A 60,948-nucleotide genomic window follows, 5' to 3' on the forward strand; every position below is an offset into this window, starting at 1 on the left:
GAGGAACAAATTACTAATAAAGGTCTCTTCACTATATCCAGTGACAGATCATGACTCTTACCACAACAAACAATAAAAGTAAATATATCGTGATGTTAAAAGGGATCTATGTGATGAGCAAATGAGCAACTATATGCCAATGAAGTTATACGGTTTCAGTTCTCTTTTCAGCCAGTTTCCGTGCTCCAAGCTTAAACTAAAATATCAGTGTTGCGCCATTCTAGGCATGGAACCGAAATTTGGGGACCAGAAAACAAAAAATGGATTAACGCACCCACAACGTCATGACGACGCTCTATACGTTACTGCTCAGACCCGTTGACTGATGAAAATGTATTCGTCAGACAGAAGTCATCAAATCGTTTCAGGCCTTGTCCAAGGATCATCAGTTGAAAACCACTGCGCTAGATAAACTTACAAAACGTGTCATAACGTACTTTGGACGTCGGAGCAAGTCCGTTTTTATACGCAAATGCCACAAAACCAGCACGACCACGTAAGCTTACAAATAAAGCCAATATAGTATGCGTTTCCCTGGAAAATATCTTGAAGGTTTGATACAGGAAGACCTGCTTCCGAAATGACTCGAGTCGCACCGAAAATAAACGTAACGCGTACTGCATCGTGTCAGACCAGATTGTTTTCCCCATCTAAGTTTATCAGGATGTGAATCACATGTTTAGGATAAACTTTCGTTGGAAATGACTGTTATGGTGTTCCGGACAAATGTCCGTTTGTGCGCTTGGTTGACAAATTTAAATTCACGACAAAATTTAAATTATCAAAAATTGTTGGCATTTAAAATCCCCAAAAACTGTTGTATTTCTGTAAACAAAAAGCTGTCGTTTAGAACAAACGGCTTCATTTTTAAAATGGCTTTCAGATGCCAATTCTTTAATTAACGTTACTCAATGTAAGTAGGCCTATTAAAAGAATATTTTAACACATGTATTTTTAACAAGCATTTCCCTAATCAAGTTTCCGTACATATTTGAGCAAGCAAAAAAATCTGCAAAAAATTTTGAACGTGTCACGGTTTAAAGAGTTTATTGCTCGTGGTGTCACGTGTTACCAAATATGCAGATGTTGTTGTCACGTATCTTGGGCGATCTGCGCAAAAGCCGGCTACACAGAGTTCGGGGTGGGGCCACGTAAAAGCTGCAGGGAACCCGACTGTTTATCGTTTTATTTGTGCAGATTTGACTGATACATCCCACTCGTATGCAAAGCAGATGCATTCGCCCTGCCGAGATGGTCGCGTGTGCTGTCTGGTTTGAAACAAAACAAGTCAAAACGAAAACTGTTAGTAAATTACATCAGCTAAGATAAGATTGGAGTCGAAATTATAAAAACGTTTGGAAGTTTGTATATGCACCAAAACTTTAGGATTTGACTATTACATCATGAAAACCTTTTTCTTTACATTTTGGTATGCCTTTAGCACTATGGATTTCGTTGACATAATAAAAATAGGTCTTGAATATATAAAAAAATCCGAAACTTATCACCCACTGAAAAGGGGATTAAGAAATTTTATCGATATGATGTTATATTTAACGCTGTCATTGAGAATAGAATCGAAATTCATTGAGATGGTTTCGGGCTGAATATAAACATATGCTATACCAGATATTTTTCAAACTAAAGTTTCCTCTGACGTAAGCCAGCCGTTATTGCCTTGTGTACATATAGCGATGACGCGACTGCCAACAGCGAAAAAACATTTTCTGTGACGTCATGGACAAACTGAAGCACCGCTTTGACGTCATGTCTGGGGTAAGGGGGAATACGAGTTAAATAGTGGCTACGGTCTAGCGCAGTGTTCTCAACCAGTGGGCCATGGAAGCATTTTGATTGGGCCACAGATCAACCAAAAAGAAAGCCTTTTTCAAGAATTTACTTTCATTTGTGTCACTACACTCAATTTTCCAAGAATAATGGCTTAGGGAGGAATTGAGAAGGAATGTAAATTAATTTGTGATATGTTCTGCAGTTTTTTGTTTTGTTCTGAACCTATTTTATAGTTGTTTTCTTTCTATCATAAGAATTTACTGGGCCACAGAATTTTTGTGCAATAAAAGTGGGCCACGAAAGAAAAAAGGTTGAGAACCACTGGTCTAGCGGTTTCAAAAATCAACTAGAAAAACAACAACCCAATAAAGCTTTTTACGCACAAACTCCCCGTGTTTGCCGCACATATAGCTCTTTGCAAACAGGTTCTCTTTTTGCTTCCTTTCTTATGTTCTGTTTTTGTTCGTGAAGCACTGTGTTTAGATTGGATTCAATAAAATCGTATGTTTAAAAGTTGGCTATTTTAGACGTCAACAATGTATTTATTCCACACATAGTTAATTTATTTTTTATAAACTATAACATAGCATATAAAATCCTTTTACAAAATAACCCGAAAACAAAACCTCAGTACATTTTACATGTGGACTCCACGCATATTTAGGTGTGTAGTTTGTTATTAAAAACGTAAGCTATAGCAGGAGGTGCTTGTAAACCTGTGTTTTACTATATGAGTAGAATTTTAGGCACAGTTAATGACGTACTACATACGAAAACACTTCAAGTGTGTAATTCAAGAGCCTTGATCTAACAAAGAATTCCAGGAACAAAGCACTTTGTTGTACTTTCTAACGAAAGAGCTCGAAATTTCATTCTAAAGCACAAGCACTTCGATAAAAGCGAGTGATTCGGGAAAAGAACCAAATATCATTGCAGCGGTTAACTTTAAACGTGTGATTGTAAAGTTTTTTCAAACTGGTTTAAAAAATACAAGTTGGACTGGAACCTATTGTTTGTGAATATATTCTCAAACACAACTCAAAGCAAAATCTTTCATTGGCCATAACCTGGCGTTAGTTTTTCAAATCTACTAAACAGCATATTCAAGGTGGCTTAGGAAATAGCAGAGTCAATTCAACAAGGTGTGGCAAAATCCGCCAAATCACTTCTTTGTGTATGACGTACAAGGTGTGTCGGGTGAATTTTGAGAATTTTCGACGAGTGTCTTACCACACATGGTTGGCTATGTCACGCTTTATTATGATATTAAGTTAGGTAGTATTATTTTTAGGATATCTTGTTCTATTGTTAATTAATGTTTCAGCAGTCGAGATCTATTGAATATAGTGTTTGATGTGGCTATAGCTTTACCCCATCCTTTAGCTTTCAAACAAGCTTCGTGATGTAATATTCAGTTAAATAACCAGTGTACGAAAGGGTGAACTGAGACAATTCACACCAGATGAAATCCAGGACGCACCATCTCACAAGACTTGAAGATCAACTACGTTATTTTTTCAAAACGTTACCTAAAAGCGTCTCCGATATCGCCATAAATGTGGTGAGGTTTGAGAGCTTTTTACTCATGGTGTGCCTTTAGCCTCGCCAAGAAAAGCAACATGTTGATTTTAGCAAGGACAGTCAATAGAGCGATTAGGAAACAAGTGAAATGTAAACGTTGACAGTAATTCCATTAAACATTCGGTATATCCAGGTTTACTCGTTTCACATGGAAGTAGAAAACAATCAAATCGTTTGTTGTCGTATGATCGACAGGGTGCTGCGCAGAGTGGCGGATGTTTTTGACAGCCCTCTATTTGTGCTACGAAAGGGATTTTCCACTGTTTGATCGGCTGGGTGCTCAGGGTGCATGTCGTTTTTCTGTTGATTGCTATGTGCAGTATGGTCGGGAAATAGGCCCACATCAATTGAGACCCGGACTGTTTTACAAGACAGCAGACACGATTCGGACCTGGGTTTTTGTTCTATTAAATTGAGGTTTGAAATTTCATTTCCTTTGTACAAATATATCTTGCCTACAAAAATTGTTTTATTGCGTACAGCGAGGAAATCCTTAATTCTATAATAAGGCCTGTCATATTGACTTATTCGATAAATTAACGTTTGGGTATCAACTAAGTGATTTTATTAATTGCATTAAAAATTTATATATTACTTAATTTATGGAGATTTCATCATACAATGCGACAGAAGTCCAAATTTATTGGATTTGAAAGAAAGTATTCCGAAATTTCCAAAGCCGAATGTTGCAGGGTTGTAAAACAAGCTTTTGAAGGTAACGCGGATTCAAATTAGACACTGTGAAAAAAGATAAGAATCCAAAACTTTACAATCCAATATTAATATTTTCTTCACGTAGGTAAAGGGGGAACTGTATAATGTTACATGGACGTCAGTTGTCAAACGTACAACCCCGTTTCAAATTTCCCACCACATACTTTCCCATCAGACTAGCTGCATTACAACGGATGGTTCGAATTTCCCAAATGTGTTTTCGAAAGGTTCGTGCGGGTGCAACTCATCACGTAGACTCTAACGGAATAACCCTTATTCCAACCCGCAAACGATTTCTGTTTCCGACCTCGGGTGCAAAACGGTAAAGAAAAGAACTGTAAACCAAACGATGATTCAACTCAATTGTATCAAACCGTTTGTAAAAGCACGCTGTGAAAATACGGTTGGCCAATTCAACACTGTGATTCATACCATCTATTGTTTGCCAGAAAGGGGGACTTTTGCAAAATTGTGAAAATCATAGTTCAGAAATATTACATTCCACAAATGTCGAAAAAAACCAAAAAATTTTGTAATTTTCGAGGAAAACTGTCTAAAAATGTAATTTCGTTTCTTTTACTTTTTTAGCCGAATAAAGTGTTTGGTGCTCCTGTTTTAATACGGACGCTACAATATAACCTTTTTGCAAGATCAAGTCGTTTTTGCAAGATTTCCAATCGTTTTACCTCAACCAATCCGAACCTGATGTGAACGTGCGATAAACATCCGACCAGCCGCTGACAAACACATACCTCAAGAACAAATCACTATTATACAAACCAGCTTGAATGTAACACGCGTTGTGTCTTGTGCTTGAGGTCAAACTTGACGTGTTTTTGCTCACTTCGTTTCACTTTATTGCTTAGTCGTGTTTCCTGGTGATTTTAAAACTTTTCGAGTGCCTGAAATTCTTATTCCCGGCCACCTACATACTATATGCACATGTTATACAGTTGACTGGTTTTCCAACTATTTGCAATGGTTCAAATCGCATGACACGAATTGGTCATACCTATACTTGGTTATCTATAAACAGTATTTTTTTCAACTTGTGATAGTTCTAAACAGTTGCAAAGCGGTTTGGGCTTCCTTTTTTGAAAAACAAACACCACAGAAATGTTTAAGGTTAAACAAATTTTATGGGGAAATGTTAAAAGTTTGTTTTGTGAATAATTAACGGGAGGGGAATTTTACTTCTTGTTTTACGAGCTCCTGGAAATGGCCTGTATGTGTATTTACTCGTTCAACCTTGACGTGACACAGGATGGTTTGGGTAAGGTTATCGTAAAACTCTTAAATTCCTAGTAACCAAAATTGCTGACTTGTTTTTACGGTCATCGATGCTAGTATAAAGCGACCTAATACATCTTAGCTATCATCTGCTCTGTTCCTACCACATGCTGAGTCCCGCGTTGAACGCAATAAACCAATATGTTTTTGTGTACAAATGACAAGATCCGCCTCAAAGGGAGTCTTTGGAAAAGGCTTTGGTCTCTTTTCTGTTAAATTGTTCGGTTGTAATTTGTTTCAAGGCCTCAAGTTTTCTTTCTGCATAGTAAAAATATAGGGTACCAGACATACAAAAGCCAAACATGTTGTAAGTTGAACCATATAAGCATTTTGTCGTTGGTTCATACTTAAGCTTACACCTCATCCAAGTTTAGCAAAGCAGGATGTTAGAATAACCCAAACAGCAAGTGTAGTTTTGTTTTCACGAAATACACAAAGGATTTGGACTCAGTAAGGAAAACCAACTACACGACAACAGGCGTCATTACTACGGAATTCCCGCACAGTTAACAGCGCGACAAAACAACGTTGAACTTTTGCGCTTACGCTTGAATCGCGAACCTGAAAGCCTCAGGAGCACAACCAACAGACGTGACATTCGTATGGTGAAAACCCTGTTGAACCGAACGTGGCACAGGAACAAACACGGCTTGTAATTTTGTCGACCTTGAGGCGTGTGTTGCCCAGGGGATAAGAAAGCACCCTGTCGGGTTTGTCCCGTAGACGTTTTAGCCCTTTAGCGCCGTGACAAAGCAAAAAAACGAGAGGAACCGACATGAACGCCGTATGGTAATCGGTCGACACCCAACCCAGATGTAAGAAAACAAATATTGTAGTTAATAGGTTTGTACAAGGATAGGTTTTATGTAGTACATAGGGTGTGTAATCGATGCAACAGGTTGTTTGTTTTCTTGTGCAACTACAACTGTTTCCTGTGTAACATGGTTGTAACAAATAAACTGCAACATGTCAAAGCAATTATGCAACAATATCATATGCATGTTTCCATTCAAATTGAAACGGTACATAAAAATTAATCTTCCCGCATTGGTCCTGCCTGGTAAAGATCTATTAGCAACTATACTTGCCAACTATACGCATAGAATCATCTTCCCTTTTCATGGTCCAAATAAGAGTTTGCAACCACAAACTTTAATCCAGAAGTTTCTTTAGTTGGACAAAAATAAGCAAGCCTAAAGATAAACTCATCATACACGAGTTTTGAACGGATATTGATTAAGGAAAGTACCTCCGTCACGTGAGCAAAATTGTGTAAAAAGTTGGTGCATGGAAACAGATACAAATTTACAGCATGCAGTCACATCATGCGAATCGACACAGAAAGTCGATCTGCGCACGCAACAGCCACTCTGATGCCAAGAAATAAGAGTCAGTGTGTTTACGGCGTGACTTGCATGGTTTCCGCAATGACGTTGATGCACAACAGCAAGTGATATCTGGTGAAAAAGGAAAATGTTGAAGCTAAAAACGAAAGAAACGTGGTATTGGTCATCGCTGTTTCACATGCTTGCTTCATTGGCAAAATCACAACATTTCGTTTCAAAAGGATTTTGCAGGGGTAAAAAACGATCTACGGTTGGGAAGATATGCATTGCTCTATTTCAGTGGTTCTCAAACTGTGGTACGCGTACCACTAGTGGTACGCCAGGACTTTTCAGGTGGTACGCGAGCAGCTTTCTATCATACCTAATTTAAGTCTGATCTAAAATTGCAACTCAACTGACCCAATTACTCAGTCCTGGTTTGGGCGAAACTCGTGTCTTGTACAGTCTTTTGAAATTACGAAATATGATAGACTATGTCAGGGCGAGAAAATGGCCCTATTTCTTGGTCTATCCATTCAAACAGGGTTTAGGAGGTGGTACGCAGCGATAAAGAAATTTGTCAGGTGGTACGCGGTCCGTATAAGATTGAGAATCACTGCTCTATTTACTTCAACAATTGCAAAAACTATTGCTTTGATTAGGTAGGTGGTCTGTTTCTTCGCGTTTTTCTTTCAACCTCAGGGCAAAATTTCCTTTCAAAAGGTTTTTACAGAAGAAGGGTCAGCGATTGAGAAGATATCCCTGTTAACTTTAACAACTTCTCCAACTATCTTAGATTATGTAAGTGGCTATTTTTTGCTTTTTTCTTACAATCTTGGGGCAACAGGAATCTGCTTATTAGCGAAATTAAGACGAAACGAGGACCAGACCCAAAACGCCCCGGCGCGTTTCGTTTCCGCTTAACTGCAACATGAGATGCCAAATTGTTACTCAAATTTCCCCCTTTGGGAGTAGGAAACAGACAATGGGGGTGTGATGCAGACAAAACAGGGTGAAAGGTTGAACTTCTGCAAAAGTACATTGAAATAAAACTTACATGTTTCTAAATTTATTTGGGAACCATCAGTTTCGGGGTTGTTGTTGGCCATTCCAACTTTACAAAAATATTACACAAGTAAACAGTTATTTTAAGCAATTAATTAAAAGTATCTATGCTTCTGACAAGCAACAATTAACAGCAGATACAACCTCCCTTATCTTCTATTGTGAACTAAACGTTTATAGTTTTGGAACACAAAAAAAATTCGATACTCTGTAAAAAGAACTTGTAGTCAATTGTAAAGCAAAGAATATTGCAGAAGTCACTCGTGGATAGAAACACTAGGACAAGCGATAGTAACGTTTACATATAATTTCGTAGTTCCATGACCCAATGTTGTTTATTCTTTTTTGTCAGTATAAAAACAAACCAACGGTACAACAAGTTTTTTTAACATTTACTTCTATGTACTCTAATCTTCATTAATTGTTATTATGTTGGTAGACTGTAAACAAACAGTTTGAATGTTTAACGTATGATCATGAGTCGTATTCTTTATTACCTATACCTATCCCTATTTATATCCAACAAACAACGATGAATTATATTGTTGGCGTAGTAACCAAGGACACATATAGGCTACGTCCTCTTGTAAGCGACGGTCATGCGTTGTTACAACACAACTAGCGATGTATTTGTTTCAGTTTCGTAATAGTATCAAGGCTTTTGTGTGGAAGTATTATCCATTTTTTTGACCATTACGTTTTTTCGTATGATTACAGTGATTTCCATTTAGACTTAAGCATCCTTAAATCATTGACCTTTTTTGAACGTCATTACTACGCAAATCAAGGTGACGTCATATCTTATTGCGACTCATTCTTGCAACAAAAAAGTACCTAAATCATGGTGACGAAAACTGTTGCGTCCCGACTATAGTTTGAATTATTAAAGAGAAAAAAATCTCACAAAAATGCATTTGCATAGAACTCGTAGTGTCACGCAAATAAACGACTGCTTTGCGTGGAATAAAACTGGGTATTACATCTAAACCGCAGCTCGTACGCAATACCGAGGTCCACCTTCAGGTGCCATCCGCTCGCATTGCTCGATCCATCACCGCGCTCCATCCGATCACGTGACCATGCTGTCCACGTGCCTGTGTCGTTTAACAAAATTCTTTCGCAAGGCTCGAGGGTTTCTTTGTGCCAAGGCGGAAGACGAATGCCCGTGTTCGGTTATTAAATTTGCAAGGAAATAAGCGTCATGCAGAGGGACTTACCAATTTGAGAATTCAAAAATATACTCAACGAAGTGAAATGAAATTATCGTGATCTGCATGTTTAAGCAATGGAGTCTTGTGAAACTGGTCAAAAAGAAGTTTCTGGCAAATAATGTGACTTTCCCAAGCAACTTTCGCAGAATATTCAAACGACTTTTTCTTTGTAGCTCATTCTTCAAAATGAAACTGTCACGCACGCAACGTTGTCCCCTGAAATTAAATTCATTGTTCAAACATGTCTAGAAAATCCCCGAGCAGGCGTGTCACAAGGTACTGAAAGGGTTACCATTTGATCAAAGCAGGGTTCATAGTCCAATCCGTCACATGGCGACCGCGTCCACGAAATACCAACATTACAATACAAACGAGGATGTGGAAAATGTTTTTGACTTTTTGCCCTTTGTTAAAATATATAGGGTACAGGCATACTGTTTAACAATGGTCTGCCCTAGGAGCCACTTGAATCAAAGAAAAAGCCCGTTTTCAACGCTGGTGACACTGCTACATGACTGTTGTAGCACTATACAATTTGTACATTATAGGGAACGATGTTTTGTTGTTACTAAACTGTGAAATAATACGATAGTTCTACCTTTTCAAAATGTTCAGTTTTTTTTTCAAATACAAGAAAGTATTTTAATGTAGGCAAGATTGGCTAGATATAATGTTTCTACAATACCAGCAGGTGCCTATGTTTCGCTTGTACTTTCAAAAACAAGAAATTACAAGATCTTCTCTTTGTACTTGGATTACGCAAAGTTCCAAACACATCAATATTTTTGGGTAGGCCACATTTCTATTCCGTATGATTACGAGAAAGGTCAATTCCTGAAACCGAAGTGTAAAAACCCAACAACAAACAGCACAATCACGTTACGCAAATTTTTCACAGATGCAAAATCCCCGCAAATTTGTGCAATATCATTGTAGACATAAGGAGAATTCGATTCAACGTCAATTAAATTCGAACTGAATAAACGTCTACACCCTACGTAAAGAGAAGAGTTGGGTAGCGCAAACTGGGGTCCCAAAAATAGCCGGGAAGCGTCGTTCCGTGCGCACAATGACGTACAATCCTGCGTCAACGTGCTTTACGCCATCACTCAACCGTAACGGGCGTTTCTTGCCATGTCCTTGCTGCGCCCTGAGGCTGGTTGGAAAAAATCTAAGTCGGTTTTTTAGAGTAGGCCTGAGGGAAACTTCTTTCCGCGGGCAAAACGAGCTCGGTTCTTTTTACTTTTTGTGTCTAGACAATGGAATGTGCATGGGGTTATGCTGAACGTCAGATGGAAAAACCGATTGGATAAGGATAAGGAAACAACATGGAAATCACATACAATATACCCTTCACAATGCAATGTTAAAGGTGATTTACCGGACAAAAGAATGAGCCATAAAATTTTCCAATGTAACGTTCCGGTTTGAGTACCAACATAACAAACACAGCATGATATTTGGTCCGTTATTTCGCCACAATAAGCAAAAATCCAGTCGGCAGAAAAATGTCAGGAGTTTCTTCCCTTCCAAATGTTGTCCAGTAATGATTTTTTGTTTTTCTGTGTAAAAATGTGACTACAATAGCAGTTAAGACCAAATGTGACGTTGGCCACAGAATTATGACAATCAGTTACAAATACAATACCAAATTAACCTTGACTTGAATTACCAGATTTGAGGAAAAATTTTCCTGAAACCACAATTTTACCTGACAAGTCATGGTACATATTTTTAGTATTTATTTGTTTTATTGTGCAATAAAACAAAACGAAACAAGTGATTTATTTATAGTGTTTGCTGAGTCATGGCAGTGTTATGACAACATGGAGCTATGGAAACCAAATTGCGACAATACTGCGACAACTTTCACTTCTTACACATTGATTTTATTTTACATTTTTATGAAGGCGGTCATAGAAATTTGCCTGATGTGTTCCATGGTGGTTTCAAAAATGACTTTGGGGATCACATTACAAAATTGTGTAAACTTTATTTACCAAATTTGTTATTTACCAAAGAAAAGGCGTCTTGCCTTTACCTTTTTACGAAGATTTAACCCAAAAGTACGAATTCTGATTTTACGTCTACAAAAACGCGCGAAAACCGTTAGCCGGTTCTCTACTGACACCTACCGGTTATGTGTATTGATGTGACTTCGGCGCGTCCGAAACACCGTTTTGAGATAGTTGCACTGGTGTTTAGCAATTTGACGGAAGTACATACAATGTTTTACAGATCAGCTTTTTGCATGGCCAGTTCGGTGACTTTTTGCGTCCAGAAACACCAGACGAAAACAACAACAACTTGGTCAAAAAATGCCCCTGTAAATAACAACAGTGATTTTGACCAACGGCAATGGGTTTATTTCAGTTAAAACTAAGATTCCGTGTTGCAACTCTTAAGGAGTGAACAAATCCATGGCCACAAATCCAAAATAAAAGAAAATATATATACAACTATAGTAATTTCTTTTCACGATGGAAGAACATCATGCAAAACAACCAGCGGTGCTGCATTTCTGTAACTCTGGTTTGTTGTTTTGATGCCAACAGGCAATCTGAATCAAAATTGGATTCTTTGATAGCTTGTCTAGTGTTTCCGGCTATTGCAAGAAAGTTTTCAGGTCCACATCTTGTTGGTTCTGCATGTTTTCTTTTCAGCTATTGAATTTGCGCTGGCATTTACCACACCGGAAATATTGCACCAGTTATAAATGGTGTTCAATTGGAATGCATGTTCAGTGGCCAACTGCAAGGAGTAAGCTGACAGCTCAATAAGGTTGAAAGCAACTTTTATGCCAGAGTGTGCATGGGTGTGTAGGAGCAGAGGACTTGAAAATGCTGCAGAAAAATTGAGCCTTAATAAGGAGCAAAATAATTTCGTTGTATATCACGTTGTAATGGGGTAATTTTGTAGTACTGTGTTGAATTTTGATGTCGATCATGCCTTTTTGTGTTTATCTGTGAGGTATTTAGGAGGAAATATAGTGTTTTGCAAACTCTCTGGTGTGCGATTGAGATGCAGACCCAAATCACTCCATTACTATTGCTGGTCGCATTCTGTGCGACTTTTGTTGGAGCGGGGACGTGTAAGTTGGTTTTGTTAAGTCTGTATACATGTAATAATTTTGCAGAAAAAGGTTACTGAGCTTGTACCACAAAAGTTCCGCCACCGACTTGCAGGAGGTTTTAACTTTTATTTTTCCACATAGTTCAAAGATTGGCGGCGGACAATGGTCAGTTTCATTCTCCAGAAAATCCAAACTCCGAAATTTCTTCAACCCACCTGATAAAAACAAGACCAAACAGGCTGGTTGCTCTGCGATTCGACGTACTTGACCTCGGCCCCGACGACAGCGTAATGGTGAGTTACAATCTAATTAACCCTAACAAGCAAAACTATAAAAAGGTACCAACCTAGAAAAGTGTTCAACTACTTTCAATATTGAAAGTATACGGTCTAGATTTTCGCTTGGTTTCAAAGAAAAAAAAAAATTAAAAAATATATAGTATCGTATACCTTATTATTTAATAATCACTTTTTACGCGGGCCCGGTTTTTTGTAGCATGTTACTTTTTTACTTGTTTTTAAATTCACTATTTATACTAAAAAAAACTTTTATAGAAACTATAATGTGTTTTGAAATGGCGAACAACTTTGTAGTTTTTGAGCCAAACAAGTTACTTTCAGTTATCTTAATCAAAATGTTGCGTTTTTTTACATCTGTAACTAGAGGATTTTTTAGGAATGTCGGTGTAAATTTGTTAAACTCCAGTTTGAAAGCAAGCAGAAAATTGGCATGAGACGGGCAATCAAGCGCGCTAGGCATCCGAATTGGCCGCCCGTTAGACCGGCAGATTTAGGTGTTGCACCATACGTTTTCTTTCAGAAAATAAATTACGTGAAATTTTATTAAGCAGTGTAATCTTGTATCCCAAACAAGTCTTATTTCCAAATATCACTTTTCAAAATATTGCCCGATCTGTTTGGTTTCTTTCCATCTGAAAAAAAAAAAAATTCGTGCAAAAAACTTGATTATATAGTTACCATGAAAGTATTGGTTGATGCAATTGATTTATCTCTTTTTTTCTTCAATCATTTATGTATCCAATGAATGCTTCAAAATAACCTTTCGTTTTCCTGAAAACTGTGCATTTTAGTCAGTTTTTCCCCTGTATGGCGGAAGCAATGTGCCAAGTGGCGTTTCGATCGAAATCAATTTGTCTACTTTTATTGTACTATTTTTGCTCATGGCGCCCCTACGTCGCTGTTTCCGAGCAATTAAAAATGCAGCTGCAAACGACCTCAAAACCCAGCTGCAAATTATCCTTATTCAGTGCTGCGCCAGATAAACAAATTTGTTGTAAGTGACGGCCCTTCTGCATCGGATTTTTTGGAGAAATTTATATTAACTATTCGAATAAATTAATTTGTACGATTCGCAAAACTTCTATCAAATTCGCAAAACTTTGCTTTTAATTTTTTTTTTGGAGTTAGCCTCGTGACAATTACTCAACTTGCCAAGTAGTTACAGCATTACTGACAATTTAATTTAAACCATTTGTAACAGATTCGTGATGGACGTCGGAGTACTCTATACCGCGTGTACAAGCGACAGTTGGACAGGACAATTCAATTAAGCTTTGAGGACACAGAGAGGTATGTCTTATAGTTTGGCGTTTGAAAGTTAAAGGCACCTAAAAATCTCGTTCGTACAGGTATTCTCCTGAAAGAGAACCTGAGGTGGTAGAAGAACCAGTGCGCTTCGATTCTACTTCAGGCAGAGTGTTTGTTTCATACTACACAAGAAATTCTGGCAACAAGCGCGGATTCAGAGCAACGTACGAAAGTAAGGGGGATTTACTGAAATCTTCTATTGCTTGCTGTTTACTTTTGTATGAGTTTATTTCGCTTGGTGAAAGAACACTTAGCTACACAATTGCACTGAACAACCACCAAGTCGGAAATAGCTGCAAAATGTTGAAACGTTAAGGAGGGCAAAATAGTAGATGCCACAATTGCTAAATTATGACTAAACGCGCTGTAGCTACACCGTAATAATACCATGTGATTGCGAAATAACCTCTAACACTCAGGTTACAATGTTTTTCTAATCTTGTATCAAACTTAAATTTCTCTTTTAACACATGAAGTCTTGTTTCTTTAGCCTATCCAAGAGGCATGTGTCAGGTTGATGACCTAAATATTAATGACCCAGCGCCAGCTTGTGACGAAATTACAATGTCGAAAGTTGCCACTAGATGCTCCCACACTTTGCGATGCCAAAGTAACTACACTACGTACGGGTAAGTAAAGCTAACTTCCAATCTGCTTACTGTTCAAATAGTCTTATTTAGCATACGGCTTGATTCAGACATGTATGTGTAAATATTATGCAAGAAAGAATAGATTTGATTGCGCTTCTATGTCATCATTTATTAAAATATCATTTGAACTTAGACGTTGTCTGTTTGTTCCTATTGTTACTTAATGTTTGTCATGAAAACAAAGTGTGAAAATGTTTGAATACCATCTACATACTGACACCTAAAGAACTAAAATATTTTTTAATAACTAACACTGAAAAAGCAGCAAACGTTTTTATGTGTGTTAAAATAGGTTGTGTTAAAACAATGTGTTAAATGAAAACGAAACGATTTTCAATTACAAAGAAAACTTGCTCATTTCAGTCCCTGATAATATATTTAATACAGTTGCTAAAACTGGATAACGTTCCATCATCAGAATGTAACCCATGCCTTTGAAAACCTTAAGATTTGACACTTTGACTCTTATCGACATATTTTTCACACCAAATGACAAAAGAGCAATAACAGCCCTACTTCTAAGAACTATTTTTAAAGGGGCGATTGTTTTGTACTGGGTTATATTTATGGTGCGAATTGTGCAGTGAAGCTGTGTGCATAGATGGTGTTTGGACAGACAACGCAGAATGCCTACCAGACGAGACACTGGTCGAACAATGTTTTACCGAAGATGATGCCCTTGTAAGTCATAAATAACTCGAATCACTAAATTTGTTCAAACAAAACTCCTTGTTGTTATGCGTCATTTCTTTATTCTTTTATGTTTTAGATTTAAACTATGAAGAATTCTTTTTTAATTTCGTGCGATAAAAATTTTGAAAAAAAACGCAAAAATACAAAACTGAAGTCCTGTACTCTCCATACAGCTTAGACCGGTGTTAAGCTGTTCCATTAAAAGATTACATAGTTGACGAAAGGGTGGGCAACAAGATTTTAGTTAAAAAACGGTCGAGAAACGACTGGTTAAGATTACTTTCCAACCAAATTTATACATCGTATGCATCTAATAACAAGCAAAAGCCTTGTGTTGTCGATTCAATTTTTTTAATTTTATTTAACTTACCAACGGGTTGTTTTGTTTTTAGACTGATTGCGCTTTTTCAAGCAAAGAACTAATAAAGTTTTACTCTAAAATGGAGGAGAGTAGCGAGGTGTTTGAGAACGAAGAATCCGGTTTGGGAAGATCGTTCGGATGGAGTAAAAAATGCACGGATAAAATATGCCACAAGAGAGGACACCAATACACATTGAATTGTAGGCGACGTTTTGGTAAGTGGGTTAAGTAAGTTGCTCCCCATAATGTTCCCCAAACTTTATAACTAGGACGATTATTTTTTGACCTAAAAAATAAAACATTTTGACCAACAAATTGAAAATTTTGACAAATTTTCACGTTAAAAATTTTTGTTTACAAAAATTTGACGTATGAAGAACTTAAAACTATAATGAATGCAAACAAAGCAAATACCGATATTTTTTGTTGTCGGGGATTACTTAGTGGTGTTATCACTGTCGTAAGTGAAACCTATCTTTGTTAGCCTTTTCATGATTAATTCTCAGGACTTTTGCGTTTTCGGGTGTTTTGCTCAAATATGTCAAATTTATCTGTGTTTTTTTTCGATAGAAATAATACTCATACGCAGACCATGATATAACCCTAAAGAGCCCAGTTGTTTTTGCAGCCCGGCGTCCTCGACTCAGAAGAGCTTGCATGATCTGTCGACTTATATTTTGTGGGCGTTCGATCCAAAGTTTTGCCTAGAAGGAGATGACCGGTGAATGAGAGAATGTGCATTGGTTGTAAAACTTATACTCAGTTCGTGCATGCATATAGGCTTCATTTTATCGATGGTAACCTTAATTTCGCCACTATACCAGTCAAACATACATGTATCTTTCCCATAATGTGTTTTTGTGTTTGCAAAATATACTGTCACTTGTAAGGTTGTGTGTTGCAGTTTATGTTGCCGTTATATGTCGGCAAAAAGCAGTGATTTTCAACTTTTTACTCGCGTACCACTTTAAGGTTTTGTACAGCGTTGGCGTACAACTTGTGCCCAGACAATCGTTGAATCGTTGAATCGTTGCTCGTATAATATATTATGAAAACAGGCTTCGTCACCACAGCCATCGTCAATACTGTACTCTTTCTTAAGTCATAGATATGTTTACCTTAAGCCATTGGTTCTCAAACTGTGGTACGCGTACCACTAGTGGTACGCCGGGTCTTTTCAGGTGGTACGCTAGTAGCTTTCCGTGATACCTATTTAAGTCCGATCTAAATTGCAACTTAACTACAAAACTAATCAACCCTGATGGTTTGGGCGAAACTCGTGTTTTAGACATGCTTTTGAAATTGCTAAATATGCTACCAGGTTGAGAAAATGGGCCTATTTTTAGTCTATCAATTCAAATAGGGTTTAGGTTAGATGGTATGCAGCCGTAGAAAAAGTTGTCAGGTGGTACGCGAACCGGAAAAGATTGAGAACCACTGCCGGATGAAAGTAATTGTAGCACAAGAAAATCTTAAGTTATTGTCTAATTATATTTTTATTTAACTTAGGTCAACTACACATGAAGTTAACTCGAAAGGCATTTGCGTCCACAGATTATTAATTATCATTGATTAACACAGGAGTCACCAAACTTTTTTCGGGCCGGATAAGTTAAATAATGATCCGGCAAACCAAAAAATGAAAAATTACCAAGTAGAGATTTCAAACATAGTAAGAATAATTATCAAGTCAAGTTAAATGTTAAAAACAAATCTTGGGCAAATCTTTTTAACTGTCATTTACAAACAAAAACATGACACACTGGCGACTGCTACTAGAAGGTGAACATTTATCATAATGAAAAAGTCGTCAACAGTCATTATATAAGCCCAGAAATCCCAAAATGGCCCAGGCAGTTTTACTTTTATTGTTGTCCAGCACATCATAGGCTACTTTTCGGCCTTGTTTTTTGGCTTACACATATGACACTGCAAATAGTAGAACCATGTGCTTAACTTTATGAAGTAACTTGTAAACAAAATTGATCGGCAAGCAAAACGAACCCGTTTGCTACCCTCTGTGCGTCACTGTACTATTTTTACACCCTCAAGGCTAAATAACGAAGCAAGCGGCGGTGGCATTGGTCGCTCTTATCCATCTAACGACGATGTTTTGTTGCAATTAACGGGATTAACTACGTACGGAAAACAGACGTCTCAGGTTGTGTTTGACTAATTTTTTGCAGTCGAAACTTTTTTATTTTTAATGCAACATGTGACGAACAGCGACTGGTGTATTTTTAGCTTCACCGTTTTTTTGCGGTATAAAAGTAAAGGAGTGTACCCAATGTGCAGCAATCCACTGAAACAGAGATAGACAAATATTTGAGATGAAATACACAGAGGCGGCTGCAACGTTTTTGTTGGTTGGATTTTTCTTCGGAGTCTGTACACAAGGTATGGTGGAAAAATTCAAGCAAGTAAAATTAAAGAGTGAAAAAAAAATTAAACGTGAATTTGCAAATGCCTAAAAGTGATATATATTCTGATTTTGTTTTAAGTTTAATATTTAAATAATGGTATGGCACAAACTGTAACAAATCCTCGTTGATATTTTTGCCTTGATATTTTTTTTAAGGATAACGTGGTTACTTATATGTTTTTTTTTAGCTTGCCACATTCCGACCCATGTTGCGAAAAGGGAAACCAGCACACAGACAGCAGAGGAGCAGGCCATAGAACTGATTGAAACATTTTTTCCTCCTTGTCTGACTACTGAAACTGAGTTTGACGGGGTAGATTACAGCAGTGTGGTCGCATTCTTTGTGGAGTTTTCGATATGGTATCAGATTTCAACAGAAGTGTACTGCAGGTATACGCACATTCCACATAACTTTGCAGCGACATAGTCGCACGATTTGGTTCTATCGAACTCGCGTTACAAGACCCCGTTTGGGAACTGCTAAAAAACAAAAACCGCCCATGATTATATGGTGTGAAGCTATTAGCATTGCTGTTGCACAATAAACATTGTCAACCAAGATAACCTACTGTAATAGAAATCGCTAATTTATATCGTCTGCAGTGGAACTAACGACACAGTTGAATGCTGGAGCTGGCGCCTGCAAGATGTTCTTCGAGGCGGTAGCATTCAACTAGCTGCAGCGAAAGAGTGTGTAAAACAATTCTTTTTCTATGCAAACTTCGGTCTGAAAGGTTTGTTAGTTGAAAAATATGCATATCTAAAGCAGGCCAATAACAGATCTGCCGAAGGTTTCCTTCCATTTATTTAGGACTTAAAGGGTTAACTGAACTTAATCATACCCAAACTGAATTGGACGTCAGAACTGAAGTTGGTCCTGTTGTAGTAAAGTTAATGACCGCTAAATGAATTTAGGCGACCAATATACGACAAAGCAATTTTCCTACGTGTTTCAAGTTAGATTAACATACACTTCTTTTACCATAAGTCTACATTCTTTGTAGAAGGTACGAGGTTTGAGGTACCGAAGGAAAGCGAAACTTACACAGATCAAGTGAACAACGTTGACTGCCCGGACCGCACAGTGGAAAAATATAATCTATGTGTCGAGAACTACCTTTTAAAGTACCAGGACACAGTAAACCCAATACCGAATTTCACATCAGTTTTGGGCTTCGTGGAAAACAAAGTACAATGCGGGTAGGATATATTTGTTACATTGGAGTCAGTACAATATGTTGTAAAATTTAGGTTGGACAAAATGCAATGTGTAAGTTGTGTGTTTTGAAAGCAACTTAACCAAATCCTCCATTTAGGACGGATAACTGCAACTGTGGGGAAGTGCTAAGCAAGGATCAAGACTTCCAATCTTATTTTGAGAGCAAAAGCCTTAACTGCGACAGTTGCTGGTCAACACGACTTGGAGGATTGGTTGAAACGGATACGTTGCTCAACGCGGCAACTAAGGAGTGCGCTGCGATGCTTCAAGATAGACTCACTACTGATCGAATTTCTCCAAGGTTGGCAACTGACTTGAAATTGTAATCGTATGCTGTTTTACAAATAAAATATTTAAATTTTGTTGTTGGAATCTGAAGTAGGTGGGCTTTTGTCACTGGAAACAGAGTGCAGAGTTTCTTGTTTCTGCCTGTATTGCAAATAGTCTTCACCAGTTAGCAGACCGTCCATTGTATGGTTTGCTTCCTCCAACTTTGGCATAACAATTGCAACATACCTGCACAGTATGAAAACAAACTGCTATTTTTGCAAATTAACAACGAACTAGAAGGGTGACTTAACACATTTTTCCATTGCACATACACTATGGTAGGGCTGTTATCAAATAAAGGTTTTAAATTTTTCAAATATTTTTTTTTCTTTCAAATCAAATAATTCAAATAATTTAGAATACCTGATACATAAGGCCCAGATTCATTATTAAATAGTATATAAATAAGATACTTAAAATTACTAAACAAATTTTGTAAGCTCTCATAGTCATTAAATCTAGGCTACATCTTTTTTCTGTTTAAAATAACAAATTAGTTTAGATAGAGATTATGCTTCAGTCATTTGCCGTAATTCGGCAAAACCATATGTATTTCCATGTGTATTTTTCACTTTATGTTAATAGCTTTTGTTTGGATACTCTGCTTGAGTTGAATTGTGATTTTACATTTTATTCACTTGCTTGAATAACTTTAATATTCCTGGAAGTAACTGATACTGAAATGAACAGTACATTGTCATGCTTTTTGTCTAGCATTTTGGGGAGAATGGGTTACGGAACATTAATATATGGCTGAAAACATATGTTGCAGTGCCTCTGTGTAACCGCAATTTCACAAAAATGTCACCAATGTTTTCAAGTAAATTGATTTTGCACATATATCGAGGTTTACTGCATAGAAAAAAATGATTTGATTATTTGAAATGTGTCAAAAATTATTTGATAAATTTTCAAATAATGAAATAATTATTTGTTTGATAACAGCCCTACACTATGGCATATTTTAAAATATATCAATATATTGCCAATACTCGTTTTATATTGGGTCCCATATCAGCCACTGACTGTATAACCTTAGTTGTTTGGAGGCAGAAACTCATGGGTCCCCCCACAATATTGTAAATAATTCATTTTATGAGATAACCATGAGAAAAGTTGATGTTGTAAGGTCAAACACAGTGATGGGTACTAAATAATTATGCTATATAAAGTACAAGTTTCAATGTCATTCAATTGAAACAGTGTCTGAACTTTGCCCTATTTTTAGTTTTATCTTAAAGGTAGGATCCAGCCGGTTCGCACCGGTTCTATATAATCGTCTCACGAAATGTTGTGAGATCAGCGAACCGGTTAGCATTACTGGTTGCTGTCAATGGACTTTTTGTAACAGAACCGGCTGACAAAAAATTTGAATCCCACCGTTGAGTAAAACACAACAATCGACACCTTTCAATTGTCAATTCTACAAGCTGTTGAAATTGCATTTAGTTCAAAATCATCAGCTATTTTAAGTGACAGGTGGGGTAAATCTTGGGGTTATAGATTTAATACGACAATTGAACCCTATAAATGACAAATTCTACAAGAGAGGCGTTTCGCATATGCCTGGTTGCCTTTCTTAAACTATTACACCACAGAAACCACTTGCTTGTGGTGCCCAGCAGCGTATGAAAATGTTTTACACTTTGGGGGCTAACAGGGTAAATACCAGAGTTATCAAGTCACATGATACAGATGGCACATCTACATAACTATATCTCTATCAAAGGTTTCATGCCAAAAGTACATGGACAAACTTTACTGAAAAAAAAGAGGAAAAAACAGACCCATAAAGTGGGGAAAATCCTAAAAAAACTTAAAAACAGTGGAAGGTCTGTAATTTTTGCTCACCCCTCAGTTTCTGTTTTACTTTGAAGCAGCTTAGGTTTGGATAGCAGTCGTTCATTCATTTCAACAAGTTTTGCACGAATTCCACAAAATACAGTGTGTTGAGCTCCATCATCACATGTGACAATGCATAAAGGACTACTGGGGTTTAGCCACTGAGCTCCACGCTTGCGCTTACCTGATACCACATTATTTGAGCGATCAAGTTTATCTGTAACCTAAGAAAATAGTTTATTTACATCCAAGCATGCACAAATGTCAGTGACCTGAAAGTTTAAATTGCTTGCCAACACATTGTATGAAAAAACATAATCCTTTCTGTGCGTACCTTGAAACTGACACTTGTTATTGTTGTTCCTGGTCTTAAAGCTGGATGAGTTGGGGCCATTGTAACAATGCAAATTCGATTTGAGTGACGAAGTATTCTTACATCATTCATATTTGATTTTGCTTCACAAAAATCTGACAAGATTCCACCTTTTGGCAGATTGACCTTGTAACCACGAACAAAATACCTCTCCACAACAGAAGGACAAAGCACGGGCAAGGATTTTACTGGAGCAGTATTGTCCTTATTTTGGTCATCCATAGTCATGGTGAACAATCACGATTGACTGTTTTGAATTTTATCACCGGACTCAAAATCTTTAAAACCCAGTTGTGATAAAGTTTCCTTTTGCATAAGATTTCTGACAAAAAAGTTTTATTGAAAAATGGCTAGCCTATTATATGTAGCTACAGGTTTGCATAATTTTTATACACTGCAAAAGTTTTTATAGCCACAACAACATACTTTTCCATTCGACAGAGAAGGTAGGCCTTTGATTCTTCTCTGCACAAACTGTTATCAGATTTGTTTTTCTTCAAACATTTCATGAACAATTCTTTCAGTTCTTTACACTCACCTGAAAAAGTAACACACATTACTATTATTACAGTGATGAAAAACAAACTTTGGTGTCTTATTATAATAAGTAAAAAGTAGCTTTCACAACCTCCACATCTGGTGTAAGTCAAGTATAAATGTGTATTCAGTAGATGCCTTAATAACACTCAACTTATTCAGATGTAGTGGGGTTGTAACCACATTCAATATTTTATATCAAATTCCTTCGAAGTAATGTCAACACAAGTTTCAAAATTTTACCAGTTTAAATGGAACACCAAAAACAATTTAGTACCGGCGTGGTCCAATGGAAACGATCCTTTTGCAGGAGGAACAGGTTTAAAACTTCGTTGAAACTGTCCTGTAGCCATTCAAATTTGAAACCAAATTTTGTAAGCAAAACCATTCACAATCCTTAAACATAGGTCAATGACAATGTGCTTAACCTTTGTCAAAGATCCGTGCCAGTAGCGTTTTGGGATTTTTCCCAGTTGTGGAAGATTTCTATATTTTTCTTTTTTTAACTTCCAATACGCTGATATAATTATACATGCCGATATATGCTAAACCCATCAATAGCCTACCTTAATTTCTTCATACTTTAAAACAGGAGTGGGCAAACTACGGCCCGACAAATGTTAGTAAATATGAAAGAGAAAGTTACCGAGCAACGCTGAATAGTATCATGAGCATAGGCGCAAAGTTTCAAAAGATTTTGCAAATCGCAGCTTGACACAATTTCTTCGTTCGATGAAAGTAAAAACGATTCACGTTACCAGTAAAAACGATTCACGTATCCACTGTGCACTGTTGACGCCAAAACTTTAGTCACTTCACTTTGGATCAAGTTTAGGTCGTCGCAGTACTTGCAAACGGACACTAAACACGGCTTTGGAATCGTTAGCACAGACCCGCACAACACCTTAAGATGGATACTAAAAGCGGCTGGCATTATTTAATGTTGGCGCAAGAATTATTAACAAAAAGACGTGGTGTAGCCATGTTGCCACAAACGCTTGTTTATTTCGAAACAATTACAATTGTCGCGTTTCAACCAATGTTTAGAGTTAGACGATCATTGAAGTGACAACAAGCGTATTTGTACGTAGTTTTTTTGTGGTAAATATACTGAAATTGAGAACTTTTGAATGCGAACTTTTGAAAATTTAGAACCAGTTCAAATTCCCTTTAATTTTAGGTTTACCCGTCATCTGCATAACGTTTTTAAACTACGAAATAATTTTGACTGTGCACTGTAGAACACTATCAAATTCGTCATGTTTGACAGGCCCTGTAGCTGTACCACGCGCATATTCTTCAGTGCGCTGTTTTGAAAGGAATCACAAAAACATAAGAGTGAAGACAGGCTGCATTTTTACTGCTGGTTAGGTGCCGGTTCAAGTCCAACGCCAAACAAAATATAGGGTTTAGTTCGGATTCTTTGGAAATTATAATTTGCGGTTCGGGTTTTATGAAATAAAAGGCTCAAAACGGTTTGCGGGTTCGGATTCATTTCCGGTTCGACTAAACTTACAAGCAAACTATATTTGTAGAAGCAAACTATATTTTGTAAACTCAATACTGGTGGTAAATGCCCTTAAACGAATAGTTTGTGACCATACAAAAGAAATATGACCCACTAGTCTGTTCAACAAATGCAGCAATAACTTTTATTGCAAAAAACTACCCACTTCTACAAACAATTAAACTACTTGCTCAAAAACAAATCTCCGAACAAGAGAAAAGCATGTAAAATAGGCGAAACATAAAACAATGCATGAATAAAACAATTTTTGTGCAAGACAATCATAATTAAACAACAAAAATGTCGATTTGTTGCACAGCGAACTTTGCATAAGCAGTTTTTGCAGGACTAAGATTAAGTTATATTTCAGGTTTCGGCCACGTCGACCTTAATCAAACCCATCTCGCATTTTTTACGGTGTTCCCGCAAAGTCACAAATCGTCGCAGCGAATTCGTTCTCGGAAAGCGGCGTTGTCGGTTTGGGGCAACGTCTTCTTTTAAGGAAAGCAGCAAAGAGTACATATTGCTGTGACTACTACAACGTCGCTCCAACCCTTGTTTGTGGGTTTTCGTCTCAGCAGCATCGTTTTTGGTGTTGTCGGTCTCGTGAAACGGCGTCAAACGTGTGAAGGAAGACTTCGAGCTGATGTTCCACACCTTGCGCCCACCGTTGTTGCTATTGGAATTGTTGTCGAGTTTCTTCGCCTTGAGGCTCAAATTTTCACACCTAAAATTTCTAAGCTTCGATGCAAAGGTAATCACGCCTCGGGACTTTGATTGAGGTGCTGTTTTTTTAGTGATCTGTTTCGAAAGTGGTGCTGTGACTTTGCAGTCCAGCAGTGCACGTGTATGCATTTCCGTGTTTACGACTGATTTTGTCGGGTTTATTGTTTGTTGTGCACTTCTGTTGGCAAAACGACTCGTCGTCAAGTTCCGTTGTCGATCCCATTGATGAAACCACCCGCTGATGTTTTTTTCAAATTTATGAATGTCACCAACGTTCTAAAGAAATGGTAAAATAGAAGTAATAAACAAAGAGCAAATTAAACATACAATCCACGCAAAACGCACTAATACAGTTTGGAAAAGAATTTGGTTTATTATCCTTAACGTTTATAGCTGGTGTTGGAAAATGTTTTGCACTGCATAACAAAACGCATTTTGACACAGGCGCAGCACTGTTTTGAGCAACAGTATTTATCGTATTACTACGAATGCCGCTTAAAACAATACCGATTACTTCTAAACCGGGTTACCTCAAATCTCTAACCAAGTTGTTATCTCCCGACTTACCATTCGATGTCTATCAGACGTAACTGTCATGGTGAAGGTCTAAATACTCCAATTTGCAGTCTGCAAAAAATATAGTCCACGATGCCTAGAACCGGTTTTCGTCAGTTCGTTCGCGACACACAACACACAGGAACTAATAGCCAGGCTACAAGCACCCGAACGCTGAAAAACATCCAGTGAGAAAGGCATTGAGTTGTTTGCAAGGCGACCGATGCCGTCACAAAACAATAGTGGCCTGGTGGGCCGGAATAATTGATTACAAAAATAGTCCAAGTCTCATTCGGTTACGTTTAACGATCGCCTGTTGATTGTTATTAAGTTGCAAGCGTTTCGGTCAAGCTGTTTGAACGTCATAAACCGCATTTGATTGCTCCGATAGCAATTGATTTAAAAAACATTTCTTTCGAGGAAATTTTCCCTTTTGCCGCCACAATTTGCCTTTTGCTGCAATGCCAGATAACGCTTCTCTGTTGTCTAATACTCGCATATAGGAAAATATGATCTTCCACAATATTTGTCTGCACCAAATCCTGCTCTCAACTGGGTGATTATAAACATGTGTGACGGATCTGCAGTGCTTGCGCTAATCGAAGCTTGGGTCAGCGCAAGTCCAACGAAATTCCGTCACTTGTCAATATCGTGCACTGACGCTGACGCACTATTGGAAATCGTTAAGATTTGTGACCTGTTGACCTTTCCGTGCAATTCTTCGGCCTCAAAACAACCTCGAGAGTCAGACTCTTTCCTAAGCATGTGACTGTACTATAGGCTCCAGCCAATGTTTCAGACACATGACGCACAAGTCTCAATGGTAAACACCGCATCAGATGTCCCTGGCAAACCCGACATGTTGATTCTTGTGCAGCTGACCGCGTTTGATGGCACCGACTACAAGGTCAAGCCGAAATCTCCGCCTTGTTTTGGTAACTGGTCTGGATGCAAAATACAAACAGCGTATGTTGCTTAATCCTTTCATCATACGCACCGAGATCTGGTCTGTCTCTCGTAGCTACGTTTCTCTTTGAAAAGACACAGTTCTTCTGCCCAGGTCTACTTCTAACACCTTGCTGAACGCACTCCAGTCAAGGTTACAGTATGTAAACATAAAACCAGGTTTTCGCGCTCGCCGTGCTAACACGTGATAACCGCCATTGTTTCGCCACAATTGCGGCAGCCTTCAGCTTCTAATTATGAAAACGTACAGTCTTTCCTGGCAATTAGAAAACACAACACAAGACAACTACCTGCATTTTTAGTTTTGTGCAATCACTGTTAAGCGACAAACACAATTAGCTAAAATAAACATTACTTTGTTCAACTATGTTAGTTTTGGAACAAACATTGTTCACCAGCATCTAGACACGATAATGACACTTATTTGTTACCACAGTAGGCGCATATATATGTTGAAGCTGTTATACGGAGCTTATTAGAATTATATTCAGCTTACTGTTGTAAGAACGCAATAAAAAACATTGTTGCAGAACCAGGTAGTATCAATTCATCCCAGCAGATCGTAAAATAACGGCTGAAAAAAACAATGATACCTTTGTTCTGTCACAAGTGTGGTATGTGTTGAAAAACCAAGGGCTGACCAGCCAACTTTGTTATTCTGGCAATAAAAGTAATTATATTTAACATTTGATTAAAATCCTCATTTTAGTGAATTTAATTGAGATAAAATTGAGCGATGTAATTCCACTTGATATTAGATGTCTGGCTTTGGTGCTGGTAAAGAACGGTATCAGGATTTGTCATTGTTAGATGTACAGGTGACTGTGGCAGTGGGGTAGAACGTGGATAAGTTTATAATCTCTTGCGTAAACAGCGATGTGTAATGAGTCTGTGGCGAAGGTCGGCGCAACGGTCTTATCAGCGCAGTAGCGAACTTGAAAAGGCTGCTGTGTAAACCTCCTTTGCTGCGACGGAAGACAATGCGCTAGGTCGAGAACAAGGTGAGAAAATTAGATAACTGCTCAGTGACAGTGCGATGCGTAAAAGTGTGTGCCTATAAAGGTGTGCAGCAAAGGGATTAAGTCCACTTTCGAAACAGCTGCTGTGGTGTAACTAGGATTTGGGAATGTCTTTTGCAATGCTTTCGAGTGGTAATGCGACTATAGCGCATTTCTATTTTAGTAATCCCACTCTGACGAAAGTGTTTCTAGGATTATCTTGCAACGGCCTGGTTAAGAAAAAGGAGATTTTCACATTAACATATTAGTGAAGACATCGCAGGGTGTAGTTTTATGAGGGGAACCAACCCAGTTGGTTAATTATGTGAACAGCAATCTAGTTGGTTTTGTGAAGCGTGTTTGATTGACAGGGCTTGTTTTTTTATTTACCTGACCTCTTTTTACCTTGCAGCTGTGTCACAGTTAGTGAAACTTTTTTAAGTGTGATATTATTGCTTTGAATCTGCAACCGATACCAACCAGTCAGATATGAAATTCAACGCCGACCATCTTAAGAGAATGGTAAGTCCCTTGAGTTATTGATTTTCTTACCAAGGCTGCTTGCTGTCGAAACCCATTATTGTAACTTATATGTTGAACTTAATTGTTTACAGTGCGGCTGGTTTTAAAATTTCTAACAAACCGTACTTTGAAAAGTATCAACGGGGTTTAAATAATGTTTTTAATATTTTTAGACTGTTGCCGATTTGAAAAATTTGGAACAAAACATAAGCATGTGGTTCCATTTAAAAGACCGCCAGAAAAGTGTCGCCGCAACTGCCTTGGGCCTTCGCAAGTCGTTCACCCACAAACCGTGCAGTTTCACCTTCCAGGGGGCATCTAAATTATCCGAGAGGCATTCGAAAGCTGTTTTTGACTGCAAGGAATCCTTTAGCAGCTTGTCCAGTGCTGTTAAGGCCTTTTTGCCAAACGGAGGGGTAAACATGCCTGGAGTAAACGCAGATACCCAAAAACGCGTAAACCTTGAGGTTGCTCTGCGAAAGCGCTACAGTGTATTGTCACCGAAATTGGATAAATCGGAAACTGGCATTATAAGGAGAGAATGTAGCAGTCCTAAGAAGTTATTATCCGAGCTTAGAAAACCTCAACAGGCAAACTTGTTGCCAAGTCAAGTCTCTCCGTTACGAAATGGATTAAACGATGCCGCAGCGGAAAAGTGTCCTGTCACCGAAGATCAAAAGAAGACTGATGTTAATGCAAATACAGTATCAAAGCGCCTACTTCCCGCCTGCTTGACGCCAAACAAGCCAAAGCGACTTTCGAAATCAATTCCCCTCCGGAAAATCGTTATTTTACGTGAACATCACAAAAAGTGTGAAAATCGAATTAAACATCTGGAAGAAAAAACGGCACGCCTGCGCCTTCAGAAAAGCAAACTAGAACAAAAGTGCACTGCGAATAAACTGTAAGCTGAATCTTTAAATATTTTTAAATATGTTTGTTTATTTTATCACAATTTATTAAAAGCTAATTAGATTTAAATTAGCTTCATTTTAAATTTTTTTTCGTGCTGTTATGCCCAAATGCAACCTGTTTATTTTCTACGCTTGACTTCTTTCTTTGATTTCTCTGCTGCATCTCTTCTTTGTCTGCCTTCAATTATAACTAAAGCGATTATAAATCTTGTCCTAATTTTCACAATGGCCGAATTGTGCTATTGTGACGTCACAAATGCACAGTCGACGCTGTTTGATTTCTTTTATTGCAGAATAAAAGCTTTCGATAGCATAAGGCACGTTCTTTTTTTTTTTGCTTTGCTTAAATCTTTGTTTGAGAAATATGTTTTAAAAGACCTTGTTCGAAAAGGTAACACCCGCGTCGGACAGTTGGTAGTGTTTAAATCGACCTTCACAAAATGATCATAATTTAATGTGATCATATTGAAGTAGGTGTAATTTTAAAATTGATGAAATATAGCCTACTAATAATTTTTCTGCTGCCTGGTGTCGCGCTTGAGAAAAGTTACACAACTCATCTAAAGTGAGACATCAATGGGTACAAAACTCAGTCTCTAATACCCTTTCTCATTGGTGGACATTTTCTTCTTTGCATAAAAAAATAGGTTGTCTTCTGAGGATATTAAAAAAAATTAAGCCTGGAATATGACGACACAAACATGTTTATTGTGAGTTATATTGTTCAAGTTTTTAGAAGGGGGACTTTATTGAAAATAGACTACTTACCTAAACTGATTACCTAAAAATGAGCTGCCAATATCAACAACAATTATCCCGTTTCCATGGCCGCTGGTCCGATCGGACTTTTCCGCTATTTCAGTCGGATCGGACGCAATAAGGAATGACTCTTTTCAGTCCGATCGGACCAACGGCCATGGAAACGGGATAAATGTCTCCTCTTTTGTGGTGATAAAAATATGATGGAAAATAAACCGTAGCTGATTTATAATTTTTGTGACTTGGCGTCTTGCCCACTAACCGCCCCTTGAAACCAAGTATTCGAGGACTGAATTACACTAATTTTCAAGTCCCATACTTAGCGGCTTTTGCGGTAGTTAAGCTTTGATCAAGGACAGTGGTTCGGCCAATTTTTGATAATTGTGCGAGATGCGCTTAGCTTACGCAATTTAGCTAGAAAGTGCACTTTTGAGCTCATGAGCTCGCTTTATACCCTTGCTCTCAAAAGTATTTCACCAAAAAATTAACTTAAGTTGATTTAAATTTTGGTTTAAAAAAAAGATTTGATCACATTTTTTAGGAGTAGGCCTATAACTTAAGGGTAGGGTTGCCACCGACATAGACGCCAAAATAAGGACAACCAAAAAATTAAATTTGCATACGGAATGAAACAAACGTTTGAACATCTTTGCATTCTTACGAGCCATGACATATCATATGCAATATATTTAGCCAGAAACAATCTGTTCCAGCAACTCGTTTGTAGAAAATACGTGCATCTCATGACAGCTCAGGTATAAGTTTTTACGTTTACCTGTAGCTGGGATTTGACTGACATTTCACTAAGTTTGTTTCTTGTAGTTGTTGAAAATAAGACAAAATAGGGCCTAAGGTGGGGCTGCTATAATTTATGATACACAATCCCTGACAAAATTTATCTCAGTTGCGTTAACCCAGTGGTTCTCAAACTTTTTCGGTATTTTCTCTAAACGGTCTCTTTGCCATTATTTCGAGGGCTTGTGGTCCTTAAGCCTAAATGTGTTTTTCAGAAAAAGGAAAATTGATTGCAGGATTTTAGCTAGTTATGTAAAATTCTGCATAACAATGATCCAAATCTGACATTACAGACAAGACAAAAACATTACCATTTTGCGCGAACAATTGCATTTTTGTTAGTTGGCATGCAATAAAGCCTATGGAGACGGTCGATTCTCAATTTCACTTTGATTTAAACCTATTTAGTTCCACAAACCGACGCTAAATTAGAATATAGAATTACTTCCAGCTTTTTGCGGTCCCCGCAAAATTGCCTCACACAGCCCTAAAGGGCCGCGGACCCCAGTTTGGGTTAACCTTTTTGCGATCCAATTACTTCTATTGCGGAATAAATTTAGAATATTCGGAAGTCACACGGACAGTGACACTAGAAAACGTTAGATACGATACTCTGATCCTTGTTAATTAACTTTCTGCGTAGGCTTCTGTTTTGTCAAGTTTATTAGGCTAAGCTTACTACTCTCACTATCCTTGAAACAATAAGCACATATATCACGGGTCGCCAACCTTTGTCACTCTAAAAACTATTCGGACCAATTTCAAATTGTCACAGAAAAAAAACACTGGGAGCAGCCCTTTTAAAGACCTTTTTAAATTTGAAATAATATGCCACTGTAAAAACGTTTTTATATCTCACGGCATTTGACTTTTTGTTGTTAGTTAATTCCTTGCATATTAGGTACACAGTTAAAGCAAATGAAACTTCCCACGTAGCATCGAACGCTGTGTTTTCTTGAGACGCGCGATTTTTATATCTAACGGGTATTGTTAGACAACTACCGTGGTAACAAACAGGTATTGTTACGCGCGCACACACACTGCAAAACCAAACGGTGACCTTGTGCGTTAACCTGCGCGCCGCCAGTTTACCTCTTCACGTTTCATGGTATAGACGCGCGGTTGCAGCTAACTACTAGAAATTTTCTCCGTTGGTATATTAATTTCATAGTATATCTATATTTTTTTTCTTAAATTCCTGACGTTTAAGTACATTTTAACATTTCTCCCTGACGCAGATTTAAACACAAATTCCCTGACATGTCAGGGAAAATCCTGACGTATGGCAACCTTGGGCCCTAAGGTCAAAATAAGGATAAATTTCAGAAATAAGGACGGTATGGAAACCCTGCATGAGGGGCATTATGTGCACTAATTAAAATCACATCTTATAACGTACCATTTTTTCTTTTCTATCACTTGTTGCTACCCAAAGCAATATATCGCCGTACAGGGTGTAAATCATTTAACATCTGTTTACCAATCATAGCCTTGCTTTTCGAATGCCGGTGTTACTTTGCTATATTCATGCCTTGTTTTCACATTTTCTCGAACGGAGGTTTTTGCATTTTCGCAAATTTCCGTCAAGCGAAACAACCTCGGATAAAACTATTCATATTTAAAATTACACACAAACTTTACAATGTTTGAAACAAAACAAAAGACAACCGAAGTTTTTGCTCAAAAACACGCTAGAAAGATATAAGATTCTTGTTTTGTATTTTGTCGCCATCAACAGTACAAAATGTACATAGTTTATAAAAGGAAAAAAATAACATGTGGCAAATTGAATAAACTCATAAAAATAGCAGCATAACAAATCTGTTTTGTCGTAAAAGGAATTTGATCAACAACATTACAGTACTGGAATATTATCAATCCAAAAAACAGTTACACAAGCACATTGCTGTAGCATTTTGTACGGTGCGCATGCAAAATTACATGACAAAATATAGAAGTTGTCCGAAATTTCTCTGTATAAATAGCTGTGAACCTATAAAAATACGCTTTGGACCAGTGAATTATGTCCTTCACACACAAGTCCATTTTAACATGAAAACAGAAAAGAAAAAACAAAGCTTTAAATTTTGTCTTGATGCTTGAAAACCACAACCATTTATGCTTTTACCTTGTTACGCAATCACGATTTTTATTGGATTGATAAAAAGGCGGTGAGTCGTCATAGCTCAGGAATGTGTCGAGAAATTATTTGGGTTTGGCGCCGCCTGTTTTTGCTGTACATGGATGCTATGCAAGTTAAATCGTCCATGATCCCTATTTTTACACCGCTACAAAGCACGTATTAGGCTACGTGCGCTTGTATCATAAGATTCTTAGGTTTAATCAAACTCAAAATTTAACACACGTGGATCACACATACACCTCAATTGCTTGCCACGCAAAAATAAAAAAACGAATTTATTTATAATTTTTATATTAATATAAGTTATTTTCTTATAAATTGGCAATGCAAGAAAACGAGAGACATAGCCAAATAGCACATTGCAGTTATCGCTGTATTTGACCAAAACACAAAACCCACTCGGTCAGTGTCTAGATCTAGAATCGCGTTCGCTTTGCCTCTGTTAATGAGGTAATTAACGGTCATTTTCCTTATATGGACACGCCTGGGTTCGTCACAGGACAGGTAATCGATTTTTGACAAGTGAAAATTCCTAATTGGGCACCGTACATGGTTTTGTGACTTTCCACTTTAGGTAACGGATTTATTCTAGAATAGTGCAAATCGATAACGGGCAGGACGAGGGTGATTATTACCGACCTTTAGGATTTGACCAATATTCATTAAATTTTACAAAAACGGTCTTTCTTCGCTGTTTTGTGTCGCTTTTTATCATATGAATAAATTTGCCTGAATATCATGTGAATTTGTGGCTCTTTAAAGCAACAACGATGCACTTACGAAAAAATAAAAAAGTGTGAAAAAGAAAAAAAATCCGCACAAAAAGTATTGCAGCTATTCGATATAAAGTGCACTACGCGTTTAAGGAAAAGAAAAAAAAAACAATTATATGTACTTACAACAAGTACAACAGTTACGCGGAAATTAAAGCGACTGAAAAATAGAAGCACAAAAGCAAGTCAAATATTGCCTGTTTGTGGGTTAAATAATAGACGTGGATAAGAAAAAAGGTAAAAGGTTGAATTGAGTTTGTAGATTTGAACAATTTCGTGCATTTGTGGAGTCGAACGCTTATTTTTTTAGCAAATTTTTAAGTTTAGGTATGCTTGTTTGTGGCAAGTGCAGTGCTATATGTTTATACATAACATAGGAGTGCAAAAAATGAAGTAAAAAATACATTTGCGGTAAATGTAAATTGTGTGAGTTGTTGCCGACACCATAACCATTAAATAGTATTTGCTAAAATTCACCTGTGTGGAAAACAAATGATTGTTTTGTAATACTTTTGTACAAAACGGCAGATAACATGCAAAAGTATAAATCGACACACGAAGCATGCAACAACCAATTATACATGAGTCTTAATATAATGATTGTTTTTAAAAGTCGAGTGCAAATACAAATTGCAGGCAGCAAAATAGTCCTTCCTAAAAATATTTGTTCATTTTCTTACACAACTAGTCAAGATTCCTTGTAAATTTCGATACTTTTTGATTTGAAGGTGAAAACTATGCCAAGCGTTTTACGTTTTACTATCTTGCAAAAATGGATTTTAATTAATGGTAAACGTCCAATATAGGTTTGCTAGATCGTCGTCAAAATGTACAAAAAATAAAAAATATACAACTGTGTTACTGATTTCAGCACCAATTTCCATTTTTAGCAGTGGCCATTTCCACGTGATTCGTTGCCATAGAACCGAGGTCAATTGGTGTTTTAATGTCGTGACGTTTATTAAGTACAAACGCGTCGTAAGCAGTTCGCATCTGAAAAGCAACGAACATCGTTATCACCGACATAAGTTAGAACACCACAAGATCTCGCCCAGGGCTACACCATACATGCAGATTTTACAGGAGTTTGGTAACTTGAAGGGATAAAGGTTGCCTAACATGATAGGAATTCGTATGATTAAAGTTGACTGTTGTTCGACATCAGTTCACTGCAATGCATCGGACCTTACGCAACACAAAGGTTTTCTTTATCGTCAATGAGGCGTGCGACTTTTAAGACTAAGATGACAAATATTGGGGTTTTGCAAAGCAATAAAGCGTTACCTCAAAGCCTTGAATACGAACCTAAAGTTTAAAGCTACTGCCAATTGTATTACATTATTTAGCATTAAAACGGCATTATTGATGTTTCCACAGTATGCTACAGTGTAGTTTTTTAAAAAGGGAATACTAAGCACAAATACATTTAATCGTATTTGAAATAACACATAAAACACTTGATAAAAAGACAAACCTGCAAAGCAATTCTTCCCGCTGGCATTTTACCAATGTCTCCACACAACTGTGGACAAACGACTGTTTGAATCTTTTTTGCTTCATCACAGTTCTGATTGTGGGTCTTCACTGTTAATTAAACAAAGGGTCACTTTGTATTCATACAACCATTGTTCAAATTTGTCAAAAACTCAAAATCAAATTCAGTACACTTCTTCAGCGCAAATATTTGTTCACTGAAAAGCATGCATTTAGAAGACAAAACTTACAAACCAAAAAAGTAACTGTAGGTTTTACAACACCTGTCCAACTTAAAAATAGGTAAATAAAAAAACTCCTGTTTTGTACATATTTTAGACATTTTTGTTGGTTTGGTAGTTCAGTTAACCAAAAAACAAAATATTTGAATTCCAAACGTTATCGTAATACCTGCTTTGATTGCTGCCCTGAATGCAAGGTAAGCATTCACTGTGTCTGGGACCAGAATGGGAACCCTCATTACAGGTACATAAATAAGATTCTTTACAGTTTTGCAATATTCCCTTTCAGACAAGTCTTCTTCTTCAAGATCAACTGATATTGTCCGCAAGCGTTGTTTGTTCAGTTCATCATTTTCATCTAATTTGCCTCCTTCGGATATGTTCATTGGAAGCACAATAGCTTCACCCTGTAAAAAACAAAACTCTAAAAATTTGGGTGTCAAACTAAATAAATCCAATTTTCAGTCGATTTAAGCATATTTACATGTGTAAAGGGAAATCATGTACAAAAACAAACATACCAAACCAACACCAAGTAGTTCTCTATATGAAAAATTTACGCCTTTATGTATTGTTTACATTTAACAACAACAAACAGCTTACCACTAATAGTTCCCCATCATGATTTTGGCAGATGATTTGTCTGAGTCTTTTTTGTCTGCAAAATGTTTGTAGTTGAAACACAACCGATTTTCGCTCAAGGGCAGAAACACAAAATACGAGGTGCATACATAACAAAAGATTAGGAAAGCAATTTAATTTAAAAACAAAATACGTAAAAAATTGTAGTGGATTGGGTTAGTTTATGTTAATGTTTGTAGAAGAGTTCCTTACATTGCCCATCCAAATATTTTAATGTACTGCAGCTCTGGTTCTCCATCCAGAAATCCAAAGCTGTTTCCAGGAATAATCTGTAAAAAGAAAGAATCAGTTGAATTCAGAACCTTTACATTTTTCATTGATAATTAGGCAATAAAGATTTACCAGTGCATCAGCTGTCAGTGTTGAGTCCACAGTTTTTCTGCAGACCTTCATTCCAGGTGTTTTTTTAAACTGTCTTTGCCAGCAAATGTACTGTTGATTGTCAGTTGTATAAAGCTCATAGGCAACATCACAAACTAAATCCAGAACTGGGTCCACTGTTAACAAAAATACAAACAAGTATCAATCAATTAATGCTGTTGCTTTTCATATGTTCAGGGTAAAATTAGCAGTTCTTTTCAGATAAAAACATTAGATTGTCAACTATAATAATGTTCAGGTAAAGGTTACAATATTCTACTATGTACATACATTTTTAAAATATCTCAAAACATTACCAAACTTTGACTATATATTTGATGATATGTTTGATCTATTCCAGTCCAGTAATATTCCAATGACAAAAAATCATGCAATTAAAAAAATAACCAATAATTTTGACTTAAAAAATTTACCTTTCTTTTCAGTCACATTTCCGGTTTCTGTTTGCAATACAGTATGCCTTGGAGACAGTGACTCTGTGCTGGATGACTCTTCACATTCACTACATTAAAATAAATCACTGTTGAATAATTAAACACAAAAATGTCAACCATTGATCAGGACATTTAAGCACTTACCTTTCCTGGTTTTCTGTTAGTGAAAAGTGAATTTTCTTTCTTTGGCTGTTTCGTAAAGTGCTTTGTCCATTAAAAGAAGAAAATGAAGTTCCCACCTTGCAAAATAAACTTGAGTGAAAATAAGTTACAGACTCGTCTTAAATTTGATAAAGCCATCACTAATTGGTTTTAGACCCATATCCAGATAAGCCTATTCCTGGCTAACAACTTTTTATCAAAAACAAATATTTAACCAATTTACTGGATAACAACCATCATGTTACATTAAGTGTAAGACTAATATAATCATATAGCAAATATCAAAACTATGTTTAAAGATGAATAGTAATAGCCAACATTAAAAAAAAACACAAAATATTTTTGGAAATATTTAACATCAACATCTGACCTGAACAATACTAATCAATCTGACACGAAAAAGTATCCTATCATTTTAACAACATTACACTTCTTACCACATGGTTGGGTTGCAATTCAACAGGTTTGGGTCCCAAATCAAGTTTAAATTCCGCTTCTGTTTCATTGTTGTTTTGGGCAACAGGCACATCTGTTTCTGATTTAACTGATCGACCACTTCCTGCCATGGTTTATTTAAATTTAAATATACATGTTGGTCTGTAACACAATACCAAATTTTAAAAAAAATCCTTACCACGAAACCAATTGCCAATGCTGCGAAAGAATGATGAAGGATTTGATGTTGAATCATTGTTATCACCTTCCAAATCTGTAAAGCAAAACCGTAAATAGTTTTTACGCAAAAAATGCTATTAAGGCATGTATGAAAAACCAAGGCCATGCCATCATAATACAAAAGTACAGAACATCATGAAATTTTAAATAGTTCTGAGAACAGTTAATATTGTTCAACTCATGAACTGTAGCTACTATTTAATAAGTTCAAATAAAGGCTTACCAACACTTAGACGTTTCTTTGTAGGAAGTGAAGTTTTGGTCAAATGAACGTCGGATACTGATCTGGAGTGAATCTTCTTTATGTCCTGACTTAATGCGTTGCTGTTATTGCTTGTGTTATAGTTTCCATATGACTTCCAATTGGTGGTATATCCCGTCCTCCAGGAGTAATCGGCATCTGTGTAATTTCCTTCTGTACGTCCGGGAATCACAACCACCTCGTCATCATCTTCGTTGCTGCCAATGACTAACGTATCATGATCAACGTCTTGAATAAGTTCGTCTTCGTAATATTCATCCAACGAATTATCATCATCAAGGTCGCTTAGCGAGCTTAAGTCATCATCGTCATCAAGACTATCAATGTCAGCTACATTTTTGTGTAGGTTAGGAGCGCCGTCGAAATACGTAAATGTCGAAGTCATGATGGCATCTAAACATATAGCGCGTTGTCAGAAAACCAAAACATCCACTGGTGCTTGTAGAAAGACTAATAAAAACGGAACTACGCTTCGGAAATTAGAACGCTTCGGAAATCTTTCACTGTCTTTTTACAACCCAATTCAAACAACGAAACTAATCGGCAGTACACCACAGTCCACACCTCACCTCACGTCACACAAGTTTTAAATCTATAAATAACTTCGCGGCTGTAGTCCCCTTTTTCGCCTGCGGTTCTGCGTTTTTCATCCGCTCTCTTTCGAAGAATTTTTCACGATAAAAATGAACTTAAAAACACTATTATGTTTTTTCCGCTGCTGTCCACATCCACACTTAGTACCGGTACTCTCAAAATTGACAAAAAAATTGTAAACAAAATCACGTTTTAATTTCCATTTTTGAACATCGCATATGTCTTGTAGATAGTTAGAAAAAAATACTTTTTCAAGGACATGTGCCTCTTGTCAGGCTTGCTAGGCACAAAAAGCAAAACATAACAACTCTCTATCGCCCTCTAGTGATTAATCTTGACGTCTGGCGGGAAATATTACACGTTATTGGCATTGTTGTTTTGCTGCAACTGTGCTATTTGTTGTTATACGTTTGGACTTATGAGTCTTTTTGATGTTACCTTTAAACTTCTGATAACAACTGAAGTATCAGGTAACAACGTTGTGGTTTTAATTAGCAGGTATACAACTTTGGATAGGACTGCTTTTAAAAGCAATGGAAGAGGAAGATTTGTCGTATAAAGCCGAGTATGCCAAAAGCAATCGTGCATCATGCAAGGGTTGTTCAAGTTTGATTGCAAAAGATTCACTTCGACTTGCCCATTTGGTCCAGTCAAGGCATTTTGATGGCAAGGTTGTTGTTTTTTCAAATATAAGGTAAATACGTTAAAATCTTATTTTAGTGACTCTGACCCTTTCAGCAACCACATTGGTTCCACTACTCCTGCTTTTTTGGAAAATTTCGTCCAACTTCAGTTGATGAAGTTGGTGACTATCATGATCTTCGGTGGGAAGATCAGGAAAAGATTAGAACCCAGATCGAGAGAGGCCCATCAAAAAAGAATGGTGCTGGGGCACCTTTGGTATCAAAGTCACTAAAGGATTTTGTTATTCAATATGCTTTGTCAGGAAGAGCCAAATGCAGAAAATGTGACGGAAAGATTGAAAAGGTTTAAAATTTTTGTCTCATTTTTGTTAACAGATATGTTAAAGGTTTGGGGTTGCATAAAATGCTGTCATGGTTAACATCAAGTTAACTTTATTTCGCTTGAGAAAAGAAAACATAGCATCACAATTGCACTAAAACAATCATTTAACTGGAAATAGCTATGCAATGTTGAAACGTTATGGATCGCAAACTAAGCAGGGTACAATTGGTGAACTATGGTGTGTGCTTTAGTGATGGGACGATACCAGGTTTTGAAGCGTGTACCGAGTACGAGTACCACATGTATATACCGAGTATGATTACCGAGTACTTAAGTGTAGTGTTGTACTTAGTTGTATATCACTGGCTAATTTTTCTGCCATGGTCGGGGTACAGGCGTGCACACACCATTGCAGAAAAATGTAATCTCCACGTGATAGAGAAAAAGATATACGTAAACTGGCGGAATGTTATTCCAATTTTGTGCTGTCCAAAGCCAATATTGGCATAAAGTTGCCTGTATTCTTATGGTGTAAATCGGCCTACGGTACTCGCATGTTGGTATCAAAAACTGAGACAAAATATTTCAATACCGAGTATGAGTATCGATACCACTAAAATCGTTCGATACCGAGTACCGGGTGCCCCTCCCATCACTAGTGTGCTGATCTGAAACCGTATGTTTTAGGATGAGATTCGGATATCCCATAAAGAAGTACATCCTGAGAAACCACAACTTGGTTTTGTGGATCGTTGGCATCATGTTGGATGTTTCGTGAAGCGCCGCAAGGAGTTTGGTTGGATTGATGGTGGTTACACAGCTGATATGATTAGTGGCTTCAAAGCAATTGACCCTGAAGACCGAAAAACAATAACAAAATTGCTTGACAAGAAAGGGTAAATAGTTTTGCATTGAATGAACATTTTAGATACACTTTGTTTTTAAAAAAATTGCATCATATTTTTGGCAATTAAATCATGTATATTTTGCTATGTTTTATAGGAAGAAAAGTCAAAAGTCAAAAGAAAATGAGTCACCTGGATGCAGCATTAAACAAGAGGCTTCCCCTCCATTAACAGATGATCAAACAAAGAAACTAAAACATCAAAGTTCTTTGTTGTGGAAAGTGATTGACACACTGAAACATATTGACTTGAAAAAGAATGATTTTATTGAGATTCTTGAACATAATCAACAAGAAGTCCCAAAAGGTCTTGATAAGGTCGGAAGCAATGTTTCTAGTCCAGATAGTATTTTTGCTGTTGTAATTTGCTGATGTTTTGCTTTCAGAGGTAATATACTGCAGCAGGCATAAGTGATAGCTTAAACTGTTAGTTTTAGCTAAAATTTTATAAGTGTTTCTGGTCTTTGTTTTCAGATGACTAGCATAATTTTGTAGGAGCCCCGTGAAGATAATAATCCCTGTTAATGCAGTGTGGAATTTTTTGTTTTATTTTGTCACCGGACTGACCCTAATAAAAATATGTTGTTTTAAGACACTTTTTATGGGTCCCCTTCCCTGAAGGGGACACATATTGATTTTACTTGAATTGTTTGTTTGTTTTTTGTTTTTTTTCTTCCCAAAGTTTGTCCGACTCATTTTTCCATCAAATGTTTGATGGATTTGGCTGAAATTTACACAGATGGTAGATATAGTTATGTAGATGTGCATCCCACTTTGTTTTTGTTGATAACCCCAGTATTTACCCCGCCCGCCCCCTAAAATAGGTATTTTTACCCAAAGTTTGTCCGACTCGTTTTTCCATCAAATGTTTGATGGATTGGGCTGAAATTTAAACAGATGGTAGATATAGTTATTTAGATGTGCATCCCACTTTGTTTTTGTTGATAACCCCAGTATTTACCCCGCTAGCCCCCTAAAATGGGTATTTTTTCTCTGAAGTTTGTCCGACTCGTTTTTCCATCAAATGTTTGATGGATTTGGCTGAAATTTACACAGATGGTAGATATAGTTATGTAGATTTTTTTTGTAAAATTTTGGTTTAAGATGTCCGGTTCTTTAAGAAATTTGGTTACAAAAAGATGTCCTTCGCTGTTTCGTCATGGATTGCACCCCAGCATTGTACAAATGCAACGAAGGTGTTTAAATGTACAGGAACACCAAAGTAAAAAACTTATGCATGATTTTGAAATCAATGTTCAGCGCTTTCATGTTGCTGAAACACCAAGTGATGCCCATACTGCAGCTAAAAGTTTAATGGAGTCAAACCACTTTGTTTTTGTTGATAACCCCAGTATTTACCCCGCTCGCCCCCTAAAATGGGTATTTTTACCCAAAGTTTGTCCGACTCGTTTTTCCATCAATTGTTTGATGGATTTGGCTGAAATTTACACAGACGGTAATTATTCATGTAGATGTGCACTTTGTTTTTGTTGATAACCCCAGTATTTACCCCGCTATCCCCCTAAAATGGGTGAGTTTTTAAATAGTGTCAGAATTGGGTGAAATTTGGATTTCTTGCATAGTATGCCATTTATAGGTGTCGATTGTTGTGTTCAACCCTGTAGTCCTAACGTTTACCCCACAAGCCCCTAAAGTGTAAAACGTATTTGTATGTTACTGGGCACCACAAACGAAAGATTTCTTTGGCGCATTAGTGTTACAAGGGCAACCAGTTGTATGTTGCTTGGTGGTCGTTTTTGCGCCATGGCAGTTCTTGTTAACAGCCCTATGACGTCAGAAACATTAACGGTTGTTGCTCAAAACACCTCTAGTGGTCGAAATTTTAAACATTAGCGGATTGGGCTGAAATTTTGCAGTACTATTGATTGAGTCATTGTGGTTTTTATATATTTTTTAATTTGTGTGTCGAACCCAATTAGTTACCCTACTAGCCCCCTAAAATGGGTCAGTTTTTTAAAACGTTAAGTAGGACATACTTCAAACAATATCTGGGGTGAATCTAATTTTATAGTTTGTATTCTACATAGTATTATTATTTAAGCCCAGTGCCGATCACTGTGTTTTACCTTACAATACCTGACTTTCTCATGGTTATCTCTTGAATTGCGTTATTTTCAACTTTGCATGTGTGGGGACCCATGAGTTTTTGCCTGCAGAAACGACTAAAGTTATAAAAGACGGTGACTAATATTAGGGACCTAATACAAAATAAGCATAGGAAATATATTTATGTTTTAAAATAGCTTATAGTGTATATACAAGGGCAATATGTGCTAAGCCACCCTTCTAGTTATTACTTAAAATTAGTGGTAGGACGAGTACCCGGTACTCGGTATCGAACGATTTCAGTGGTAGCGATACTCGTACTTGCTGACAAAATATTTTGCCTCAGTTTTCGATACCAATATGTGAGTACCGAAGGCCGATTTACACCATAAGAATACGGGCAACTTTATGCCAATATTTGCTTCGGACAGCACAAAATTGGAAAGTTCCGCCAGTTTACGTATATATTTTACGCTATCATGTGTGTGCAAGCCTGTACCCCGACCATGGCTGATAAATTAGCCAGTGATATACACTTAAGTACTGGCATCGAAGGTATATACATGTGGTACTCGGTATCGGTACTCGCTTCAAAACCTGGTATCGTCCCATCACTACTTGAAATTATTCGCCTTCAATGCAATGGTATAGTATATGCTAAACATTTTCTGTTTAGATTTATGAAAGGATTGCTGATGGTATGTTGTTTGGAACATTAAGTCCATGTGCTCAATGTGGTGGACAACTTGTGGCTAGTAGTCGAGGCTTTTACCAGTGTCATGGTAATATTTCTGAGTGGACAAAATGCACGAACACTACTCTTGATGTAAAGCGGGATGAGTGGGTTATTCCAAATAATTTAAAGGAAGAGTGTCCATATCTGTAAGTGTTGCAAAAAGCTCAAATAATGGCAAGAAATTACTGAATTTAGATTTTATAAGTTTATCAAGTTGCTATCACCCTAAGGAACTGTCACCAATTTATTAGGTTCTGCTCATACAAGCTGTTTAAAAAGTTTTTTGAGTTTTTTTAGTGAATTTAGCAGCATAGTAAATTACTTAGAAATCTGGGTTGGTATATATGGCCTAAAACACGAGAGTTTGGCACCCTTGCTGTTTCACATAGACCAAAAGACTGACCTAGATGTTCCAGTGTTCTTCTTTTTGTATATTATTAGTTGTTTCTAGATGTGTAGTTCAAGGATGTGAATTTTTCCTTGTAAAATTTTTTCAGGAGTCTATACACAACCTAACTGGCTAATGTTTTTCCAAAACTTGATAGTTTATGTATAAAACTGTTGTGTTTCAGAGCAAAATATAAGTTCAAGCCACAAGATCGCATATTTCCTCCACTGTAAGTTTGTTGTTACAAGTCCCAAATATATATACCTTGTAACCGAGACCAATTTTAGACCACCAGTGAAACCCCTAAAAAATAAAAAGATTGTTATCCTTGGAAAAGTAACATCAAGTAAAGAAGACCTGAAAGCCAACATTGAAAAACTTGGAGGCTCAGTAACAACTTCTCTGTCCAAGGCCTACTGCTGTATTTCCACAAAAGGTAAAGGAAATTGATCTCATAGATTAAGTAGGATATTTTACTCCAAATTTTGCAAGACAAAATAACATGCAATTAGCCGAATCAGCTTGGTAGTGTGACATCAACAGATGTTTAGAAAAGACATTGGGAATACTTGTTTTGTATTAAGTATGACATTGTTGCATTTTTGTACTGCTGTCTTAGCTGTTGGCCACTTTATTCATCCAATTCCCCATTATCAGAAAAAAGCATGAATAATTATGGGTCCCCTTCATATTGATTTTACTCAAAATGTTTTCTTTCATTTTTCTTCTCCCCAAAGTTTGTCCGACTCGTTTTTCCATCAAATCCTTGATGGATTTGGATGAAATTTACACAGATGGTAGATGTGCATCCCACTTTGTTTTTGTTGATAACCCCAGTATTCCCCTGCAGCGGCGAAATCAGAAAACTACAAAGCTTTCGCTAAAATTACCTGTTCTTCCTGTCAATTAGATGGGTAGAGAAACCGCCAATTTTGGAAAAAGTGCTTTGCCACATAACGCGTCGTTTTGAACGACGTGTGACATCATAATGACGTCATTAGGGATTTCCCCCCAAAAAATTGTTGGACCCCCCCTTTAAAAAATCCCGGATACGCCCCTGAGTGACAGTATGAATAAGTTATCTTTCAAATTTACCTCACACTATGACACATGTACTTAAATCTTTATAGATAAAACAACTCTAGTTCAAATATATTTTACCAAATGTTGGCCTTTTGTACAGGTGATGTAGATGCCGGGAAAAAAAGGATGAAAGAAGCTGAAGTCAATGACCTTTTTATTGTGTCTGAGGAATTTCTGAAAGAATGTGATGCAATGAAAACTCCTCCGCCATCTTTGATTCCTCTGCTAAAGAAATTTAGCCTTGCTAGCTGGGGAAGTGAGGTAATAAATGACAAGTTGTGTGTCTGAATTAAATCGATATTACCCAGTTTTGAGTTTGTGATCTTTGAATTGCAGAGAGAAACCACTGTGGATGGAAAGAGCATGAAACGGACTATGGAGGAAGAATCAGGTGTGTAATCTTTTGGCTAAAAGTTATACCTAGAATTTTGCTAAGTTCCAAATGTGAAGATTTTTGTAACTGGAATCACATAAAAGTTAGGTTGGTGTTTTAACTTATAAGTTTTATCTAACATTATGGTGTTTTTGCTGATTTTCTAAAAAATGTTTAACCATGTTCAGAGGGTGGGGAGTCTTCCAAAAAGCTGAAATTGGTTGTTAAACATGGTGCAGCAGTTGACCCAGAGTCTGGACTTGAGGTAGGACTATTTGGTTGTCTTCTATTTGTATTTGGTTGTCTTCTAATTTCCAAAAAACATGCAATGTAAGTTTATAACCTTACTCATCTATAGAATTCATGTGATGTTACAACCATCAAAGGCAAAAAATACACAGCCACACTCTCATTGGTTGATATGAAATCTGGTGCAAACTCCTACTACAAACTACAACTGCTTACTAAGCACTCAGGAAAAAGGCAAGATCTATTGTGTTGCAGTTAACAATTTAGTGATGTGTTTGCAATAGCTAGTACTTAACCTTATGGGCCTGACTTTCCTTAATGGCTAAGTGGTTGTAGTCTTGAACAAGGGTTTCAACGATAAATGATAGCTTCCCAATGATGGACTCTACATAAAGGCAAATTTGCTGAAATACAAGTGGCAAGCTTAACCATGGTAGCTACTAGACAAAAGGGCAAAATTATTGTAGCAAAGTTTAAATCAAAAGCTTTTTAAAGCACTTTGCATTCATTGACCATTTTTGTTTACATTTAGTTGGTGTGTGTTCCGGTCATGGGGTAGAGTTGGTACAGTGATTGGTGGAACCAAAGTTGAAACATTTCGAAGCCTTGAATCTGCAATGAACAATTTTCTTGAAGTTTACTTAGACAAAACTGGTTTGTTTTTAACTACTGCAAGTTGGAGTTATGATTATTAAAATCTTTATTTTGTGCAGGAAACAGCTTTCTTACAAAGAACTTTCAAAAATATCCCAACAAATTTTTCCCATTGGATATTGACTACGGTGAAGATAATGAAAAGGTACGAATTTTCGAATTTTAAAAATTGTAAAACAGATTGTGCATCAATTTGGCACTTATATTAGTAGAGAGTAAGGTTTTGTTTATATTATATTGCCTAATATAGTAATAGGGATAGTGCATGGATCTTTTGAAATGATATCAGGGCATTGTTCAAAATGTTAATAAACCTGAGTCAAAACTGTACATGTTCTTTTCTAGATCAAAGGATTACAGGATGCAGGATCAAAATCCAAACTCGAACCACCTGTTCAGGACCTTATCAAAATGATCTTCGACATTGAAAGCATGAAGAAGGCCATGGTAGAATTTGAGGTATGGTATTAATAGGAACTGGAATATATGAAGTTTTTATTGTATTATACAATGTAAATGATTTTTTTTACTTAGCTGGACCTCAACAAAATGCCTCTGGGCAAGTTAAGCAAAAAACAAATGCAGAGGGCATATTCTGTGCTTACGGAAGCAACAGAGGTAATGTACATTAAGTAGTCCTCTTTCCTATTTTAATCAGTTGTGTTTGTCCACAGCTAATTAACGATAATGAACTGGTTGGTTCAAAAATGCTGGACTGCTCAAATCGATTCTACACTCTTATACCACATGACTATGGAATGCAACAACCACCAAAGTTAGACAATGCTGACATCATTAAAGCCAAGGTCCCTGCTGTTTTTATTTGTTTAGAAATATGATAAAAGGCAAAAATCTCAACATTTTTTGCAGTCTTCTTAACTTACTCACATGAGGCTTAAATGGTTTGTTAGTTAAAGTTGTGCAATACAAGGCACTAAGTCTATCTTATTGCAGACTGCAATGTTGGACAATCTTATGGACATTGAAGTTGCTTATAACTTGCTGAAGACAGAAGGTGAGGATGAAAATGCTGAGGATCCGCTTGATGTGAGCTACAAGAAATTGCAGTGTGATCTTGAGGTAATTTTAGTAAAATAGGTGCTAAAAATCACACCTGAATTTTTTAAACATTATTTGTTTAGGTTGTGTCCAAAGACAGTGATGAATACAAGATGGTAGAGAAGTATGCTCAACTAACTCATGCCAGCACACATACCCAATATTCACTAAAAATAGAAGAATTGTTCAAGATTAACAGACATGGTAAGGTTTAGAAAGACTTTGAAATAATACGGTATTAGCAAGATTTTTCACATTTATTACTTTGTAGGTGAGGTTTCAAGATTCCGTCCATTTAAATCTCTTCACAATCGCAAACTATTATGGCACGGATCAAGAACAACTAACTATGCTGGTATCTTGTCTCAGGGATTGAGAATTGCCCCACCAGAAGCACCAGTGGTAGGTTAATCAACAAATACAAACAATATTTGTTTAAATTTTGCTACCACTAGTGCACTGACTCTCTCCAAATAGGTCCCAACAGTAATCCAATAATTCAGTCCTAATCCAACCTTATGAAAACGGATGTTTTGTAAAGGATTGTTTGTTATAAATGCAAATAAACTTAATAAGGAAACCGTACAGAAACTTTTAAAAACAGATACAACATCACATAAATTGCAAAAATGTTTTGTCAAGACATTAATTTGATAGTTCGCAACATATATAGTTAATTCATTGCAAAATCTTAGTTAATGATTGCTTTCATTAAACAAGGTGCAAAAACACGTTTTTGTAATTATTTCTTTAAATTTAATTTATTTTCAGACTGGTTATATGTTTGGAAAAGGAATATACTTTGCAGACATGGTGTCAAAAAGTACCAACTACTGTGGAACAAGAGCTGATAATCCACATGGTCTTGCCATGCTGGCTGATGTTGCTCTTGGAAACATGTCAGTTTGTTAGCACTTATTTTAGCTTGGTTTTGTTTTAATTACTGAAATGTCAGTAAAAGTGATTCTGGTTCCTTATTGCAAACTTTAGTTTATTCATGCTTTACGTGCAAAATGGATTTCTGAAAACAAAACTATCTCCATATTGTCAAATATTAATAGAACAGGTTGATAATCTGTCCTTATAAAAGCAATATTGATTGCAACATGGCTAGGGTTTAACAATTTATGCCTTTAATTTGAGTGTTGCATTGTCTGATTAGAACTAAAAAACTCTGTTGTCTTTACAGGTATGAATTAGTGAATGCAAAAAATGTAAGGAAACTTCCCAAGTCAAAGCACAGTGTTAAGGGTGTTGGTTCTACTACACCAGATAAGAGCACATACACTACACATGATGGCGCTGAAGTGCCAATGGGAAAAGGTGCACAAACTGACCTGACTGATTTCAAAGATGGAACATCACTACTGTACAATGAATACATTGTGTATGACGTAGCTCAAGTTAACCTCAAGTATTTGGTGAAATTTAAGTTTCAGTATGACTCATTGTGGTAAAGTGAAAATAATGTGAGTGTTGTACCGCACCAATTTCATTCAATGTTGGATTGTTTAACAATTCTTTTCCATAATCATACAATATTAACTTCATTAACCCATTATGTTTCTTCTTGCCTACAATAATATTGTGTTAAACTTTCAGGACTTCATTGTTTGTATTTTCATTCTTTGTGCATACTTACAAGGTCAATTAACATCTGACTATTTCTTTCTTTTGCTTTCATGCTAAGCAAATAAAACCTATCTAGCATATATTTTATGTTTGGAGTGTCAGCAGTGTTATGTATGTGTTTTATTCTTTAATGTGGTAGCTTTTCCACCCTGTATGAAGCCCTGTGATTTATTACCTAACAACATACCATAGAAAACAGGAAAATCAGACCAAAACCAATAATCAGAAAACCCTAGTACCTAAAAACAGGGAAGATTTAATGTGCATAAACTACTGGTTTTGCTCATTACACAGTAGCACCGCATCTTTTATGTGATCACAAGTTCATCAAAGCCTGTTTCATCATCAAATTCTCTTGTAAATGTTAAACTATTTGATGTTCCAAGTACGATTTCTGCAGTAGTGTGAATGACAGCAGCCCCTTTAGAAGAAAGGTGGCCTCCGACCAAATTACCATCACTATCAGACAGAGAAATGTGAAGATGAACTTTTCCACATTTAGATAGTGTTCCAACCAGGGACACTATTTCTGTCTCCCTATCAACCTGTAAATACTAAAACACAAAGATTTATATATTTGAAGTTAACAGTACTATAACTATAAGCCTAAAAACAAATTTGGAAGAGGGACAAAAATGTTGTGACTATACAAGGTGGTTGGGGTTGGGGGGTTGTTACCACTAGCTTTACCATTAGCGTTGTTACACTGGCACAAACTTTAAATTTAAATCTTAAGTCCCAAAACGAAAAAAAAATGTGTGACGTTTAGTGTTTAAAAGAAATGTGTGATGTTATATCAGGTAAAAATAAGCAGTACTTTATTTATCACCACACAATCACCTTGGCAGTGTTGTGCTTATTGAAGTCTGCCATTCTTAAAGTAGCTTTCTTCAGACTTCCAACACAGGTCAAAATAAATGCTGATGAACATTTGGGTGTAGAAACAAAGCTAATCAATTCTTTGACCAGATCCTGACCTTCAGAAACAAAAGTTTGCCCGTCAGAATGGTGTGACGTTTATGGCAAAATGCTTGTCATTTTTACCTGGTTTTAGTCTAATTGCATAACAGCACACATTACTGGGTTGCAAAGACATAGAAATGATGTAAAGGCACTGTTGACAACGTGATTCAGCTTGTCAAGTCAAAGTCTATCTATCAAACACAAGTTGTCGCACGAGAATTCATGGAGCGTGAAATGGGGCGACTTTGCACGCTTTTAACAACGCAAAGGATAGGGTTTTGGATGTTTTTTTCAATAACCTGGCTTAACGACTAAATATTTTTTATTTCTAAATTGCCTTGCTGACAAGAAAATTTATGCGTGACGTAAAAATGACGTCATTGGTTGCCAGGCAACGCACAATGTTTGCAGGAAAGCAGTTTTATTGGCACGAGTTTAGCGAAAAAAATTTTCTGCATCGTTTGCTAGCAAATTTGTGAATAAAGTGTAGTAAATATAAATGATCCCGACCGTTTTTAGTAATAAAAAATGTTGATTGTACAGATATTTCAAAAACTTAGAAATATAAGTGTTAACCAAAGCAGTTTGTTTATCAAAGTTATACTTTTTAAAGTCTTTATTTAGGTTAACGGTATACTTATTTTTTTGCTACTGGAAAAAGTGCAAACCTACATAAATTTGCAATACATTTAACAGTTCTATGATAAGATGAATAAAGTGTTCATATATATAAACTTGCAACTTAAAATAGTAAAAAAAGTGGTTTGGTGGCCAGTTAAGTGCACCAATATAATGAAGAAACTGGTGGATGGGTGGGCTTTTAAAAGAACAAGCCGTTGATTTCAAAGTATCCTTACTGAAGAAGAATTATCTAGTGTCCCATCGCACCAAACCTGTGTAAGAAGTTGCTGTTTGGCATGGCTCCTGGCTTGCAATACCAACAGGCATATAGACTCAGAAAAAAGTAAAACATAAATGCCAATGTTTTATTTTGCAACAATTTTGATTAAAACAGACACAAATAATGACATAAAATAGTAATGCATAACAAGATGGAAAGACAAATAACATTCATTGATTTACATGTAATTTTGTGACATTTAGAAGGCTGACAGAGGATCTATTGGACTTCATGTAACTACTGTGTTTGAGTTTATGAAGCTTTAAAAAAACATGTCATACTGTGCAGTGTGTCTCTTAAGTTTTGACTTTTTTGATTTTATGGAATCACCAATTTTGAAAAATGCTAATAATTCTTGCATGTTATTTTATGCCCTTAATGAAATCATTTGGATTTTTTGTGATATCCTCACATAACATGTATTGTGGGAAGTATCAGCTGAAACTGAAATAAATGAAAAAAGTGCCACTTTGGATGCAAAATTTCCCACGAGACTTTTTGTGCTGTACAGGTGAATAGATTCAAGAAGATTTAACAATTTTGTTGATATTGGTTGTTTTATGCATCAATGTTAGTTGTATTTGTTTATATTGCATTTTTTCTTGTGGTTGTGTTGCATATGACAGTACACATATTCAACATGGTATATAGACCTTAATTAATGCAATAAATATTTTTATCACTAAAAAGTGTGAAATATCTTTCAAAAAAATTAAAAAAAGAGGGAAAGATTGTGCAACACCTTTAAAGGTAGTACCAAAAGCTTTCAAAATTCAGTATGTGCTAAAAGCGTCAAAATGCAGTAAATAAACGATGACGTCACTATTACGTCATGACTTTTCTGACCTTGGAGGACCATGGTCAAACTATTTATTCCAATTTTAGATGAATATACATCACAACCTTTTTATCTTTCGGGACTTAAGTAGGCTACATGTATATCTACTGGAAAATTTACCCGCTAAAACCTAATTTAAACTCTATTTCATGTTCATCAGTTCCATTTAAACATTATAAGTTAAGCGTAGTTATATTTTTATTCAAATTTTGCAGAAATTGCAAAATCAAACACCGCAAAAGTATCCAAATTAATCATTTTATAAATCGGCCCCATAAGGCGCAATGCAAAATTCGCGCTAATTTCGCCCCATTTTCATCCCCACAACTTGTGTTTTCTATGGCGTGCGACAACTTGTGTTTTCTATGGATTTTGTGTCAAGTGCTGCAAGAAGTTTCGCGCATGTTGCACTTGAAGCATGGCGCCATGACTTAAAGTCTTTATTTAGGGGGTTTACCGGGTTAAAAACACATTTTTTTCGTTTTTAAATGGTTTTTAGGGGCTACAGCAATAAATACCTTACAAACACCAATTCATAAAAATATTAGTTCTTTGACTTCAAACTTCAAAGTTACGCTAGTACATAACTCAATGTTTGTTACTAAGCTAAAGTTTAATTTTTATTTGTCCCGCTAGATGGCAACGCTGAGCTGGTTTCGCCTGTTGACACTGTTCGTTGAGATGACTTTCTTTCCAGATATATTTAGAAACCATCCGATTGTTGATTTTTTGAGGGACTCAAAATTCGATCCATAAATATAAGCCTAGCCCGTCTGGTATCTTCGCTCAAGTTGTAACTTTCTGAAATTTTATTGAATGTATTACATGGATATTTGCCAAATCATCATCACACGGTGCATCGTACCCAAACCTACTTTTATTTTCAGTTAAATTGAAACAGCTTATTGCTGGTGAGAATATACTTTTGTGCAGTCCACATGTCAAGTGTATTCTAAGTAACGTTATTTTTGTCATGCGTTATCGTTGCTTTTAATTTAGTTACAAGTAACGGCACCCGCCTAAATACACTGAGGCCATGTTTGACGTAGTAGTGACTGCTTGAGGGCATGACTTGTCAGGAGATATCGCAAAAGGGCATATGTGTGTATAACAGCGTTATTGAAATCGTTAATTGAATTATCTTTGTTTAATAAGACACGTGGTCGCAATCGTGCCATTTTCGCTGGGATGAATTGCCTGGAAATATTTCGCCTGAGGTCGGGTTTCAAAACCGGTTTAAAGGTTAGAAATCGAAACCGACTTTGTTCACAAGAATAAAGTTTAAAAAAAAGTTTTTGTCCCCTTTCTCGAAGAGGTTAAAACCACCCTAAATCCTGCCTATCGAAATGATATATATATATATCAGGCAATAAATGGCACAATACGGAAATCTATACATAAACAAAGACCACAACGTCTATTCTTTTGACCTAATGATATTTCTTTCAGCAGTTTGTAGCGGATTTACATTAAAAGGTACAATAGCTGGTCGTAACAGAGGTTTGGAAATTCGCCAAACAGGCTGAAGACAAACAATTACGTTTGTATCAGACACGAATGTGTAACACAAAACTCCATCAAATGTCCCGTGGGCGCTAGACGACTTCCTCGGGCCTTTTCGACCTATAGCTGTGACTTATGGCGATTAATTATAGTTAGGCGCCATTAGATTTACTCAATAGACATGAAACAAATCAATTCATTTTCGTTTGTAACTTGATACCGTACATTGTGGAGTAATAAGCGAGGTATTCAAGCATGATTTGAACCTACACCTCCGTATAGTCAGTTATTTCGAATCTTTCTGTAATTGTATTATTTTCTTTTCCAGGGACCCATGTATCCTTAAGAATGTGTAACAGGTGCGTGGGCCGCTAACGAACTAAAGTTATGTATTTACCAAGAAAGTTTCCACAGGTAAATCCCCCCGGAAATTTGATACCCGTGCGACAGGAAAATTTAATTACGCTATTGCACCATTAGCTATGCTTTTTGGTTTAATACGGCTTATAACTCATCTTAAAACACTAGAAGAAATACAAAGACACATAGTTTACCCCTATAGGCCATCGAACTGTTCACAGGCAATTACTCCAACTCTCTGGTGTTCTTTAAATGTGATATCGATAGTTTAAATCTAAAAATTGGTTTGTGCATTTTTTTCTTTACCTCCCATACCAGCGTTTACATGGCACAATCAAGTCATGAACAAAAATGTTAGCATTCATAAGTTACAGACATCGTTGGTTTGTGCAAACATGGCAGACATTAGCGACAGTGGGGCGTTGACTCTTTGACAACCAATAAGAGCCGGGAACGATGTATTTGACGTGTATAATCTCTCACTGCGACATAACTAACAGCATGCAGAAATCATTGCTACGTCTTTGGGCTTGTATTTTAGCACAATTTTATGCACACATTGTGAAGAGCAAGTGTATATCACGTCGATGTATAGATTCTTAGATTCCTTTAAGACATAAGGCCATTGTAAATGTTGCAAGAAATACAAACCAATTACAACCGAATTCATCAAACCAGCAGTCCAAACGCAGACAATGCTGTACTAGAAAAACCTTCGAACAACTTGCTTATTTGGTATATTTCCGCCCAAAAGGTCACTTTTGATTGCATAGAAAAAATAAGCCTAGCATCCTTTGGTAACTATTTGAAGCCGTTTTAATAGACGCTGCCGCTGTCCGAGTAAATTCCAAAGCTTTGCGTTGCGTTTGTCCATCCAATTGACGCACATTAAATCGAGACGTCGATTCTATGGCCATATCCCGGCGGTCAACGCAACGCGAAGACCTGACATCAATTATTAACTAGCAGTGCCTGGATAGGCTATCAGAAGAGGTACAGTGTCGATGTTAAACAACCGGCATCTATTTTGCTGATGTAATCCGGCTACTGCAGTAGCTGAAAAGAATTCGTAGTTCTGGTTTTGCTGTGAACTTGACCGATATACTGAGCCACTGCAGGTATGAAGTATATTGTGTCTACGAAAGTCGTAAGTGAATGGGACAGTTCCGTCAACGATTTGTATTTAAAGGCATTCTATACTACTTAAAAAGCGTAAAGCATTGTATTCTAAGTTTAATACAGAGATGATTGAGTATAGGCACCAATAAGAAAAAAGCTTACAGCAGTTGCCAGTGCAAGTCGCATTGTCACAAGAGCCAACAACACGTTCAACAACCTGAATTCAAAACTAGCAATGACTAGAAATGTGTATTAAAAATTCATGTCAATTCAGTTACTTTTTTTCGTAAGTGGATTTGATTTTGTGTTCAGCTTGTCTTAAAATCACCAAGTTAACGAGTTGCACGAGCAGGCTACACGCAGCCCAGTCGCCCCTTTTTGCACTTGACTAGCCATAGTGTCTGGCTGCAGTTCTGCGCGACGAAGTTGGCTTGTTTAGGTTCTTGAATGATTAACAAAAGCTTTAGTTTAAAGTTTGTTGCATGTGTGCTACATATTTCTAACACTTCGATTTTATCAATCCGTGAGACAAGAGATTTTATATTTAAAAAGCAATGTTAAAGCAATACGAGTCATTGGTGCGAACTATCTATTTTAATTTTTTCGTAGTTTTAAAGTAAAAGATTAATTACTAGTCAGCAAGAAATGAAAGTGCAAAGCAAGGTGGGATTCGTTAAGCCGATTATAGGAAATTGCGCGAACCAGTGCTTGCTGTGTTGCAACGTAAAGTGACATAACAAATACAGATTAGGCTGGCCATATTGGACGGCAAGCGAAAGATATATGCGGTGCCAGGCAGGCAGATAAAGCAGAGTGAACTTTGCGAAGGCTGTCGGCGAAGGAAAAAAGGCTGGCGGAATGGTTTATCGGCTGGTGCTCAACAGACGGTTAGACGTACACGACAAGCCCCGCCGTAGGTTGGTTGCACCTGATTCTGTACACGATTAATTTACAGTAGTACGCTGTTTGCTTGTGCAGGAAAAACAGTACTCAAATAGGCTAGCAAGCAACTGCTAAGTGTACTGTAGAGTTTACATGAACCCCCCACTAGTCGACGACGGAGTTTTGGCGAGAACAGAAGGTGAATGTGGAGAGTTGCTTGACGGATACAAGACAACTGAAAACAGCGGAACCGCTTTACTAAACAACAATTTCACTGCTATGGCACCAGATGCATCAACACGTTTTAGTGCAGAATGTTGCGAAGGCGCCCAGGTAGCCGAAAAGCCCGAAGTGGAGCAAGGAGAAGACAAAAACGATGAAGTTGGCGATGATTCTGAAAACCGCCTCAAGTGTGTATTTCTGGGCGATGGTGCTGTAGGCAAGACCAGTCTTGTTGTCAGCTACTCGACCAACGGATACCCCACTGAATATATCCCCACCGCCTTCGACAACTACTCAGGTAGGCCCGTTTTGTCTTTGGTCGACATTTTGGGGACAATAGCTGAATAGCTTATACGAGATTGGTGCAGGTGCACGTTACGTGCTTGTACGTGGAAAAATTAAACAAACACTGTTTATCTCTCCCCGCTGCGAGACACTTTCAGATGGATTATGACGTCACAGCATTAAGTATGACGTCAGGCGGTGGCGTGATGTTTTCAAGCTGTAGGCGCAGAAGTGTCAGATGTGCACGTATCCATAAAGTTTGTTACGCGATGACTGAAACTTTTATATGTTTCATTACAGCGTACCCAGGCCAGGGCCCTCTTTAGAAGACCACGAAGTAGGGGGCAATTATCTGCTTAACGGCAGAACAACCCGACTGTCCCTTTGCAATTACTGCCATTAGACAAGGCAAATCAGGTCATTGTCATTACTGTGATCGCCTGCAAACATTGCGTAACGACCTTCCAGAGCAAACCCCAAAGCAAATATTAGTCTGATATAAGATGATTACAGTTTGCATTGCGCAATGCCTTGCAGGCAATTCACCTCGCTTTGCAAACCCAAGATCGAGCCAATTAACCGGTTTATGCACAGTATAAACATTCGAACCTCGAAAATAAATTATTTAGGAGCTTAGAAATTTCGTGGTTTTAACCTTATTCTCAAGCAGTATTTAAGATATTTTGGTTATAATACATATATTTTTAGTTTGGGTTATTTGAGCAATATTGCATCGTTTTGCAGTGCGTGTGACCATCAACGAACAACCTATCAGACTGCAGATCTGCGACACCGCCGGACAGGTTGGTTACTCTTAGCAACATATTATTAATACATTCATCCATGTTTTACCAGTCCTGATCCATCATTCCAAGTACAAATCTAAATTGTATTTTTGTTTCTGCCAATAAACGTACTTGAAACGCCATGAAGAAATCACTTACGCAAGAAAAATAATTTGATTTACTGGGATCGTAACATTTTCGGAGAAAAGGTGTTAGTTAAACTTCTTGGCCTCTGAGTCATTGCATAGTGCTTGGTTATTAAAACTTTGGCATTTTGGGGCGTTCAAGGACCTGAAAATCTCCGCAATGATCTGTAAAAGATGGAATTTTTCGCCCACGCATTTCCAATAGCGCGTGTTAAAACAGTCTTGGGGCGATTGAGAATACAGCTATCAAAACTAGTGTGTTTTGCCGGCATGGTATACTAGTCGTCTCGGGTAAAAGTTGTTTGCCTTTCAAGTGCTGGAGGCCTCGAAGGTGCCCAGCTGGGATTTCGAGCATTAGTGACTTTGAAGTGCTCGTTTAAACGTCTTTCTAGTGTGTTTAGGCGTAGTGGGAGAGGGCGCCTCGCCGGTAAACACATGCGCTTCACGTACAAGTCTTGTAGCTTCTAACGGGCACCCGTGGGACCAAGGAAGTCCTCTGGGCCGGCATCAATTGATTGCATGGCCTGTTTATGCGCTTTTTAGCTCCCACCAGGACTCTTGAATTGCTGTTCCCCTGCGCTTCGGCCACTGCCAATACACGACCATCTATGGTAATATTTTTCCTTGTGCTATATGGTCATTACCCATCAGTCAGCTGTGCGATACGCGTACTACACGCCGGGTGCTGGGCATGTTTTCATTCACTGGAAAGGTTCATTACCGTCTTTTTAAATCATTCCACAAAAAGATAGTTTTATGTTAACTCACATCATTTTGCGTTTTTACTTTGCACTGCTGTTTTTGGTGCTGCACGCCACCGACGTTGTCTTAAGCGTGTAACGGCTCTAATTAATAATCGTCAAGTGCTTAATTGCCGTTTGTCCACGCCTGGTTATGTACATATATAGGCGTGCAGGCGACGAAAGCTTTACGCCCTGCTTGATGACGTTCCAACTATCGGCACTTGTAACTAAGTGCACATGACGTCATTTGTAGTGCAGTGCGTCTGTTTTCGCAATCGCTTGACCTTGGGGTGTTATTGGAAGGCTTCCTCGATGTTAAACTTGAAACGACTATCCACATAACACGCTGTCAACGCCACATGTACTTTGTAAACCTTCGTGTTTAAGCATAGATACAGGCACCACAAGGCAAAAAGGAACAAACTGAGTTCTTAAATTAGTTATGGAAACAAATCAAAAGCCCAAACCCTAAAGTAATTTTTTATGTAAAACCGGAAAGGAATTTCTAGCAAATCGTTTCGATTTTGAGCTTTGTGTGCCCTGGTACAGGTTGCTGGCAAACTCTAATCATCTCATCGCCCCCGGGCGTTAAATCTAATCGTATTTGCATTGTAGGAAATCTTGCGGCCCGCCTTATATTGTTCACTATTTCGACTTTCACGCAGGAAGTTGTGAATGGAAATCGCTATCCATCACACGGCGTTTACGACTTTTCTCCCCCACTGTCCGACTTATTAGTCCGTCATGGTTATATGGCATCAGTGTGTCATCCGGTGACGTTCGAATCGTTGTTTACATATGAATCTGGCGTCCTATGTGCTATTTTGGTGCCACACACTTCAATGACTCTTCTGGGTTATGACATTTCGGATCATGCTTCGTTAAGTCCGACTAGTTTTTCGGGTTCCTGGTCTTTTGGAAATGAACTGTCCTAACGACAGATTTTTATCACGTGTATTACGACAGGTGCCATCCATTTTAGGTCACCTGCCGTATTCGTTGCGTTTGCACCACACTGGACGTTTCGAGTCATCAGCCATGTTGACTTAAATTGTTCGCGCTTGATCGGCCAAACGTTGCGCGCAATAGGTTACGAAATTGCGCGTTACGTAAACTTCGGGGATTGACGGTTTTAGTTTTAGCGAACTGGTCTTTCAGATCGCTGTCAGCTGCGCTCTTTTCAGGAATGACATAATGGGTCGGTGTGTGTTATTTAAAACCACTGAAGGTGAAGTGGCCTGTAGGAATTACATTAGGATTATCTGACACTGAAAAAGGCGCAAAAATATATCGTTCAGAGTGATTCTGACTCCTACCAGTTTGACTTGTTTCTAATAATTGAATGATTTTAATGAACATTTTCGATTCTTTGAACAACTTGAGTTGTTAAAGTTTTACAGAACAGAAGAACCGTTTCTGGATTTCCCTCTTGAAAATCGTAACATTAAAACACAAATTAGTTTCAGAACATTTCCCATTTTGCTTAATCTCAAGTACAAGCAAACATCGATTAACGTCAATAAAGACTCTGATCTTTGATCGTTAAACACGTTTCAGTATAACGTAACAAAGGTCGTTAGTTACTAAGTAACACGCAGTTATCAAACTTGAGTGGGCGAAACCGGTTTAAATTTAAACTTGAGTGCTTTCCTTCGAGGGGGCGTGCTCCGTTTTCGTTCAGTAGCCTATTTCACTGAATCTTCAAGTGCTTGCATTCCCTTTTTTAGCACAAACCCTGCATGGTGATAGGCGATTAACGACTAAATCGCCAGTAGTAAAATAAACAGCTAATAAGTCAAGTGCCTGTGTGGCTTATCAGAGATACAGAGACGTGGGATTTTAGGGCGCCAAGCACAACGCGAATGGTAATTGATGGGTTCAGAACACGTTTTTTGCTTTCTATTTTTCAAATGCATATGTGACAAATGACACGGTATGCATATGGCAGATTAAATCACAATAAACATAAATAACGTTTCCTTTTTATATTACAGGATGAGTTTGACAGCATGCGACCTCTATGCTACCCGGGAACACATGTCTTTATGGTGTGTTTCAGTGTGGTTCGACCGACGAGTTTGTGCAACATCAGAGACAAATGGTTGCCAGAAATCAAGCGTTTTCTACCCAAAGTTCCAATCCTGCTAGTTGGCACTCAAACCGACCTGAGAACGAACCTGGATGTCTTGGTTGACCTTGCAAGGTTAAAGTAAGTGTTGTTCGTTGTGGTACATTTCTGGGTCTTATAAAGCTGTTTGATAAAGGTTTTCTTCTGTAAGTTGCACACGAATTTTTCACTGTTCAATTCGTTAACCTTAAAACATGTTCATGTCCACTTTATTTTGTTGCTTCCGAAATTTAGTTTTTAATCGTAAAAAAATGTTCATATCTGCAATACAAAAGATGTAACCTTTGATTTTGCAGCGAAAGACCTGTCGGGGAAGAGGAAGCAGAAAAGTTCGCAAAACAATGTGGAGCTATTGGATACGTTGAGTGCTCAGCGCTTACGCAAAAGAACCTCAAGGAAGTTTTCGATACCGCCATCCTAGAAGGACTCGACTTTGTTGCCAAACAAGCCAAGAAGGGAAGAAAGAGATCCCGTCTCAGCATAAGAAGAAACGAATCCACTAAGAGTGAGAAGAGAGAGTTGGCACAGAGGAAGGCAAAAAGCGTTAGGAGGAAATCGGTCGTGTGGTGGAGAAAATATTTTTGCATGTCTTAGAGATCATCCCGATCTTGACACGCTTGGAAGATGAACTTGACGCAGGTCAGGAGTTCAGGGAAGTAGAGAAGTCATTAGAGGGTTTCTCGTTCTAGAGGAGCATGACTGCGTTCCAAACTTTGTTCCACGTTCGGTTATTCTCAACAGTGCAATCGAGCGCACAAAACTAATTCGAATAAATTTCTACGCTTTCAGCGTTTTCATGGTTTTCGACCGCTGGCTCGTGTTGACAACGTCGAACTTGCAATTATCGCCAACATTGAGGTTTAATTCTCCTCGCTTTGCCGCTTTGCCGCTTTGCCGCTTAAGCCGGTGATTTCGCATGTTTATCTGACAGCTCTACCTATACCGCACGCCCTGGCTGAAGCAGTAAGTACAGTAGAGCAGCGTGCTTTCGACATGAGTCGACCGACTCTGCGTGCGTTCAGCGAAAAAAAAAGTAGCATTCTAGTTTGGATCTTGCGTGAATTCGTTGCGATAGGAAAATGCACCTAAAATCAGCATCCTGTAAAAAAATAGGATTACCTTCAAATTCAGCTTTAACGCATTCAGCATCAATACCCATTTCCGCATCCGTCAATCTTATTGGGTTGGTGCGGTCAAGTGGACGATTGTTGCACTCGGATCAAACACGCCGAGCATCGTTCAGTAACGGGTAAATCGATTATTCGTCGCCGCTGTTGCTATGACGTAACAATAACACTGTGCACTTAAATTGCGAACATTCTTTCTTTTGTTTCGCGCTTTCCAATTGTATCGAAGTTATTTTAGTTCGCATCGCTCCGTAATTTGCTTCTCTTTTCCGCCTTTTCCGTATTTCCAGCTTTTTTTGCAATCACTTGCGTTGTTATTTATTGCGGCACATTGGTCGATATGAGGCGTTTGCCTTCAACTGTGCAACTGTGCAAGTTTCTCATGTCATATATGAACCGTACTTGCGAGTATTGTTACTCTTATTTCCCGTTTGCAATTAGAAATGGTCTGAATAATTCAAACTTCATTGGGAAGCAACTGGAAGCCATAGCAAGCATCTGTTATGCATGTTATATGTAATTTTCTCATTTTTGATCTCTCTCTATGAACCTACTGTAGGCGAGAGTCATAACAACGAGCGTATAACAATACTTGTTCGGGCCTGCTGTTGTTGTTAGCTTTATTGGTTTGGTTTGGTTCGGTCATAAAAGGAAAGGGCTAAAATCGAGTTAATGAATAATTTGGAACAATCACAACAGAGTGCCAGAGGCGAAGTATGGTTCTAGCCGTCAGCTCCCTGCTACAGCAGAAAAACACACAAAAAATTGCCCAACGTTTAAACACTACATACAAATCTTACAAAAACAAAGGGAATACAGATGGTTTGCAGGCGATATATCTCTTCGTGTTTAGTTTTGGCCGACATACAACACAATTAGACGGCTTATTCCATCAGGTATAACACTGTTGAATTATTACCAAAACTGAAATACACAAAGTGTGGTGTAGAACAAAACGCAGCAGACTGGAAGCACCTCTTATTTACCAACCAATCAAAACCTGCCGCCTTTTAGCAGAACGTGGGCAAGTGTTTAACAACTAAATACACAACTGCTTCCGTTGGGTATAATTTATGGTCTTTTATTTGTGGCACTAAGACGCCTCTTGGAGCATTTCTGTTAAATTGGCACATCTCCGATCGAAGGCACAAGGGTTCTTGAGATGTTGCTCAGTGGCTTGGTCGAGAAAGCAATGTGGATAACCCATTGTTTGCCGCAATCAATATTT

At 37.4% G+C, this 60,948-nt stretch overlaps 9 protein-coding genes and 1 pseudogene across 10 annotated transcripts; 5 read left to right on the forward strand and 5 right to left on the reverse strand.

The window, feature by feature from the left end:
• Window positions 1-13,515: 13,515 nt before the first annotated feature.
• Window positions 13,516-16,365, forward strand: LOC145214830 (uncharacterized). Its single transcript, XM_080083438.1, has 6 exons — window positions 13,516-13,639; window positions 13,699-13,829; window positions 14,148-14,286; window positions 14,892-14,988; window positions 15,393-15,576; window positions 15,990-16,365. The coding sequence occupies exons 3-6, from the start codon at window positions 14,162-14,164 to the stop codon at window positions 16,067-16,069; spliced, it is 486 nt and encodes a 161-aa protein (XP_079939564.1). The 5' UTR covers window positions 13,516-13,639; window positions 13,699-13,829; window positions 14,148-14,161; the 3' UTR covers window positions 16,070-16,365.
• A 1,040-nt stretch (window positions 16,366-17,405) lies between these two features.
• LOC145214813 (uncharacterized) lies at window positions 17,406-19,374 on the forward strand (annotated as a pseudogene). The gene is made up of 5 exons (XR_013857132.1): window positions 17,406-17,758; window positions 17,972-18,173; window positions 18,387-18,517; window positions 18,788-18,983; window positions 19,100-19,374. The product of XR_013857132.1 is annotated as an uncharacterized LOC145214813 (transcript).
• Window positions 18,650-21,775, reverse strand: LOC145214820 (protein Abitram-like). The gene is made up of 3 exons (XM_080083427.1): window positions 21,509-21,775; window positions 21,184-21,398; window positions 18,650-19,518 (listed from the first exon to the last, which is right to left on the reverse strand). Exons 1-3 carry the CDS (start codon window positions 21,773-21,775, stop codon window positions 19,356-19,358), a joined length of 645 nt encoding a protein of 214 aa, XP_079939553.1. The 3' UTR covers window positions 18,650-19,355.
• A 9-nt stretch (window positions 21,776-21,784) lies between these two features.
• Window positions 21,785-22,519, reverse strand: LOC145214839 (cytochrome c oxidase assembly protein COX19-like). The gene is made up of 3 exons (XM_080083448.1): window positions 22,362-22,519; window positions 21,974-22,085; window positions 21,785-21,869 (listed from the first exon to the last, which is right to left on the reverse strand). The coding sequence occupies exons 1-3, from the start codon at window positions 22,435-22,437 to the stop codon at window positions 21,785-21,787; spliced, it is 273 nt and encodes a 90-aa protein (XP_079939574.1). The 5' UTR covers window positions 22,438-22,519.
• Window positions 22,520-23,713: 1,194 nt separating this feature from the next.
• On the reverse strand, window positions 23,714-25,889 carry LOC145214868 (uncharacterized). The gene is made up of 2 exons (XM_080083479.1): window positions 24,885-25,889; window positions 23,714-24,593 (listed from the first exon to the last, which is right to left on the reverse strand). Exons 1-2 carry the CDS (start codon window positions 24,912-24,914, stop codon window positions 23,958-23,960), a joined length of 666 nt encoding a protein of 221 aa, XP_079939605.1. The 5' UTR covers window positions 24,915-25,889; the 3' UTR covers window positions 23,714-23,957.
• A 1,030-nt stretch (window positions 25,890-26,919) lies between these two features.
• On the forward strand, window positions 26,920-28,588 carry LOC145214857 (uncharacterized). Its single transcript, XM_080083469.1, has 2 exons — window positions 26,920-27,358; window positions 27,532-28,588. The coding sequence occupies exons 1-2, from the start codon at window positions 27,326-27,328 to the stop codon at window positions 28,264-28,266; spliced, it is 768 nt and encodes a 255-aa protein (XP_079939595.1). The 5' UTR covers window positions 26,920-27,325; the 3' UTR covers window positions 28,267-28,588.
• Window positions 28,589-31,532: 2,944 nt separating this feature from the next.
• On the reverse strand, window positions 31,533-37,608 carry LOC145214847 (uncharacterized). Its single transcript, XM_080083459.1, has 11 exons — window positions 36,975-37,608; window positions 36,711-36,785; window positions 36,514-36,635; window positions 36,059-36,153; window positions 35,894-35,982; window positions 35,442-35,596; window positions 35,292-35,368; window positions 35,061-35,115; window positions 34,627-34,864; window positions 34,217-34,326; window positions 31,533-33,735 (listed from the first exon to the last, which is right to left on the reverse strand). Exons 1-11 carry the CDS (start codon window positions 37,396-37,398, stop codon window positions 33,610-33,612), a joined length of 1,566 nt encoding a protein of 521 aa, XP_079939585.1. The 5' UTR covers window positions 37,399-37,608; the 3' UTR covers window positions 31,533-33,609.
• Window positions 37,609-38,076: 468 nt separating this feature from the next.
• LOC145226203 (poly [ADP-ribose] polymerase 1-like) lies at window positions 38,077-47,800 on the forward strand. Its single transcript, XM_080092271.1, has 21 exons — window positions 38,077-38,278; window positions 38,346-38,594; window positions 39,261-39,469; window positions 39,576-39,795; window positions 42,221-42,426; window positions 42,853-42,897; window positions 42,956-43,104; window positions 43,852-44,012; window positions 44,088-44,142; window positions 44,313-44,389; window positions 44,483-44,607; window positions 44,906-45,027; window positions 45,087-45,172; window positions 45,373-45,486; window positions 45,562-45,645; window positions 45,702-45,833; window positions 45,982-46,107; window positions 46,170-46,290; window positions 46,358-46,488; window positions 46,858-46,985; window positions 47,276-47,800. Exons 1-21 carry the CDS (start codon window positions 38,141-38,143, stop codon window positions 47,541-47,543), a joined length of 2,946 nt encoding a protein of 981 aa, XP_079948397.1. The 5' UTR covers window positions 38,077-38,140; the 3' UTR covers window positions 47,544-47,800.
• Window positions 47,801-47,872: 72 nt separating this feature from the next.
• LOC145226219 (bifunctional protein GlmU-like) lies at window positions 47,873-50,791 on the reverse strand. The gene is made up of 3 exons (XM_080092272.1): window positions 48,763-50,791; window positions 48,559-48,695; window positions 47,873-48,272 (listed from the first exon to the last, which is right to left on the reverse strand). Exons 1-3 carry the CDS (start codon window positions 48,812-48,814, stop codon window positions 48,027-48,029), a joined length of 435 nt encoding a protein of 144 aa, XP_079948398.1. The 5' UTR covers window positions 48,815-50,791; the 3' UTR covers window positions 47,873-48,026.
• Window positions 50,792-54,272: 3,481 nt separating this feature from the next.
• On the forward strand, window positions 54,273-60,311 carry LOC145234797 (cell division control protein 42 homolog). Its single transcript, XM_080099537.1, has 4 exons — window positions 54,273-54,804; window positions 55,536-55,594; window positions 58,460-58,674; window positions 58,890-60,311. Exons 1-4 carry the CDS (start codon window positions 54,438-54,440, stop codon window positions 59,185-59,187), a joined length of 939 nt encoding a protein of 312 aa, XP_079955663.1. The 5' UTR covers window positions 54,273-54,437; the 3' UTR covers window positions 59,188-60,311.
• Window positions 60,312-60,948: the final 637 nt, after the last annotated feature.

The sequence above is a fragment of the Phallusia mammillata genome, chromosome 1, assembly GCF_965637545.1.
Source record: "Phallusia mammillata chromosome 1, kaPhaMamm4.hap1.1, whole genome shotgun sequence".
Taxonomy (NCBI): domain Eukaryota; kingdom Metazoa; phylum Chordata; class Ascidiacea; order Phlebobranchia; family Ascidiidae; genus Phallusia; species Phallusia mammillata.

Bases quoted from the DNA above. Each gene is read 5' to 3' on its own strand.
- LOC145214857 (XM_080083469.1), top strand. From the start codon at position 27,326: ATGAAATTCAACGCCGACCATCTTAAGAGAATG. The intron at 27,359-27,531 runs GTAAGTCCCTTG...TAATATTTTTAG, and splicing joins CCGACCATCTTAAGAGAATG to ACTGTTGCCGATTTGAAAAA.
- LOC145214830 (XM_080083438.1), top strand. From the start codon at position 14,162: ATGTGTCAGGTTGATGACCTAAATATTAATGACCCAGCGCCAGCTTGT. The intron at 14,287-14,891 runs GTAAGTAAAGCT...CGAATTGTGCAG, and splicing joins AGTAACTACACTACGTACGG to TGAAGCTGTGTGCATAGATG. The intron at 14,989-15,392 runs GTAAGTCATAAA...TTTTGTTTTTAG, and splicing joins TTACCGAAGATGATGCCCTT to ACTGATTGCGCTTTTTCAAG.
- LOC145226219 (XM_080092272.1), bottom strand. From the start codon at position 48,814: ATGTCTTTGCAACCCAGTAATGTGTGCTGTTATGCAATTAGACTAAAA. The intron at 48,696-48,762 runs GTAAAAATGACA...TTGTTTCTGAAG, and splicing joins TGCAATTAGACTAAAACCAG to GTCAGGATCTGGTCAAAGAA. The intron at 48,273-48,558 runs GTGATTGTGTGG...TTTGTGTTTTAG, and splicing joins ATAAGCACAACACTGCCAAG to TATTTACAGGTTGATAGGGA.
- LOC145234797 (XM_080099537.1), top strand. From the start codon at position 54,438: ATGAACCCCCCACTAGTCGACGACGGAGTTTTGGCGAGAACAGAAGGT. The intron at 55,595-58,459 runs GTTGGTTACTCT...TTTATATTACAG, and splicing joins TCTGCGACACCGCCGGACAG to GATGAGTTTGACAGCATGCG. The intron at 58,675-58,889 runs GTAAGTGTTGTT...TTGATTTTGCAG, and splicing joins GTTGACCTTGCAAGGTTAAA to CGAAAGACCTGTCGGGGAAG.
- LOC145214847 (XM_080083459.1), bottom strand. From the start codon at position 37,398: ATGACTTCGACATTTACGTATTTCGACGGCGCTCCTAACCTACACAAA. The intron at 36,636-36,710 runs GTAAGGATTTTT...AAACCATGGCAG, and splicing joins CATTGGCAATTGGTTTCGTG to GAAGTGGTCGATCAGTTAAA. The intron at 35,116-35,291 runs GTAAGGAACTCT...AACATTTTGCAG, and splicing joins AAAATATTTGGATGGGCAAT to ACAAAAAAGACTCAGACAAA.
- LOC145226203 (XM_080092271.1), top strand. From the start codon at position 38,141: ATGGAAGAGGAAGATTTGTCGTATAAAGCCGAGTATGCCAAAAGCAAT. The intron at 45,487-45,561 runs GTATGGTATTAA...TTTTTTACTTAG, and splicing joins AGGCCATGGTAGAATTTGAG to CTGGACCTCAACAAAATGCC. The intron at 46,986-47,275 runs GTCAGTTTGTTA...TTGTCTTTACAG, and splicing joins GATGTTGCTCTTGGAAACAT to GTATGAATTAGTGAATGCAA.
- LOC145214868 (XM_080083479.1), bottom strand. From the start codon at position 24,914: ATGACAGTTACGTCTGATAGACATCGAATG. The intron at 24,594-24,884 runs GTAAGTCGGGAG...CCATTTCTTTAG, and splicing joins CGTCTGATAGACATCGAATG to AACGTTGGTGACATTCATAA.
- LOC145214820 (XM_080083427.1), bottom strand. From the start codon at position 21,775: ATGACTATGGATGACCAAAATAAGGACAATACTGCTCCAGTAAAATCC. The intron at 21,399-21,508 runs GTACGCACAGAA...CTATTTTCTTAG, and splicing joins TAACAAGTGTCAGTTTCAAG to GTTACAGATAAACTTGATCG. The intron at 19,519-21,183 runs GTGAGCAAAAAT...CATACTGTGCAG, and splicing joins AGTAAAACAGAAACTGAGGG to GTATGTTGCAATTGTTATGC.
- LOC145214839 (XM_080083448.1), bottom strand. From the start codon at position 22,437: ATGGCTACAGGACAGTTTCAACGAAGTTTTAAACCTGTTCCTCCTGCA. The intron at 22,086-22,361 runs GTACTAAATTGT...TTACTTTTTCAG, and splicing joins GTTTCCATTGGACCACGCCG to GTGAGTGTAAAGAACTGAAA. The intron at 21,870-21,973 runs GTATGTTGTTGT...CTTTTTTGTCAG, and splicing joins CTTCTCTGTCGAATGGAAAA to AAATCTTATGCAAAAGGAAA.